The sequence below is a fragment of the Gossypium arboreum genome, chromosome 4 (genome assembly GCF_025698485.1).
Source record: "Gossypium arboreum isolate Shixiya-1 chromosome 4, ASM2569848v2, whole genome shotgun sequence".
Taxonomy (NCBI): domain Eukaryota; kingdom Viridiplantae; phylum Streptophyta; class Magnoliopsida; order Malvales; family Malvaceae; genus Gossypium; species Gossypium arboreum.
Genome location: NC_069073.1, coordinates 3,717,436 through 3,789,524, shown reverse-complemented (window position 1 = coordinate 3,789,524; position 72,089 = coordinate 3,717,436). Strand labels below are relative to the sequence as shown.

General features: G+C 33.8%; 4 protein-coding genes and 1 long non-coding RNA gene across 6 annotated transcripts; 2 read left to right on the top strand and 3 right to left on the bottom strand.

Moving 5' to 3' along the window:
* Nucleotides 1-7,944: 7,944 nt before the first annotated feature.
* LOC108459765 (flavonol synthase/flavanone 3-hydroxylase-like) lies at nucleotides 7,945-9,531 on the bottom strand. 2 transcript variants are annotated; one of them, XM_017759170.2, is made up of 3 exons: nucleotides 8,989-9,531; nucleotides 8,560-8,887; nucleotides 7,945-8,356 (listed from the first exon to the last, which is right to left on the bottom strand). In XM_017759170.2, the coding sequence occupies exons 1-3, from the start codon at nucleotides 9,453-9,455 to the stop codon at nucleotides 8,144-8,146; spliced, it is 1,008 nt and encodes a 335-aa protein (XP_017614659.1). In that variant the 5' UTR covers nucleotides 9,456-9,531; the 3' UTR covers nucleotides 7,945-8,143. The 2 variants fall into 2 exon arrangements, with proteins under 2 accessions (XP_017614659.1, XP_052883193.1); XM_053027233.1 differs by having other exon boundaries at nucleotides 7,945-8,412; nucleotides 8,989-9,528.
* Nucleotides 9,532-11,603: 2,072 nt separating this feature from the next.
* On the bottom strand, nucleotides 11,604-14,098 carry LOC128291445 (uncharacterized). The gene is made up of 3 exons (XR_008281233.1): nucleotides 14,025-14,098; nucleotides 13,472-13,555; nucleotides 11,604-11,851 (listed from the first exon to the last, which is right to left on the bottom strand). It is a non-coding gene; the product is annotated as an uncharacterized LOC128291445 (long non-coding RNA).
* A 22,898-nt stretch (nucleotides 14,099-36,996) lies between these two features.
* Nucleotides 36,997-39,793, top strand: LOC108457730 (putative DUF21 domain-containing protein At3g13070, chloroplastic). The gene is made up of 2 exons (XM_017756826.2): nucleotides 36,997-37,974; nucleotides 39,200-39,793. Exons 1-2 carry the CDS (start codon nucleotides 37,705-37,707, stop codon nucleotides 39,230-39,232), a joined length of 303 nt encoding a protein of 100 aa, XP_017612315.1. The 5' UTR covers nucleotides 36,997-37,704; the 3' UTR covers nucleotides 39,233-39,793.
* A 1,605-nt stretch (nucleotides 39,794-41,398) lies between these two features.
* LOC108457975 (flavonol synthase/flavanone 3-hydroxylase-like) lies at nucleotides 41,399-43,007 on the bottom strand. Its single transcript, XM_017757200.2, has 3 exons — nucleotides 42,332-43,007; nucleotides 41,921-42,248; nucleotides 41,399-41,779 (listed from the first exon to the last, which is right to left on the bottom strand). The coding sequence occupies exons 1-3, from the start codon at nucleotides 42,796-42,798 to the stop codon at nucleotides 41,564-41,566; spliced, it is 1,011 nt and encodes a 336-aa protein (XP_017612689.1). The 5' UTR covers nucleotides 42,799-43,007; the 3' UTR covers nucleotides 41,399-41,563.
* Nucleotides 43,008-54,409: 11,402 nt separating this feature from the next.
* On the top strand, nucleotides 54,410-55,380 carry LOC108459735 (glycine-rich cell wall structural protein 2-like). The gene has a single exon (XM_017759139.2). It carries the CDS (start codon nucleotides 54,598-54,600, stop codon nucleotides 55,210-55,212), a length of 615 nt encoding a protein of 204 aa, XP_017614628.1. The 5' UTR covers nucleotides 54,410-54,597; the 3' UTR covers nucleotides 55,213-55,380.
* Nucleotides 55,381-72,089: the final 16,709 nt, after the last annotated feature.

Genomic DNA, 72,089 nt, shown 5'->3' with positions numbered 1-72,089 from the left:
TATTCGCATTTGACTCAAAGGTATTAATTTATTAAATTTTTAACTCACCCGTCGGATTTAGTGATCTCAAATCTCTATTCCCGATACCACTGAAAATTAGGTCATTACAAAAAAAATAGTTGATATTTTTAAAAATAAAATATATTTAAAATAATGATTATAAATATATATTTTCATTATAATTATATATTTATTTTGTCTGTATAAATAAAGAATTTTTAATTAAAATAAAATTAAAAAATGTTTATTAATTATAAACTTGAAAATAACATGCTTATTAATGAAAAATCATTAATTAAAAATTTTAAAAATAAAAAAAGAAGAAAGCAATATGTATTAGGAAAAAAATAAAACAAATATAAGAGAAAACTCGAACTCGAGACAAAATAAAAAGCACAAACACTTAACAATCAAACCAAAGAAGCTAAATATTTTAATATAATTGTGTTTAATATAAAGTGCTTCACTTTTTATAAGACACGCTTTTAGTTATGCCAGGTCTAGCTCTCCAAAATCGATCTATTTCTTTAAATATCAATAAAAACGGCCTACTTTCCTAATTTTCTTTAAAGTGTCATTTATCATTAATTTTGCCTTAGCATGGAGCATATTATTATTAAATTAAAATATGCTTTAAGTCCTCAGACTTTTATATATTTGAAATTTAATTTTTCTACTTTTATTTCTAGAAATTTAGTCCCTTTATTTTTCAAATTTAAAATATTAGTCTAATTGTTAACACCGTTAAAATTCTTCTATTAAATTTAGATTCATTATAGTATCATTTTTCTTGTTACATGACTACCGAGTGAGTATTTATTTATTTCAAAATGTCACACTAATGAATTTAATAGATAAATTTTAATGGTGTTATCTATTAGACTTGAAATTTGATATCTAGAAAAGATAGGAACTAAATTTCTAAAAATAAAAGTATGAAGACTGAATTTCAAATATATAAAAAGTAAAAAAAAAAAAAAAAACTTGCAAGACATGTTAACCTTATTATAAATATACTTTGTTACCATTTGCGGTGAATAAAAATGTAATATTAAAATTATACAAGTGTTAAGTACTCGTTTATGCGGTCACGGGACTAAAATTTTAGCCTCACAATCCGTGTGGCCTTAGGTAATTTCTTCACTTCAGATGAGTCTAAGTCAACCTAACTCTCACAAAAGTGAGAATTCTCGATAGAAATTCTTTTAAGGCATCGAAAATCAATGAAAGCTACTCAAAGTCAAAAGAAAGCTTGAAAGAATAGAATAGCCACATAAAAGCAATGCTTATAAGGTCTTTGAGTAAATGCTCTCAATTAGTATTCACTACTAAAGAATGAAATACAATGGATGATATAAATGAAGGGGGAGACAGTACAAATTGAGTTACATCGACAGTCGAGATTAGAATTTATCTACAATTGAGAGTCCTAAGAGATTTAAACTCTATACATCTTATCATTTTAGAATTGTTGGACCAAATTGAGACCATAATTTGTCACCAATACTTCTTCTAATAATTCTTTCTCTGAAGGTATCTGATCAATTAAATTCTTATGCTCTTTGAAATTTTCTCTTTAAAAAGGACAATTGATCTTATAGTAAAACTGCCCAATTGAATGATTAGTAATAAATTTGAACCACTCACATAAGTAAATCAGTAAATTTGCATTTGCATCTTATCCCTAGTTTTATTAAATTGAATTGTGTTTTGAATTTGTTTATTCTCAATTATGTTTAGTTTGCTAGCAGTGATAAAGTTTATTTGTTAAAATGAGGCTCAACCTCCTTTTTGAGATTTTGAGTAGCCTTCTAACTAACTGGCTTTAAGTCTTAACTATATGCATACATATAGTCAATAGTCATCTTCAAAATTAAAAATCCTTGAACAACAATAACAAAATTCAATTTCCCCATACAAATAAAAAGGAAATTAGAAATTCATGTACTTCAAGTAATTAAAAAAAGGTAATACATTGCACTTAAAATGTTACTTCTCAATAAACTTTTTTGTTTGAAAACCAGTTCTACCTTTATTGCTTTTTCTTTGTTGTTAAGGCTTTATTTTATGTATATGTTGCATTATCGATTGGTCTTGATTAAGGATGCAACTACTCTTAGTTACCATCATTCATCGATTGTAACTAGTAGAATTAGACAAAGTTAAAATGCATTCTTTCATAATTTTGCAAATTAATTTCACTGAAAACAAATTATTACTTGATTTATAGTAGATCTTTGTGGACAACCCCTCTAATTATGTCTTGATTGTTTACATATGCTACAAGTCATCATTCTACCAATTTTGGTTATGTCTTGATTGTTTACATATGCTACAAGTCATCATTTTACCAATTTTGGTTAGCCTATTTGTTTTCTTTGTCTTATTAGATTCATCTTCCACCATCTTGGCCTTCTTTTTTGGGGGGGCCTTCTTGGCATGACATTGAACTTTGGTGGTGATTTTTTTCATTTTTAGTCTTTTCCTACAAGTCAGGTCCATTTATTGGTTGTAAAGCATACTTATATGTCCTTATGTACATTTCCTTAGTATAACATATTGCCAAATATTTCTCTGGATCCTCTTCTTTGTTGTAAATGGCACACACAACATGTGCACATAGGATTCCTGACAAGTCCTATAATCTACATGAACAAGTCATCCTTTCTAAGTCCACAATATTTGTGATCCTACCACACATGATCTTATATCCATAATCTCCATTGCTATGCACATTCCACTTAGTAGATTCTTTTATGCTCTTATCAAGCCTAGCTCTAATTAAAGGACCATGCAACCTTTTCTATCCAAGTATTGCTTTCTTTTTACTAACAATTCGTTCCATGACAACTAACCTAATGTCATTTAGCATACTTGTTACAAGCCCAATTTAGCCCCACTAACCCACCAAAATTAAACCCATAACCCAAATAACCCCCCAAAAAAATTAAACTAAAAACCCAATTACAAAATCAGACCCCAGCCCAAATAAATAACCTAAACTCAACTATCCAAACCCAAAATAAAAAAAAACCCTAGCCCACAACCTAAACTTTTCTCAACTAAACCCTAGCCCCCCCTAGCCGCCACTCCTAGCCTCTGCCACCACCAACTCTACTGGCCACGCCTGCAGCACGCCATCGCCCTTGTCACTGTCCAACTTGTACCTACAAACACAGAGAGGACATCAATGAAAAAACAAGTTGTATAAGGCTATATAGCCGAATCAAAACCAATGAAAAAAGGGGGTCACTTTTTTTTTAATAAAAAGATAGATTCAAAACACTAAAAAAAGTGAGTCCAAACACAAGCAAAAGCAGTGATTCAAAAGCATCAACAATAGAGAAATACAAAAGCCAAATCGGAAGAAAATAGGTGATTTTCATTTCTTTTTGTATATTTCGAATCTTTTTATATTTTCTCATTTTTTTATATTTATATATAGATAAACAAAAGGGAAATAAAGAACAAAAAAATTAAAAAAAATTACCTTTTCCGCCATCATGCGCGTGGTGGCGATTTGCAACGGCGGCCCGTGATCCGGCTGATCGACGGTGACCGCCTGTGGCCTAAATCTCCCTCTCCTTCCCTTCTCCTTTTTTTTTCTTCCCTTTACTACAAATGAATTTTTTTGCAAAAAATTGGCCTTTTATAGCCTTCCAAAACGACGTCGTTTTGGGGGCTGCCTTTTAACCCCAAAACGACGTCGTTTTGGCCTATACCCGACCCGATCTGACCAGCTCCAGACCAGGATCCGCGTGTTTTTTAGCAGAAGGGCAATTTGCGCATTTGGACCTTCCGTTTTTTCAAGCTTTTGCAATTAAATCATTTTTTATTTTTAATTTGGCCCCGAAATTTGTCGCGATTTTCAATTTAGTCCCCGCTGATGTGCTGCGTTTTGACAAGAAGGAATAATTGTTGTTTCGGTCCCCCTATGTTTTGCGCGCGTTCAAATAAGCCCCTTCCTTTTGTTTTATTTCGAATTCGCCTAAAAAATTCCATTTTCAATTCAATTTCGTCCTTTTTTACTTTTTCTCATTATTCTATTTTAATTTTAATATTATTCATACTATTATATTTTATTACTGTTATTATGATTATATTTTTATTTATTAGCATCTCATTATTATTATTTTTACTTAATACTTATATATATCTATATTATATAGTATTATTAATAGTTTTAATATTATTGTTTTTGTTAATGTATTTGTATGTCACATATGTATTCTTTTAATATATATATTATACATATATATATATATTAATATTATATTATGTATATTTTTTAAATATTATATATATTTTATATATTATGTATATATTTTAATATATTATGTATATATATTATGTACATACTCTTAATATTATTATGTATTTATTTTTAATATATATATGTATATATTTATGTAATATTATTAATAGTTGTTTTTTAACATTATTATCATTTCTCATATATATGTGTATCGTATATGTTTTTATATATATTATGTATATATCTTTAGTATTATTAGTTATATGTTTTTATACTATTTCATGTATATATTTTATAATATCCTTATTATTATTATTAATATTTGTATGTGTTTTATTATATGTATATATCTTTAATATATATATGTATATATTTATGTAATATTATTAATAGTTGTTTTTTTAACATTATTATTATTTCTAATATATATATACTATGTAAATATTTTAATACTATACTATGTATACATTTTTATATATATTACGTATATATATCTTTTAATATTGCATTTTTATATATGTTATGTATATATCTTTAATACTATATTATTTATATATTTTCTATTTTTCATATTATCTTACGTATATATTTTTTAATAACTATATTATGTATATACTATTACTATATATCTATTTATGTAGCATTATTAATGGTTGTTTTTACTATTATTATTATTCATAGTATATATACTATGTATACATTTTAAACACTATATTATATATATATATATATATATTTTAATACCGTATTATGTACATGTTATTATTATATCTATTTTTACCCTATTATATTTATTATTAATATTAGTATATATTTTATTATACGTGTATATATATATACTTTTATATATAGTATTATTTTTATATATCATTATATTTATTATTATACTTATTATTTTCACTATTGTTGCTTATTATTTTATTTTAATATTATTATGTATTATTTGATATACATATATCTTTTGTACATACTTATACTTACTTCATTACTCCTTAATCATTACCATTACCACTATTATTAGTATAATTATTATTCTTTTCATCATTATTAACATGTATATACACATATATATGTATATATATATTTTTATGTATATATTGTTATTCTCTATTATTGTCATAAATACATTATTTTTCTTATTATATTACTAGTACATTATTTTCTTGTAAATATTGTTATTGTTATTTGAATATTCTTAGTTTTTAATATTTTTATTATTAATTGCATCATTGTTTGCATTATTTACGAATTCTTATTATAATAATGTTTTACTCATACTTTTTAATTAATTTCAACAAATAAGGCAGCGTACCGATTTAACATTAAGTCGTCGATTTCATCGCTATGTTGGGTGAATATTAATCGACTCGTGTTAAAAACGGAACATCCTTCTCGAAAGAAATCAAAAAACTTGAAATTTCTCGTGTTTTAATTGGATCACGATTAAATGTTATATTCGCATTTTCGAAAATTAAGACAACACATGTTTAACGAGATATCAATTTTGGGTGTCGCGAGGGTGCTAATACCTTCCTTGTGCGTAACCGACTCCCGAACCCTATTTTTTCTCTGGCTTTTGACGTAGACTTAAACCCGGCTTTCTTTTTGTTTAAAAATAAATTTTCTTTTAAAAAAGAGGATTTATTAGGTGTCCGATCACACCTAGGAAAAAGGATCGGTGACGACTCCCCTTTCTTTTTAAAATCGAAATTCCTTTTTCAAATTTTCCAATAAATCGCCTCAATTAGCGACCGAAAGAGAAATTTTTTTACATCGCTACAATACTTATTATTGGTGTTGACCTTGCTTGTATGATGCTAGCATTGAATGCCTCGGCTAGGCTATTATCTATCATCTACTGAATTACATTCAGCGTTATAATAGAAATATGCTTTGCAAAACCTTATCTCATCTGCATCTAAAAGAGTTGCGACTACCGTCTCTTTTTTCTTTTTCAAGAGCAACACACATTTTGACCTTTCAGCATGGTACATTAGTGGCTTTCACACATACTTAAAAGGCCTTTTGCAAACCCTTTGCTCTAAATCTATTTTGACCTTTTTAAACCCAATTTTCCCATTCATACCTAGCACAAAACCTATACTCTGCATATGGGAATAGTAGTTTAACAACTTTTTTTAAACCTTACAAAATTAAATTAAAAAATATAAAAAAAATATGATATACTATAAACTATGCAAATCAGCAAATTAATTAAAAGCAATATTACCTTTTGTTGATATGATATGAATGTCCACCCATACCTATCAGGAGTGCCAATGTCTCTTTTCAAAATCTCAAGAAACCAAGTCCATTATGCCGTAGACTCTACCTTCACAACACACCATGCTAGAGGAAACATTTCGTTATTTGCCTCCCTAGCCACAACGATTAGTAACTCCCCTTTATCTATTCCTTTTAAATAGCACCCATCCTATCCTAAGATAGACTTACGTCTAGCTAAGTAGCCTCTTCTCAAAGCATCAAAACAAGTATAAAACCTTTGGAATAAGGATCGGAATCTAAGAGCAAGCCTTTCTATCTTAATTTCAATTGTACTCCCTTTATTAGATCTTCTCAACTCTTCTGCAAAATCATATAAAGCCGCATACTCTTCAATCACATCTATCTCCATCCCTTTTAGTACCTTTAGCTTAGTTCTTCTAGCCTTAGTGATGTTGATATACATTACAATGTTATAAGAATGTCAACAATTTTGTAAGAGATTTAGTAATTCTGTAAAAATTCAATAATTCTATAAGAAATTTAGTATTTTTTAAGAATGTTAGTAATTGCATATGTTAACCAATAATTTACAAAGTTAAGAAATTAGATAACATTATAAAGTTGTAAGAGATTCAATAATTTTATAATAAGGACTTCACTGATTTTTCTCAAAACTTTATTATATTCTAGTAAAAAATTATAGTCATAATAAATTAAGTAATATACTGAAAATACTATAAAATTATAAATAATTTATTCTTCTACTACTACTAACAAATTATTACTCACCATAAACTCTTTCTTTTTAAGAGCTCACCTTAGAACTCTCCATTTTTATGATATGGGTGTATGAAAAATGAGAAATTATTTTATGGACCCTTACCATTGCATCATCTATGGTCCCTTTTCAATTATTTAATGACATTTCAACAATTTTTTCCATGTCATTGACGCATAATTTTAGTAATTTTTTTACCCTGAACCTCTAACCCTAACCCTCAAACCCAAAATCTTAAACCCTAAATCTCAAAACCAAAACCCTAACCTTAAACATCGATTTCAAACACCAAACCTTAAACCCTAAATATGAATCTCGAACTTTAAACCCTAAACCTCAAGCTCAAATCCCAAACTTGAAGCTAAATCTTGAACTTGAACCTCAAACCTTGAGGATTAGTGGTTCGGGTTCGAGGCTTAGGGTTCAGTGTTCTGGGATCGGGGTTCAAGATTTAGGGTAAAAAAATTACTAAAATTATGTACCAATGAAATGGAAAAATTAATTGAAATGTCATTAAATAATTGAAAAGTGACTATGAATAATGTGGTGGGAATGGTCCATGAAATAATTTCTAATTAAAAATATTTAAGATATTTTAAAATAGAGTTACTCACTTTTTACCAAACATATTACAAATTAGAGTTGTCTATCATTATCAAAACAAAACTCTTTTTACTAAGGAGAATTCTTTTTATTAAATTAGAAACTTTTATTATATAAGAAAATACCGAAATTTTTGGGGAAACACAATTTTCTATTTTGGGCCAAATACAACACAGTTGTTTTTTTGATACAACCAACACACAGTTATTATTGGATAATACATAAAAAGAAAAATAATAGGGCATGCAATTCATTTATTATAAGTATATTTATGGGTTCATTTACTGGGGTAATTTGTTAAGTTTACAATAACTATAGTCCTTGAATTTCTTGGGCTTATATTTAGGAGGATTTTGAGGATCAACAAGCTGAGGAAGTGGCCCAACCACAAATTCCCCTGGAGGCTCCAAGAATACAGGCCATGACATCCTTGTTTTCTTCTTATCTACCGTCGTCCGATGCAAGACTGCCTTGTACTTTCCATTGCTTAGTATCTACATTTGTTATACAATTACTTTTAAATCCTATAAAAATTTCCTCACATCTAAAACTGCATTTCAAATAAAAAAGCTACATTAAATATCTAAAAGTATAATGGAGTAATTTAAAATTTTTTTTATAAGTTAATGTATACACGTTGAAGTATGTTTAAACTGAAAGAATAATAAAAAGCATTGAATGAGGAAAATGAAGAAACCTCAATTTGGTCGCCAATGTGAACAATGAGGGCGCCAGGGATGTACTTGGCGTCAATCCAATGGTTATCCTTGAATACCTGCAATCCAGGGACCTCGTTGGGCACCAACACAGTCATGGCAGAAAGATCAGTGTGGGAAGCAACCCCAAGTGTAAGATCAGGACGTGGACATGGCGGATAATAGTTTATCTTCATCAGATACTCAATCTTCTCTCCTCCTGCTCCTTCTTTCAGGACATCTGCTTCAAGCCCAAGCCCCATTGATAGCCATTTAAACAGTTTATCCACCACCTTTCTCACCTCTTGCGCATACTCTTCGTTCACCGCTCTACCACCAAACCAATAATTGTTTTTTTAATATATAATCTTATTAAAAATTAAAGCACAAGAAAAATGATTATATCATGCATAAACTATGGATTTAATCACCTGTAAGAAGGAGGATTTTTGGGCCAGAACTGGTGGTTAATACATGAAGCAGGCCATATCCTGTGGAAAAGGTGATCAGACCAGTTCTTCTTACCATTAACATCTTCCCCAACCTTGCTTCCATACCCTTCAATGGTGTGTGCACTAGGAGGCTTAGCATACACCTCTTTCTCTTCTGGTGGTAGATTGAAGAACTGCTTTCCAACTAGTTGCAGTGTTTGGATTAGATCAAGGGGTATCCCATGGTTCACAACCTGGAATATCCCCCAATCTCTGCTAGCTTTGGCAATCAAACGGATGATATTATCCTGATCAGGGTCGCTGAAATCGATTACAGGGATATCAGGGATGGGACCATGAAATGTTGTGATTGCAGGTTGTTCATCCTCGGGTCGAATAAACTCTGTTGGGATATTGTCTTCAGTTAGAGATGATGAAACAATGGCTTGGACTCGCTCCACCTCCATCCGACTCCTCTTTTTATCCCTTTAGAAAACTGCTTCACCTAGCCTTTACATGTTCCCTTATTTATAGCAAATGTCCTAGTAACATAAAAATAAATAAATAAATGACGTTAGTTTCCCTTTAGAGTTCCAACTAATAGAATTAGTAGTAATCATTCGATTGAATCGAATCAAATCGAGTAAAAAAACTTTTAATTTTAATAAATCACCCAAGATAATATAGTGAATCTTTATTCTATTTTAAAATTTAATGCAATAAAAAGTACTCCAATTATCTTTGTAATATATAAATGTAGAGATTATCTTATTTTTGTCATGGCATTTGAGTAAAGTTTTTGAAAAAAAAATTCTTTCATCATTTTAAGGAAACTAGAAATAACTTTCCAATTAGTGAACAAAAAGCCATTTGTATTTTTGAGTTAGTTTATTGTGATTTATGGGGGTTTTATGACACTCCTTCATCTTGTGGATCTCTTATTTTTTTGATAATTTCTCTCGGGTTGTGTATATCTATTGGCTAATAAAAATGAGGTTTTCAAAGTTTTCATGTCGTTCATTGCTATGGTTGGTCGTCAATTTTCTCAACAAATAAAGTGTGTTAGAAGTGATAATGGGACGAAATTTAATTGTGTCAATGATTATTTTCTTGCAAATGACATTGTTTTTCAAACATATTGTATTGGTACTCCTCAACAAAATGGAAGAGTGGAGAGGAAACATCAATATATTTTAAATATAGCCCGTGCTTTGCGTTTTCAAAGGAAATCTGCCTATATCTTTTTAAAGGGAGTGTGTGTTGGCTACTTCTCATCTCATAAATTAAACTCCTTCACCTCTTCTTCCAATAAAACACCCTATGAAATGTTGTTTGGTAGCCCTCCTTTGTTTGATGATCTTTGTGTGTTTAGTTGCTTATGTTTTGCTCATAATCAACATTCTAAGGGTGATAAGTTTGCTAGTCGAAGTCGAAAGTGTGTTTTTTTTGGGTACCCTTTTTGCAAAAAGGGTTGGTATTTATATGATCTAAATTCTAAGAAATTATTTATGTCCCGTGATGTGAATTTTTTGAGGATATTTTTTCATATTTGGATGGAAATGTCGCAACCATTGAGCTTGACAATGTTGCTTTTCCATATGAGAGTGCAAACGTAATTTTTTATACATATTTTAGTGAATCAGAGGTGTTACAACCTGCTACAGTTCCTCCGTTTGCTACTCTGCAGCCTGTGAGTTTGTCACGTATGAGTTCTTTCTCCAATGACATGATGGTATAAGGGGCTTTGGGTAATGATGCGTTTGAATTGGGATGAGGGTATAAGGAGAAATTTCCTTCTATGAAGCTTCGGGATTTTTTCACTCATACTATCATAAAGAAAAGTTCATCTCCCACCTCACCTATTTCAGAGCCTACCTTAGGTACTCCATTTCCTATGGCGCATTATGTTAATTGTAACAAATTTACTGTGAAACACCAAAATTTTCTTGTAGCTATTACTGCAGGGGTCGGGTCACAGTCTTTTAAAGAGGCTATGAAGGATGCAGGATGACTTGATGCTATGTAAAAGGAGATTTGTGCTTAGAAGGATAATGACACTTGGTCTATGGAAACACTTCCTTCTAGAAAGAAAGCGCTGGGTAGTAAGTGGGTGTACAAGATTAAATGTAACACCCCTCGCCCACATCCGATGTCGGGACGGGGTTCGAGGTGCTACCTGACTTTTACTAACACTTCCATACTAAACAGGGCTATGAAATCTCAAATAATTAAAAACTTTTATTTTCACATACAATCTGTCCCATATACGGGCTTACGAGGCGCAAAACATACATCCGGAGTGGTTCGGGACCCAACCGAGAACTCATGAAAAACTTAGAAAATCTCTTGCATCAAGGCTTCATACGCCCGTGTGGGTATAGAGCACACACCCATGTGCTAGGGACACGCCCGTGTCCCAAACCCGTGTACAAAAACCTGGACAAATACAAGGCTATTTTCCAAGCCATTTTGTCACACTCACAATAGATACACGCATACTTATACAATAACATACAACATGGCAAAATTAGGTACTTAAACATTCCTAACATGTCATGATTATGGCAATTTCACATGCAATAGATATCATAGATTTTACTCACATCTTTACCACATTCATACTATAATCATTATAAACTCATCACATAATACCATAGCACATGCATGCATAATTAAAATAGATTTACAACCCCATAATCAAAATAGGCCAACACATATGGTTAAATCCATATCACATACTCTAATATTTAAACTCCTATACATGCCATAGGCTCAAAGTACTTGAAATCACTACACCAATAGCGTTAGCTTGACAGTGTGATAATATCTCTGACGGCCTCCAACCCGAGCTAACCTGGAAACTCTAGAAAACATGGGAAAGAAGAGGGGGGTAAGCTTTCGCTTAGTAAGTTCATATGAAAAACACCCATTAACTTGTTTTATCAATGTTTACAACATATTCTCAAGTTCACTACAAGCTGTCTTTCTGAGCAACGGTCACTAAATTATTTATATCTGGAGCTACGAAAATCCGAATTAAGTTCCATTAATTTTCCCTGAAACTAGACTTATTTTCCTTTCTTCCATAAAATTTTCAGAATTTTTGGTTAAGCCAAATAGTACAATTTATTCCTCAAAGTTACCCCTTATTCACTGTCTGACAGTTCCGACCCTTCTGTACTAAAGTTCAATTATCTCATAGTACAAGACTCGAATAATGTAATGTTCTCGTCTATTTCTCTTGAAACTAGACTCATATGTCTACTTACTAATATTTTTCTAGAATTTGTGTTTGGGCCAATTAGTACAGTTTATTAGTTAAAGTCTCCCCTATTTCAGGGTATGACCACTCTGACCCCTGTGCACTACAAACCGAATTTATCCCTGTACAAAATTCCAACGACCATGGCGTTTATTTCCCATAAAAATAGACTCAATAAGGAATCCATGCATGTAAGGTATGACTCTTAATAATTTTTGTACAATTTTTGGTGAATTTCTAAAGTCAGAACAGGGAATCTCGAATTCATTCAGACCCTGTTTCACAAGAATTCAAATATCACACAATATGGAATTCTTTTTCTTCCCCTGTTTCTTTCATGTGAAAATAGACTCATTAAGCTTTAATCCCATATTTTATTCTGCCTCTAACTCATTTTACACTATTTTTAGTGTATTTTCAAAGTTACACTACTGCAGTAACTCAAATCTGTCAAGGCTAAATTACTCATTCATGATCATTGTTCACAAAATTAATACAACATCGTTTGTATAATCATCACCGAGACATTCAAATCACATTTTCATTTATCATCTTACCATATTGTTGTTATGTCGAGTTTTCAACCCGAGGGTTAAGTACATACCTGTTCAAAGTATCCATTTCACAACATTTACTAATACGTCCCTTTCATCTCGAGTATTCCTCCATTTGAGTAGAATTTTACCTGTTGAACACATCGGAATATAATTCGGATACATGGAAAGTTTGCGCATAAGTGCCACATATGTAGCCAAGCTACCATGTAACCCGCCCATAAGTGAACTCAGACTCAACTCAATGAGCTCGGGTGTTCGCATCCATAAGTGAACTCGGACTCAACTCAACGAGCTCGGATGCCTAGTTACATCTCACGAACTCGGACTCAACTCAACGAGTTCGAACATTCGCATCCATAAGTGAACTCGGACTCAACTCAACGAGTTTGGATGCTCAACCATCCTAGTGACATGTCACTTGTATCCTAATCTATTCCTAAGGTTCAAACGGGATTTTCCTCGAACACATCTCCTTGCCATCTTCCGTAAAATCTCGAAACCAATACTCAGTAGCACTTTATATTTAATGATAATACACATAACTTGCATTTTATTCAAAATAACCACAAAGCATATATTTCATGATAGAAATCAGCATATCATATATTTAACATCAATAACTTAAAAATAACAATTATGCTACATTATTTACACATGAACTTACCTCGATACCACAAAGGTGAAAAGGACATACTCGTCCATAAATCAATTTCTTTCCGTTCTAGGTCCAAGTCTCAATTTTCATCATCTATAACATCACAGTTAGCCTACCAATCAGTCACAATATTCATATGGGTCTAAAAATCATATTTTTACAAATTTTCATTTTGACCCCTAAACTTTTGCATATTTACACTTTTTCCCCAATTCTCGTAAATTAATTTTTATCACATTTCTTTACTCCTTGAGTCTAGATGAACCATTTTCATAACTATAGCAACTCATAATTTCAACTATTTTACACATTTACAACTCATTTTACAACTTAGCAATTTAGCCCTTTTTAAGGTATTTTCATGCAAATTCTTTCACAAAAGTTGTTTATTAGACAACTAGGACTCATAATCTTCCATAAAAACACAGCAAACAACACATTTACTCTCATGGTAAAACCCTAGACTCTTCATCATTTTGCAAAATAATCCTCTTATGAAAGCTTATGCTTTAGGGGTTCCAAAATACAAAAATCATCAAGCAAAGACATTAAAATCACTTACAAGCAAGGGAAATATGTTGCTGAAATTTTCCAGCTTCAAAACCCTTTCTTTGCTGCATATTTCGGTGAAGGGGAAGAGAAAAATGATAGCTTTTTTTTTTATTTGTTAATAATAAAACTATTTTGTCTAATTTTGACTTTTCAACTATTTTGTCTCCCATGGCCGGCCATCACACTTTAAATGGCCTAATTTCACTTTAAAGATCCCCAATTTAAGATACAAGGCAATTTAAAACCTTTAGGTATTAAAGCACAACTTTTACTTTTTACGCGATTTAGTCCTTTTTCGAAATTGGACTAGAAATCGCTAAAATTAATATACCAAAATTAACATGCACTTATAAAATCATATTATAACACATAAAATAATACTAAAATAATTTTCTCTGGCCTTGGAATAGTGGTCCCGAAACCACTGTTCCGACTAGGCCCAAAATCGGGCTGTTACATTAAATATAACTTTGATGAAAGTATTGAAAGACTTAAAACTCATATTTTTGTTTTTGGTAATCACTAGGTATAAGGTATTGATTATAATGAAACTTTCGCACCTGTGGCGAAAATTGAGACTGTTCAGGCTTGCTTAGCTATTGCAACTTCAAAAAATTGGGAGTTACATTTGATAGATGTCCAAAATGCCTTCCTGCATAGTTATTATCCTAATGAAGAGGTTTACATGAAGCTTTCTCCAGGTTTTTCTCCAAATAAGCTTGGAATGGTTTGTCATTTGTGCAAGCCTTTGTATGGATTGAAACAGGCCCTTCGATGTTGGTTTGAGAAACTTATTACTGCACTGAAAGGGTATGGATTTCTTCAATCATATTCTAATTATTCTATCTTTATATACACTAAGGGATCTGTATGCATTAATGTGGTGGTTTAAGTTAATGATTTGCTTATTTCTGAGAACGATTCCGTTGCTTTGAAAATTTTTAAAAGGTATCTTAGTTCTTACTTCCATATGAAGGATCTTAGTATTTTGAAATATTTTTGGGGGATAGAGGTAGCTTGTAGCTCTTTGGGGTTATTTCTTTGTCAAAGGAAATATGCACTTGATATCATTTCGAAGACGGGTCTTTGGGGAGCAAAGCCCGTAGGATCGCCAATAGAGTAAAATCATAAATTAGCACATGTTATAGGGATAGTTTTGTCTGATCTTGAGTCGTACAGACGGTTAATGGGTCATTTGATTTGTTTAGTAGTGACCAGACTTGATTTGGCATGCTCGGTTCATGTTTTATCCCAGTTTATGCATGAGCCGAGGCAAGAGCATTGGGACGCGGCTTTGTATGTTGTCTATACTTGAAAGGCTTTCCTGGCCAAGAGATTCTTTTGATATCTGATAGTGATTTGTCCTTAAAAGGATGGTGTGATTCGGATTAGGCTGCTTGTCCATTAACTTAGCATTTTCTTACTGGCTGGCTTGTCTTTCTAGGACAATCTCTTATTTCCTAGAAAACTAAGAAATAACATACTATTTCTCGTTCTTTTGTTGAGGTTGAATATAGGTCAATGACTTTTGTCATTTGTGACCTGAAGTGGCTGAAGGCCTTGTTATTGAGTTTAGGTGTTCATCATCCTAAAGCAATTCCTTTATTTTGTGATAATCAATTTGTGCTACATATTGCACAAAATCTCGTATTTTACGGGCGTGCTAAACATATTGAAGTGGATTGTCATTGTGTTAAGGATGTAATCTAGGATAGGTTGATTGCACCTTCTTATGTTCCGACCTTCGTTTAGTTGGCTAACATTTTTACAATGGCGCTTAGTAAACCGCAATTTGAATATCTTCTTAGCAAGTTGGACATTTATGATCTGCATGCTCCAACTTGAGGGGGGTTTTAGGATATTATTATGGGATATTATCTTTTAGCAATTTAATTCCTAATAGGATATTATTATGAGATATTATCTCTTAGTAATTTAATTTCTACGTAACTACTACTGTATAGATATATATACCCTCGAGGTTTATCAATAAAATTCAAGAGACTGCCCTATTTTTGTCAATAAAAGACTCTATAGTTAAATTGATTAAACCTATTTTGCTAAAGAGATTATTGATAAATCTTTGCATAGGATAATTTTGATTCTTTTTATTTGTTGTTCATTTTACATTTAAAAAATAATGTATTCATTTTATATTATTAAATGTTTTGTAACCATACTTCGTATTAGACATGATAGTGGGTTGGGTTATCCATTCAGGCTCAAAGGCCCGTTTGAAAAGTGAGAAAGTTTAGGTAAAAATATAGGCCCGAAAAATGAGCTTGGACAAAAAGTAAGGCCTATTTTCTAAATAGGTTGGGCCTTGGGTAAGTTTTTTGACCAAGCCTGAATTTGCCAAAAAAATTTCACTGTTGTTTGGCTGCCGGTTTGCTATTATATTGCTACTATTTTGTTGTTGTTATTGTTTGGATATTATATAACTATTGTTTTATTTTTTTTTTACTATTTTAGAGGCATTTACTTACTAAGTTGCAACTATCTTAGTATTATTTAAGTATAAAGACTTTTTGAATGTATTTTCAATTTGTTGAGAAATATTTATTTTTATGCTTTAAGTGCATTTGATGTATTATATTTTTAAATTTTTTATATAAAAAAAATTAATACGGAATGTCAAGCTGGGTTCAGGTTAAGCATTTTTTATTTGGATCGAGCTTGAGTAAAATTTTATAACTATTTTTCAGACCAAACCTGAACCTACAAAACGGATCTAAAATTTTACATTAACTCGATCTAAATTCAACCCGACCCATGATCAACTCTATCCATATTCATATATTTTAACATCTAATATTTCAAATCAATTTCCTTTTGCATTCATTGTACGAAAATGTTGTAGTTATTCAAATACGCCTAAAAAAAATGACCATCCATGTGTGGCAGGAGCAATCCACCATGGTTGTCCTCTATGTTTTGAGGTAATTTCAATGCAACATTCTTCTAAAAAAATGACCATCCACGTGTGGTAGGAACAATCCACCATGGTTGTCCTCTATGTTTTGAGGTAATTTCAATGCACCATTCTTCTAAAAAAATGACCATCCACGTGTGGTAGGAGCAATCCACCATGGTTGTCCTCTATGTTTTGAGGTAATTTCAATGCACCATTCTTCTAAAAAAATGACCATCCATGTGTGGTAGGAACAATCCACCATGGTTGCCCTCTATGTTTTGAGGTAATTTCAATGCAACATTCTTCTATTTTCTCATCAAATAAATTCAATATACCTAACTAAAAACAACTACTGATTTGCAAATATCTTTGGTTTGATCTTAATCAAAATAATTTTTCCCCTATCCTATTGAGTAGAAATCCCCTGCCCCTAGTTTCCTGTCCCAATCCGTGTCTCAAAATTAGTCACGTCTTCCTTTTTCTTTTTGCAAATTATTTTTTTTTAATTTTAATTGAAGTTATAATTAATTTTACAATTTGTAGATGAAATAAAAAATAAAATAATAACAAAAATAAAATATTTTAAATTTATTATCGCGATCCTTTTAATTTATAAGACTGAAAATAATAAACAATTACAATATTTTCTCATGTTAGTCTAATAGGTAAATTTTGACGTGTTGAATATTGAATTAAATCTATAACATTAAATCAAACAAATAAATTTTATATTTGTATATAAATATATGTATATTATGATTGAGATACCATATATAATTTTTTTATATACTATGAACATGGGTTTTAAGATTTTTAGGTATAATGACTTAAAAAGAGAATTAAATGCACAAAATATAACTTAAAAAGAGAATGAAGAACAAAATAAATAGTAAATTATTGGTAGGTGGATGGGTGGGAACAGAAATAAATTTTTATGATGACTTAAGTAGAAAGAATTGAAGTTTATGGAGAGTTATGAAGGAAATGGGTAGTGATTGAGAAGATGAGTTAAGGGGGATTTTTTTTGGTGGAGGAATGGGGCTTTTTGTCTACATAACAAAGAGAGAAAACTATGGTAGATTGATTAACATTGCTTATGGTAGGCTTATTTTGATGGAGATGGAATGGTGATTATTGATAAAACAAAACATTTTGTCTTTGGGTCTTCTAGATATTATACCATGGAGCAGTCATCTCTAAGGTCTGTTTGTTTTCTCCTCTTAGCCCTTAGGTCACATCCCTCGTCTACATAACTTCAACTCCATTTCTCCTAAGTATGGATGGATGCTTTTTTTGTTTCGATGTCTCATCAATTTCATTTACGTGGTTTTGGGCTTGGGGAGGCATAAAGTTGCTTTAAACTCGCCTACAAGACTTTGGAGCTATCACAAAAAGTAGGTGGCTATATATTTACCATCTTCATTAAATACATTAAACCTCAAAGATGCGACACTCAACCACATTTGCATCCATGGAAATTTCATGACCAAGACTTAAAACTATAACTCATAATGAAATCAACTTTATGTAGAATTTTTAATTTAAGAAAAATGTGGAGCTTTTTTAAGATATATTTGTTGCGATATTCTGGTAGTATAATTTTTTTATTCCACAAATAATCTTAAAAAATTGACATGTATCAATCACGGAGTTAAATGAGATGGTAAGAGTTTTTCTTATCTTAATCAGTGGTCGAGGGTTCAATCCTCACTTTGGGTATGGAGTAGCTTCAAAACTCATGGCCAGCATCTATCCCTTTAATGGGCCTACAAAATGCGAATGATTAGTTACTAGGCTCACTTTAAGTATTATATCTCATAATTAATTATATTAATTTAAATATGTTTAAACTAACCTAAAAAACTATAAATAAAATTTTAAGTTGTTAAAAATTAAGAAAGACCTTAAAATTTAATTTTCTTTGTTAATATATATGATTAGTGAAAAAGTCAATCAATGTCATAGAAAATATAATTACACAATATTTACTTTGTTAATATATATATTGTTTCAAATTTATGTGTCAGTAACATGAAATTAGTTATACTATAATAAGATTTTAATTTGGCATGTTTAATTTTTTTTTTAATTTAACTTGAACAATTCACTAAATTTGATTCAACTCGATTTGAAAAAAAATTCAAATCAAATTAGGATGATAAAATAGAACTCATCAACTCGAAATTTTTTCACTCGATTTAATCAAATGCTTACTCCTACTCAAACATCTTCTTTTTTTAAAACAATTTATCATGCTTTTATCTTTCTCTAGACAACTTAAATCCAAAAAGGTAATGTTTTTTAAAGGTGTTTTCAAAAGTTTAAATTATGTTTATTTCTTTTTTTTTTCTTAGATTTGTAAGCATAATATATATATATATATATTTATTTTATTCAAACTATTCTATTTAAAAGTAACAGAACAATAGTTCTAGTTAAACAATACAATTGTCACAAAAGCTATTATAACATGAAAACCAAGCCTTTCAATTATTAATCTAACATTCACCACCACGCCTTGAACATAACCTTGCTATTAATACTTGTTGTCACTAATGTTACTATCATTTCATTGCCATAATGCTCTGCTTTTGAAAATGCTATCTCACGAACACAGGCTAGTCTCATTTCCATATCTGCGAATGTAGTTTGTTGTGACCAAGGTCTCCTGTCTTTGTTCAATAACTAGTTATACGCCACCAGTGACCGATTTTAACAATAATCAAATTAGATCCCCCTCCACCCCATCTCAATTATTACTTCCAACGCTGTAATTATTGCTCCTAATTCAGCTGAATTTGCATTAATGGCATCACATGTTCTCGAGAATAAAACTCTTACAATTTCTTCCTCGTCTCTAAGAAAACCTCCGCAGCTCGTAGCTTCCTCAGTTGCCATTCCGTGTAAGCATAATATATATTTCATTAGATTTGAAGTATTATATAATTTGCAAATATTGGGTGTTCTTAAATATAAAAAATCATTTTTTATTTTTTTTAATATTATTTCATGTAAGCCTAGTTTGGTAGGAGGATTATGAAATTAGATGAATCACCAAAATTATTTACTAATTTTTTTAAACCGAAACTTTTCTTCTTTTTCTTTTTTTTTTTTTATTTACAAATACTTCAAATTTGTGCTTCCATGTATGTAGAGCGCTAAAAAAAATTGAAATGAGAAAATTTATTTTATAAAATGCTTCATATCTAGCTTCAAAATGAGAATTTTAATGGGAATTTTATAAATAAAAAATTAGGGTTTAGGGTTAGTTTTTATCGATATTCAAACCTATAGTGAAACATATTTAGTTAATATAAAATTATTCAAATATTTTTTAGGCTAAACTGCACCTATGGTTACTTTTGTTTATCTCAAGTTATATTTTAGTTATTTATGCTTGAAATGTTACATTTTAGTCACTTATGTTATCATCTTGTAACATTTTAATCACTGAGCCATTAATTGCCGTTAACGGTATAACAGTAAGCTGATGTGGTATGTTAAATCATCATTTCAAACAAAAATTGTAACGGTGAGCTAACGTGGCATGTTAAATCATCATTTCAAACAAAAATTTTAGGTTAAATTATACAATTGGTTCCCATATTTTTTTTCGTTTTGAGCAGTTTAAAATTTTCTTTTATGATATTTTAACTTTCCTTTTTTTTCCATTCTCTTTTTCTTCTCCCTTTGTTTTCCTACATTTTCTATTTCTTTTAACGTATCAGGAAGTCGAATTAGCAGTTAAGAAAGAAGTAGGAAGTCAAAAGCCATCATAGCCTATAACCAAAACCCATAAACCCATACCATCCACTAATTATCAAGAGAGAGAGAGAGAGAGAGAGAGAGAGAGAGAGAGAGAGAGAGAGCTGATCTAATGGTCGATGATGGAGATTCAATCTTGGGTAGTCCTAAAGTTGGGGATTTTTTGAGATGTTTTCTAAAGGAGGTCATGGTAGTAGTGAAGGTGTTAGTGGATGAAATGAAGATAACGGGTGGTGGTGGAGGGTTTTGATAGTTAGCAGATGGTATGGGTTTATGGGTTTTGGTTATAAGCAATGATAGCTTTCAACTTCTTGCTTATTTGTTCACTGCCAATTTGACTTCCTAAGACGTTAAAAGAAATGGAAAATGTAAGAAAATAAAGGGAAAAGCAGAAGAGAATGAAAAAAAAAGTTAAAATAACATAAAAAAATAAATTGCTCTAAACAAAAAAATGAGACCAATTGTATAATTTAACCTAAAATTTTTGTTTGAAATGATGATTTAGCATGTCACGTCAGCTTAGCGCTACACCATTAATGGAAATTAACGGCTCAGTGACGAAGATGTTACAACACGATAACGTAAGTGACTAAAACGTAATATTTCAAATATAAGTGATTAAAATATAATCTGAGGTAAACGAAAGTGACCATGGGTGTAGTTTACCCTATTTTTAATAATGTAATATATAAATGATTAGTGTGATAAATTTTATTTAATAAACAGTAAATTTTAATTAACTGATTTAAATTTAAAAAACTAAAAAGAAAACAATAAAATAAGACAAATTTTATTAATAATACTAATTATAAAAATAACATGAAAAGGACCAAAATTTTGGTAAACAAAATTACGTTTTAAGAATGATACAAAATAAGACTTAATTTGGCCGTATCAACTTTTAATTTCTTTGTACATAACTCACCTACAAAATTGGAAAAAATAGTATAATTAAAAAAGTTTGAATGAAAAAATCAATATAACATAATTAAAAAATAGTAATGACACACCTTGAACTAATTATAAGGAATGGGATTCTATTTTTGGTATGATATGTATTATCAAGTTGTTGTTGAAAGTATCCAATTGAGTTCACTCTTTTTAGTTTTTTTGAAACTAAGGCACCTTCCATTAAATTAGTATAATTAAAATAAGAGATTAATTTTAAAACTAGATGTCAACTTTGATTCGATATATAATTTGATACATGAACTTTGATTTGGTATAATTATTTACTGGAATTTTGATTGTGGTTCAAATGTATATAGTAAACTTTATGTAACACCCCTTACCCGGCCCAGACGTTATGGCCGGATCCGACATGCCACATCGAAGCATTCAAAACATTTCCGATCCAGAAAGAAAACTTATCGAGTGTTTTAAAAGATGATTTCATTATAGGTTAAAATGAATGGAAGTCATGCACCGTAGGAAATCGGAAAGAGGAGGTGAGTCCATCGGATTGCTTAAGTACCAAACTCCTTCAGATCCAATCCTAGACATGCAAACCGCCATTGCCATACCTTAACGTCATGTATATTTCTAGGAAACCGATTTGATTAAGTCCTTTTAGGAAAAGTGATTAATTTTGGAAAATATCTTCATTATGGAAGCTTTGCTTGTTTTCGTGTTATTTTGAAATCAATTACTATTTTGAAAACGCGCTTTAAAGCTATCCAATTTCAACAGATTAAATATAAATATTACCTATCTTAATAAAACATATAAAACCATCAAAAATAAATAAGCACCTTATTACATTTAAAAGCCCAAAACCTCAAACGTAATTAAAAAGGATGTCCAGTTCACGGAAGAAAATCAAACTTTCGAACGAGTGGCCACTCCGAATTCCCTCATAGCTCCAAGCCCACTATGGTTGGGGATTACCCGTGGATGAAAATAAAAGGGTGAGTTTGGGGAAACTCGTGTAAATTAACCCAACCATAGCCTATATCAACTCAAACCACAGAAATAGAATAAGTTGGCCTTAGCCCTGAACAGAATTCAGAACAATGCCCATAGGCCCATAACAAAATGTAATGATATTACATGTTTATGCGAAACCCAACCCAGATTCATCCATACCACCCCGTATCAAATTTTACACCATGTGGGAGACTACTCGACCCACCCAACCGCTACATACCACGTAAATCGCAGCGAGGCTGCCGGATATTGTGACGAAGTCACCAGATACAGATATTGTGGCAGAGCCACCAGAACAGATATATGTGGCAAAGCAACCAGATCAGATAATCACTAGAATAGATATATGTGGCAGAGCCACCAGATCAGATAATTGTGGCATAGCCACCGGGCGCTTCCTCCATAATATAACCCATGTCCCCATGCAATGATATATAATTATGGCATACATCATACGAATCGGATCGTCATGCTTTTCACCAAAATTAACCCTAGGGGTATAACGGTAATTTTGCACCTAGGGGTATAATGCTTATTTTCCATACATAGGGGTATTATAGTAATTTAGCTACTTTTAGGGTTTTCATGCATATCCTAACTATTTACGTACTATCGTAACACTTATCGCAAGATACTTACGAATTGGGCCCGTTGGCCCATGAACCCGATCTTTGGCCCATTAAGCCCAAATTATCAAAATGTACTAATCGCTGCATCGCAGCTTTATTACTTTAGATTACCAAATATACAAACCCAACTATCTTATGAGAATTAAGACATCAAAATTCCCAAAATACCGATTGTTCTAGTATTTCGACTTTTCGCTTTTGCCAATCTAGTCTATGAGAGGTGTCGATTACACATGTTTGCGACGATATCTTGTGAGATCCACACACGAACCGCCTACAATTGGATTACTAACACGTTAATCTAACTATTCAAATACGAACTACATATTAACCCCTTACAATATTCGGCCAACCACACCTACAGATCAGAGTAGGCTTATAAGAAATCAATAAGCAACTCCTTAACAAATTTTTGTCAGTGTTTACCATATAATCATAATTTCACTGCAAGCTGTCTTCCTGAGCAACAGTCACTAAATTATTTATAACTGGAGCTACGAAACTCCAAATCAAGTGCCGTTAATTTTTCCTGAAAATAGACTCATATATCTTCTATCCATAAAATTTTCAGAATTTTTGGTATGGCCAATCAATACCAGATTTTTCTTAAAGTTTCCCATGTTTCACTGTTTGACTAATCTGACCACTCTTCATTACGAATAATTTCTCATTGTACAGAATTCAAAATATGTTCTCGTTTATTCCATTTGAAACTAGACTCATTAAGCTTTAATTACATAATTTATGCAGCTTCTAACTCATCTCCCACAATTTATGGTGATTTTCCAAAGTCACGCTATCTTCTTTGTCCCAAGCAGATTTATTACCAAATCACTCTATCATACCTAACTTGCATGCTTGTTATTTAAACATGTATATCACCAATCAATCATCACATATCTATGATTTTACTTAAGTATAATCTCCATTTCATCATTTTAAAGCACAACATGTTAGCCGATTTTTCCCCTTAGCATCTAAGGCACATGCATGCTCATTTGTTTGGCTCAACTTCACCTATCTTCCATTTTTCATCAAAAGAACATGAAACAACAACCATTTCCTTCATTTTAATTCATGACTAAATGCTCACAACACAACTAAAAACTAAAATATGCTTCAAGAGTTAAGGTAGAATCAAGAAGAACTCATGAACATCAAGATAGAAGCAAACTACCATGAACTTACCTTCAATTTTATTCCCAAGTGACCGAACATTCAAGAGCTTTCTCCTCTCCTTTCTCTTCTCTAACTTTCGCTATGATGAACAAAGATGGACAAAACTTTGTTCTTTTCACCCTTTTCTTTTAATAAAATTTCATATTTCATCCATTTAATTCTTTAATACAAAAGACATGAAATGCCCATCATGGAACATTTACCTAAACCATTATCATGGAATATTTACCTAACCCATTATCATGGAATATTTACCTAATCCATTATCATGGAATATTTACCTAACCCATTATCAATTTGTACCATGAATTATGGATATCAAGTGCTCATATTGTCTACAACAACATGATGGCTGGCCACTTCATGTAAAATGGGAGGTTTGTCATGCAAATCCTCCTATTTTTTTGGCCACTTCAATTTAGCTTATAGAATTTTCAAACATTTTCACATAGGTTCTATTTCATAATTTCACCCTCTTTTTCTTATGGAACAAAAATTAACTAAAATTGCCGGGTTCTATCTTAAGCTTGGGCCTTCTAAAGGCCCACTAACATAATTAAACCTATGCCAACATTCACAGAATTCCCGAAAATTGGGGCGTTACACTTTAATTCATCCAAGAGTAGATGGAAAAGCAGAGACATAAAGATGAGAGAAATGCACAGATTGAGAAGCTTATTGAGGAGTTGAGAGCAAATAGAGTTGCTTAAAGGTAGGATCCATTATAGAAAGAGAGAGAGAGAGAGGAAGAAATTGTCCATTCTACATGCAGGCAACAACATACAAGTCAAGGTAACGATGATTTTGATGATATGTTAGGGAACGATGATACAAATAGAGTTTCCTAATCGAGGGATGTTGCACCATGTGCGGCTTGTCTTTGAACGATCGGCCTAGGCAGACACTTGTTGGTCGGGAAAAAAGGGAGGCTGGGCATAGGGCCAACCATTCAAATTATCAGCCCAGCTCCAGCCACGACGTCGACAGCCTCATGGGGAGACACCAAGCTGGTTAGGTCCATTTGGGCAAAACGACGACGGTTCGAGGTGCCGGGGGAGTCGCGTTGGCGATGGCACCACCGGGCAGGGTGGCGATCTGGCGACTGGTGGATGGTTGGTAGCAATGGTTCTCCGGTGATAGAGTAGTTAAAAAAAATTAGACTCCTAGTGAGACTATATCTGGTAACTTGATTTCAAATTAATTTTTCCAAAGATAATATTGCTTTAATGAATTTAATATTAAATTTAATTTAATATTTATCTAGAAAATATTTTATTAGTTTAATATTAATATGATTAATTCTAATCCTAGTTGAACTCTCTCTAAACTCTCTTTATATAAAGAGAGCATGAGTCATTATTCTCATACACTTGAATTTAAGAAAAGTTGTAGAGAGAAAATTCTCTAAAGAAATTATTTCAAAAAAAATTTAGAGATATTCTTGCTATTTACAAATTAACCTCAAAAGTTTAAAGAAATTACGAAATTGCCTCACTGGTAATTTTGTGATTTTTTTTTTGATTTGAAGTGAGTCCACACTTGGTAGACGTGAGCTTGAGGATATCAAAGAAGACTACTTGGTCAAAGCGTTCATCCTAGACAAATCATTAAGATATGATTTTGATTAAGTGTTTATTACTTTAGATAAACAAACAAGTTCTTGTTTTTGAAAAAAAAATTAAAACTCAAATTTTCCCTTAAACCTATTTTCTGTTGCATTTTTCAAACACGATTTTCCAACAAGATTCTTGTACCTCTCCCTATAAATAGAGAGCACAAGTTGACCTAAAAGTACACTTTATACATTATTCATAAGTGGCAATTTGTTTCCTAAGAATAAATTCTATTTTTTGAGAATTACGATCTTTATCAATTTTTTTATAGAGAGAACTTACTTTCCATATTTATATATGTCAAATTAAGCTCTTAAGACCCTAAAAGAGCTTATTCTCAAGTATTTTACAACGCTTTTTATTACTTTTATTTAATTATTAAATTTCATGTTCAATGTTAGTGTTGATTGCATTTCTATATTTTTTTGGAATAAAATGACAAGTTTATGCCATTAGGGGTTTAACGTTTGAACTAAGCTTATTTCAGGAATGTGGTTAAGCTGAAAATGAGAAGAGGAGTCTGCTGAGGCCAACGTTGCGACATGAATGTCTTGGTGTTGGACTTCACCAAATTGCAATCTTGAGTAGTCTGTCTCAAAAGTCACAACACTAACCTATGTGGTTGCAACTCCAAGCTATTGAGGTCGTAACATCGAGCACAATTGCCAAAGTTAAGGATATCATGTCGCCTGAGGACAATGTCATGACACTAAAGCTTTCAAATACCCAAGGTGATACAACACTAGTGCCTAACAAGGGGAACATCTGAAGCGTAGTCTTCAATCCAATCAAGCTTAAGTCAAATGTTAAGTGAGGGCATAATTACCAAATGTAGATCAATTGTCTCAGACTATATAAGTTACTTTTAGATTCTTAATAGTATATTCCTTTAGGTTAAATTTTTAGAATTTCCTCTTTAAATTTTCTGCACTTTTACTTTTCTTAGCAAAAAGTAAAGGGACTTCCTTGTACCTTTTGCACTTGCTTCAATATTTTAATAGATTTTGTTTAGACATCATATGTTCTCTGATTAGTGGAAAATAAGATTAAAAGGGTTTGGGTGTTTTTTTAGGGCTAATTTACTAAAAAAGGGCCATTTTATAACATTATTTATCGAAATGGGCCGATATTTTAATTATTTACCGGAAAGGGTCATTTTCCCTAAAGCACGTCCACGTCAGCGTGAAGTCAGGGGACGAGTTAACAAAATGCGTCCCTGGGGGAGCGTTTTGCTCCCTTTTTAAGTGTTAAAGTTTTTTGATTGGTTTAGGGTTAGGGTTTAAGTTTAGGGTTTTAAGAGTTTAAGGTTTTAGTGTTTTTAGGAAAATTAATTAAATTAGGGTTTAGGGTTAATTAATTAAATTAACTATTAATTGTAAAAATCAATTAAATTAGGGTTTAGGGTTTTATGGTTTATTAATTAAATTAATTATTAATTTAAAAGAATCAATTAAATTAGGGTTTAGGGTTATTAAGGTTAATTAATTAAATTAACTATTAATTTTAAAAAATCAATATATAAATTTTTTTATTTTTTTGCTGCAATAGTATTAGAGAAAATAATTTTGAGAAGACGTTTCTGAATAAATAGTGTCAAAAACACTTCAAGCAGGATGCACTGTCAGCAAAATTACGAAAAAAAGCTCCCACATAGACTCTCTTTTATTACAGTAGTATCTGAAAAAATAATTTTAAGAAGACGTTTCTGAACAAATAGTGTCCAAAACGCTTCAAGTAGGATGCACTGTCAGCAAAATTACGGAAAAAAAGTTCTCACGTGGATGCTCTTTTGCTACAGTAGTTACTATTTGACCTTAGACTATATATGAGCCAAATTTCATTCTTAGGTTGCATAAGTTACAGCAAGAGAAATTGAGGCTAAAGTAAAATAGAAACTGAAGATAAGTGAACATATTAGTGTTGTTATGTACTATGATGGTGAGGTCCGTGACACTGAGAACGTCATTGTTTTTTAATCGGAGAACATAGCGCGACTGGTTTTTAAACAGAACATAGATTTGACAGAACTTGGTAAAAAAATTAGGCGTAAAATTTTCGGACCGACGCCAATGAAAGTTTTGTCTATTAAGTATCAATTTTGTGCTTCGGTTGATCCCGTAAGATATGACTCATTCGATATAAAAGGTCCTCGTAGCTTAGAGGCAATGGTGCAGACTCATCTTGCTAGTGGATCACCCTATTTTGAGTTATATGTACAATTTTCATCTCTAAATGATGCATTTGCGACTTCAACATCTACTGCTGTTTAAAAAGAATACACGACCCCTGCCCGACATTCCATTAGTGGGTAACAAAGCACAGAAACGTTTGTGTTTGGTAGCAGTATGGAATACACAACCCCTGCATGATACTCTATTAGTGGATGGGACATGTACCTCGGTGGGTCAATGTTTGATACTGGAAATACGTACTGGGGAATGACATCAACTTCTAGTGGTTGGTAATCCACATCGAATTGGGGATGTTATGAAATATCTAGAAAAAGGGATGATGTACTCCCTACGACATCCACCGGTGAGGAGACCTCGTTTGTTGCAGATGATGAGTTCGATATGGATCCACCTCGAGATCCCGGCCCCGATAGTGCAGAAGTTGTATTATTTTCAGAACTGGAGCCTGTTCCAACCATATCTGAAGATGTTGAATAGGGTTCAGATGAAGAAGAAGAAGATCCATAATTCAGGGCATACTTGCCTCCAGCCCACATGCATAATGTCGATCAATCTCAAGATGATGCGTTGGAGTTTCCAGAGCTACCACACAGAAGGCGTGACCGTACAAGTTCGTCATTGGATTCGGGTGAATTGGAAGTTGGTAGAGAGTTTTCCAATAAGGATAACTTTCTTGGTGCATTGAAACAACATAGCATCATAAATGAGGTTAACTACAACATGGTTAAATCCAAGTTCGATAAGTTTGAGGCCAAGTGTGCAGTGCAAGACAGTACATGTTCATGAAAAATCATGGCCTCGTTGAGAAAAATGACAGACTTGTGGGAGATAAAAAAGTACAAAGGTCCACATACATGTGTTAGCGGTACAATATCACTAGGTGTTTAGGGTTTTTGAATAATATTGTTATTACGTAATGTTGCATTATTTAACGTACTTCGTTGACAGGTGTTTCACAAGATCATTCCAAGATGGATTCAGATATGTTAGCTAGATGAATACTACCGACGATGAAGGCGGATCTGAAGACTTCAGTGTCGGTCTTAATTATCAATATTCGTAGTTGAACTACACACCCTCTTACCATAAAGTTTGGATAGCTAAGCAGAAGGTGTTGGAAAAGATGTATGGTAGGTGGGACGCTTTATATAATAAAGTGTGGCAGTGGTGTCAAGTGCTGGAGAGATATGTCCCATGTTGCATAACAGACCTTGAAATGGCACCTGCATACTACAACGACCGATTGCTCCGTGGATGCCAACTGTTCAAGCGTCTGTTCTGGAGTTTTAAGCAATACCGGTACGCATTTCTATACTGCAAGCCATTGACACAAATTGACGGTACCTTCATGTATAGTAGATATGCCTATCAGCTATTGCTAGCTGTGACACAGGATGGCAATAGGAAAATCTTTCCAATTACGTTTGCAATAACACCGGGGGAGTCAGCTGATGACTGAGATTTTTTTCTTTCTAGGTTAAGGAGGCATGTTTGCCCCCAACTTGATATATGCGTTTTATCAGATCGGGGCACTGAAATACTAACCGCAATTGAGTGACAAAAAAGCCAATGGCATCGCACACACCATCGATATTGCCTAAGGCACGTTACATCCAACTACTACGGGCAATATCTATTTACAACTGAACGACGACAAGTGACCAACATGGTTATTTAATCTCTATTAATATAATTTCGTTTGTAATATTCAATTTATTTTGAATGGAAGAGTGTTATGTAATTTTTGTTATCAACTTTCATTGGCAGGGTATGAAATAAATAAGGACCGTTTTCATGACATGTTGGCGGTTTTGCGTTCAATTAACGAAGAAGGCTCAGATTACCTTTGTAACATACCTTTTGAACAGTGGACACAAGTATATGACGGCGGCCTACGATATGGTCATATGATTTCAAACTTGGCTGAATGCATAAATTCTGTTTTAAAAGGAACGCGTCATTTTCCAATAACATCGGTTGTGCGAGAGACATATTTTCATTTAGCGGCACTATTTTTAAAGCAAGCAGCGAGTTATAAAGGTTAAATGAAGTGAGGTCATGTATGGTGCGCAAATGTATTATGAGGATTAACAAGGCGAAGGCACGGGCCAATACCATGTACACAGTGTGTCATGATCGCGACAACTTATGGTTTTGTGTGACGAAGTTTGACAGATCGAACCAATGTATTATTGGTGGGCAATATCGTGTACACTTGAGAAATTAGACCTACGACTGTGGGGTGTTTGACGCGCTACGTTATCCATGCCCTTATGTAATTGCAGCTTGTCAGACTCTTCGTCTGGATCCCACTACATATGTCGTGTGGAGACACGTATTCTCACCGATCCTAGATGAATGTAAGTGGTCATCTGTATCACTTGCTCCGTTTAAGCTATTACCTGATAGAGAATTACATCGCAAACCAAAGGGTCGACCTTGCTCGACTAGAATACGTAGCAATATGGATATCCGAGAAAGAACAAACCAACAAAAGTTGTGCGGATGGTGTAGAAACCCAGGCTATACAACTCGATCATGTCCAAATCGGAATAGCTGATAGTTGTTGTAATAAAATTATGTTGTATTATTTATATTTTATTAAAAATATTAAAAATATTTTCGTATTTAAAATAACATTTATTTTAATAAAAAATATTGGCTAATTTAAAAGAACATTTATTTTATTAAAATTATAAAAAGTAAAGTACAACTAAAATATTAAAAACCACTTTTATTTTATTAATTGAAACTATATAAAAAAGTTTTTACAAATATATTAAAAAAATCAATATTGGTGCTGGTTGGAATCAGTGCCACATGGGGGTTTTCCACGGTTACGCACTGGATTCCTCCTTGGTTCAGCTTCCGGCGAGGGTTGTGGTTGCTCCGGCAGAAATTGTGGTTCCTCCGGCAGGGGATCTGGTTGTGGGTGTTGGGAGGATGACCCACCTTGATAGAATAATGATTGCGGAGGTGTTTGCATCACTCATGGCGGAAGTGTTTGAATCTCATAAGGCGATGAGTAATTGTAAAAAGAATAGCTCCCCGACGGAGCCTCGTGCGATCCCTCATGCGACGGCAACCTATTGATCGGCGGTTGAATCGGAGTAATTGAGAACGGAGATGAATCGGGCCATGCATTCCAACCTTCCATAGGACTGGGAAAAGGAAACATATAAGGTTAGGGTACATATAAAGGCTAGGATATGCATCTGGCATAATCTGAAAAGGCTGTGATATGGGTGTCGTCGGTTGAAGTGTTGGGCCCGGTGACTGTGTGGGCGCTGTTGATGGGTCCGGTGACTATGTGGGCGCTGTTGATGGGCCCGCATCGTCATCCATTCTTCTTGGATTTAAAGGGCTTCGTTGTTCCCTTTACGCTTGAATTTGCCATCGCCTCTCTTCTTCTGACTGTAAATATGGCTTGCCATGGATCCTAAACCATGACATGTATTCCGGCACACATGCTAACTCAGGAATGATAATCGGTTCCCAAGTAGGTATATAGTCATACTGATTTTCCCACATTTTGATATATTCTGACCAGTGTCTCGGCCAATTCGTATCCAATAGTCGTAAGTCGATTTTATGCTCATCATCGAGCACCTCAGGTGCCACGGGAACCAGTTGTCAGAATTCAAATTGCTGTAATACTCTATTTGACTGGTGCATCTCCACGATAGCATAGTTGACCAATTAGATCTTCACATGGAAAATAATCGGATTTTGAAAAAATTCATCCGGAATTACTGCCCGAATTATCGGATCATCGTATGGTGTCTATTGAAACTATATAAACATGATAAAAATATTAGTTATATACATAATACTAAATAATAAATACGAAATACGAAATGACTATTTTATTATGTATGTATATTTTATTTAATACTTACTTGTGCTTCCGACCGTTGGTTTAATAGAAGCCGTATATCTTCAAGAGATGTAGGTATTCCAACATAACTCACTGAATGGTTCCACCTAATTAAATAATTTTTTTAGCATACAATTATATTTTAAATCTACGTAATAATTGTAAAATCTAATATAAAATTTACCTCGTTATCAGTGGGAATGTATATGGGTGGTTCACTCGAGGACGTAAAAATAGAAAGTGTAACCATGCCCATGATTGCAATAGTTTTTGGCTTTATTCGGTCGCCCTGCACATCTTCCGGTACAATGTTGCTAACACGGCAGACCCCCAACTTAATTCACCTGCTGTTCTAAAATCAACGAGTTTCAGCAATCATCTCAGATGTGCGCGGTTTTGTGACAAGTCTGGCATTAGATAACCTCCAATCATCTCAAGAATGTATACCCGAGCATATCGTATTCTTTCTAGTTCAGTCGAATCATTATTCGGCTCCGAGAATGTGTCTCATAACCAGCCCATCTCGATCCGACCTCCATTAATATTATCTGGAATAGCATCCAAAAGCTCGTAGCATATGGCTCCCCAATCAGCAAATTGAGCGGATTCGGTGACTGTGTACCCATCCACCAGAAATCGCAATTGCAATTGCAATTGCACGTCTTCTAGAGTGATAGTACACTCTCCGCATGGAAGATGGAAAGTGTACGTCTCGGGTCTCCACCTCTCTATCAACGCACTGATTAGTTTCGGGTCCAACTTACACCACCGGCCTATCGTGGCCACGTGTCAAAAACCTACTTCCCGCAGGTAATTCTCTATCAACAGCGATGGAGGACCAGACATATTACGGATATAGCATTGCAACACCCGATCTACATATTGTTATAAAAATTATAAAATAAAAAATAATTAAAATTGAAAAAATGAAAAAAATTAAATAGTATTAAAAAATTAATGAAACTTATCACTTACCATTGTCATTTGATCGACAGATATGTGTTTGTTATCAAGACGAATTAATTCTCCGGCCATTGTTAACACGATCGTATATTCTTCTAATTTAAAAAAAAAACTAATTCAAAAAAATTTAAATAGAGCTTTTTTGCAAAAATTAAAGAGAGCTTTGACAAAAATTGAGAGAATTTTGAGAGAATTTAGAAAGAATTGTGAGAGGACTATTGTGTGAAAAAATGAAAGGGGGAGGAGGCCTTTTATAGTTTTTTTTTTTTTACCGTTGGAGTTCAAACGGTCAAGCGACCGTTTGAGCGGGGCAAAACGCGTCCCTAAGGGAGCGTTTTGTTGACACATCCCCCGACTTCGCGCTGACGTGGACGAGCTTTCGGGAAAAATGACCCTTTCCGATAAATAATCAAAATATTGATCCATTTCGGTAAATAATGTTATAAAAGGGCGTTTTTTAGTAAATTAGCCGTTTTTTTAGAATACACCCCACATCGAAAGTATAAATAAAACCATTGGTATATATAAGATATATACTTACAGACAAATTAAATCTGTCATTATAGATAATCCTATACCAATGATAGTAGCATGTGTCAATATAGGTTCGTCATATACTAACAAATAAGTAATCCGTCAATCTATACCTCTTTAAAAGGTCTAGAAAATATCAGATTCGCTGGATTATTGTAAAAAGGAGTAATTATTTGTGATGTGTTATCATAGTGTCGTGTCGCATATAGCTGTTTAATTTATCAAACAAAATAAAACAAATGGGCTTCAAAATTTTTAAATCAAGAATGAATAAATTGATTTGTTTGAAACCAAATTTTAACATTCTGTGTGTCGAAACCATTTTTTTTGAAAACGGGGATCGACTTATTTAAAAACGAAAATGGAGTCGCCAAGCTGTCGAAACTATTTTTTTGAAAAAATGGGGTCGACTTTATATTTTGAAAAGAAAACAAAAATTGAGAGTCGCCACCGATTTTTATTAGGTGTGATCAGATTACCTAGAAATTTGGTCGTTTCGATAAAATATTTCATTTTATTAAAACAAATGATTTTGGTCTACAAAAATTGAGAAAATGAGTCCGGGAGTCGGTTACGTGTGAGGAAGGATTAGCACCTTCGTCACGCCTAAAATTGGTACCTAATTGATAAATTAACGTCTTTAATGTCGAAAGTTGAAAGGATTTTAAAAGAAATTTTGAAATACGATCTTTTTTTATGAATGTTAATTTTAAAACGCTTGAATTACATTGAAAAGAGCATCAAAGGCCCACTCGTTCCGAGATAACGAAATGCTACATCTAGTAAGTTAGGAAGCGACATTCAAATCTTCGGGAGTAAGTTTGAATTTGATCTTTATCGAAAATTTGTATATTTTGAAATCTGAAAGGATATTTGGTTTTTTAGGTTTAACAAGAAAATCGAAACCCAATAAGTTAGGGCACGATCTCTTGAATTCCCGAAACGCGAAATACTGCCTTACTTTGAATAAAAACGAACGCGACATTTAACAACGTGCGTTTATTTTATTTAGAATAAAAACTGGCCATATTTGGATAAATACTTTTAAGGTTAATAGGCAATATGATTTAAACAAAATGAAACAAAAGGGAATATAGAGCACAAAATGATAATACATGAATTAAATGCTAGTTCAATAAATATCAACAAAATATTAACAAATAATTTCTAGAGCATATAATGGACATGTTCACATAATACACTATTTTAAGAGATCAACATTAATAATCACAAAAGAATGAAACGAAATAATATATGAAAAATTTCAAGTGAATAAAACGATTTAAAATAAATAACAAATGAAGCAATTATAAATAAAGAATATAAAAAGGGGTTTCAAATGGACAATGTATAAAAACTTAAAATAAATAATAAAAGAGCTTTTAAAGAAAATAATATATATATATATATTTTAAAATAAATAACATATGAACAGTTTAAGTTAAATTCCGTACATGAAAATTTCAAATAGATAATATATCAAATAATAAAGAATATATAGAAATGTTTTAAAATAAATAATATGTGAAAGGTTTAAAATAAATAATAAAAATGAATTTTAAACGATTAGCATGTGAAATAGTATAACTAAATAACACACAAAATTTTAAAATAAATAATATATAAAATAGTTTAAAACAAAAGATATATACATATATGTAAAGACCAAAATAAGTAATATGTATGATAACTTAAAATAAATAATATATAAAGTTTAAAATGGGCAATGGTTTAAAATACATAATATGTGGAAACACTTAAAGTGAATAACAACAAAACAATTTAAGATGAACAGTAAAAGCGGTTCAATGATATATAAAAATCTAACAAATGAAATATAAAACCATTTAAAGTAAACTATGTATATAACAAAAGAATGAACAATAATAAATAATAAATAAAAGAGATTAAAAACAAACAGATTAAGGGTGAAATTGGAACAATATGAAATTAGAAGTAAAAAATTATGATAAATGAAAACACGGGGTCAAAAAATAAGAACGCGCAAGGTTTGAGGGCTGATCGGGAAATTAATCTTGAAGTTCTCTGCGCACCGTTTCACGTAAGACCGCAATGGATCAGACACAATACCCTGGGGCAAAACTAAAAAACAAAATAAAAGGAAGAAAAGGAACAAATCGACAATCGCAGAGAAACGGAAGGATCAAAGTGACAAATAGCCCAATGATCTGAAAACGCGCGGACCCCCTGAAACGGGTCAGGTCACGCGCAGATGGCCCGATACGGCGCCATTTCAGCATTGGTCTCCTTCGTGCAAAACGACACCGTTTTGCTTTGCCACTTAAACCAGTTTTTGTTTTTTTTTTTGCTATTTTCTTCATTTTCTTAAAAAAACAGAAACACTCCCCCCATCCTCATTTTCTCTGCTAGGGTTTGAAACCTTTCATCGCCGTCGCCGTCGTGACGCCACTGTAGGCGGTGGTTGAGGTCGTGCGAAAAGGGGTTTTTTAACCCCGGTTTTGAAAAGCCCGAAGGCCGTGTTCTCTTAGCCCGAAAACTCGAAAGAGGAGACCTATTTTTTTCCTTTTGGGAGTCAGTTTCAATGACGAAGAAGAAGCTCCGACGACGAGACTCTGAGGTTTAGGTAAGCCTTCTTTTCTCTTTTCCTTTTTATATATATATTTAAAAAAAACAGATTTGAAAACAGAAAAAAAAAACAGGAAATAAAAAGAAAACGAGAAAACGAGATTCAACCTTTTTTTTTCCTTTTTGATTGCTTAATCGTGTGTGTAACCAATACATTACCGTTCGAGGCTTCTTATAGCCGAATACAAAAAGTTTTAACCTATTGTTTGCTACTGTTTGGCTTTGTTTTCTCTGCTTTTTGATGTTTTCCTTTCTTTGCCATGTTTGCAGGTCCATGGAGGGTCAACGGACAAGGGAGTTTCCACTTTCGTGCAAGGAGAGTCTACCCTTGGGCAGAGTGAGCGCTGAGGCACATGGGTGGTGGCTACGGCGCGAGGGAGGCTCAGAAACCCTAGGGTTTCTGAGTTAATTTAATGTTTTGGGCCTATTGGGCCGATAAAGATTGGGTTAGGGATTTTGGGTTGTGTTTGGGGCATTTGTAAATTAGGCTTGCTGGGTTGTAGTTGGGTAGTGGGTCATTTGTTTAGGTTTGGGGTCTTATTGGGCCCCGGGTTAAATTGGGCTTGTACACTATGTTTTTGAAATCTCTGAAGAATCAAACTCTTTTTTTTTTTTAAATTAACATATTTAAAAAATCTCAATTATCAATAGTATTTTAGAAAATAAATGTTTAAAAAGAATAATATAACAGCATGTTTGGTTGGTTGTAATACCTATGCATTGCAGCTCAATTCAGTGGGCCCATTATTAAAACATTGTTTGGTTGGCTGTAATAAGCTATTACAGCCCTATTCGTTACAGGCTTATTCAGGGCAAAAATGCTGTTTAGCATTCGGTGGTCTCCCCACGGAATGACAATTCGGAGAATTGGTGGGTAAGAAATTAGCTAAAGTTTTCAATTTTACCCTCACCATTATCCTTTCTTTCTCGCGTCTGAAATATTTTCCTTTCTTTTTCATGCTTCTTCCTTCCACTGTAATATCAACAAATTCCCAATTTATCAATTTAAACCTTTTTTTAATCCCATTTCCTCCGAACTCAATCTGCATTTTCTCTTCTTCTTCAACTCTTTCTCTCTTCAATATATTGCAATCCCACTTGCAGCTAACTAGAATCTTTCTTTCACCAAACAACTTTTCCTTTAAAACCTAAAAATCCCTTCTTCTTCTTTTTTTTTTTTGCTTAAACAAGTTTCGATCTTTTTTTTTTAATTATTTATTTATTCTTATTGATAAAAATGGCACTTGAATACTCAATTTTCAGCCGACCCACTTTCATTTATTCAACAAATTCCTCATCTTTCATTTTTTTAATAGAAATTTGAAGAACCAATCAAAGTTTTTACCCAAAACCAATCACTACCCAGCTCCTGTTATCTCCACCTGTTCAAATCCCCAAGCTTTGAAAGCTTTTAGATTCCCCAAAAATGGTAGTTTTGGTCACGTGGGATGGTTGAGGAAAGAAAATGAAGGTGTGGTGAATGATCAAAAAATGGTTTTGGTGAAAAGGGGTATTTTGGTGGCAATGGTTTGTGGTGTATTGGTGTTTGGATGCAAAAGAGTTTTTGCTGTAGATGGAGTGGCTAATGCTGGTTATGGAGTTATTGGGCAGTGCATATTGTTGTTGAGGAATGCTTGGCCTAAGGCATTTATGATTCTTAAAGTGTTTAAGGAACAAGGTCTGGTTTTGACAGCTCTTTTGGGTCTTTCAGCTTTCTTCTCGATGGCAGAGACTGCTATAACTACATTATGGCCTTGGAAGGTAATGATTTCTTTGACCCTGGGTTTGATAGCTTTTATACTTATAAATGCATATTTGTTGTTATGGAAATCAAAATGAATAGGATAGGGATTGTTGTAAGTTGAAAAGAATGTAGATGCTTTAGTCAGTTTATAAATACTGTCTTGTGTTACCAGCTCTTTATGCCTGTGTTTGACACATATATGGACACAAATATGTAGTATCATCGTCCAAATATATGGAAAAACTTTGAAAAAAATGAGTATACCTGTGTAAGACACGTACTCATATCCAGTGCTCACATATCTTAGTATCATAGATTTTGTCTTTTGATTTTCATTTTTGTGACTGCTATGCAGATTCCTTGGTGACTTGAGATATCTGGCTTAAGTTAATATAAGATTAAATCTTGGTTTGCCATGTGAACATTCTATATGAACTTCATTTCTTATTATTAGTTTATCATGGTTGAATTTGGATGATAATCATCTCTTAATTTGGATGATAATCATCTCTTCTAGATATGAGCTTAATCATTATAACTTATAAAAGGAAACAAACTGTTAATGGTGAGCAACAGAGGAAGAAAGATAGATGGAAACTCCTTAGAGTGAAAAGGGAGAAGAAATGTGAGTGAAAGAATGAAAACAAAGAAAGAGAATAATAGAGAAAAACAATTTATAGAATAAGCCAGAGAACAACTTAGAAGTATTTACTATTTCAACTATTAAACCTAAGTCTACATTGATTAAGTAGTATGGCATTTTGGTCAAGCTATCAGGCAAGCCTTTTGAAGTAGTATTGTATTTTGATTAAGTAGTATTGTATTTTTGGATAGTTTATATGATGGAGAAGCTATATTAGAACTGGATTGTAGAACTATATTTTTTGATGGTTTACGTTAGATTCGTGCTTGAGACATCTTATGGAGGTCAAGGTACAAAGTTCCGTAATGTTTGAGTTCAGTTAGGTTTTCATTTCAATTTTCTTTTTTAGTAGAACTTGTCTGGAGGTAGCATGGAATTTATTCTTTGATTTCTTTTTTAGTGACTGCATTTTGTTTTATTTTGTTGTTGGCACCAGGCCAAGGTTCAGTTGTTAAGGAAGCTATTAAATTTTCAACTAAAAGTTTTTAGGCCAAATTTCTCTCCTCTCACCCTTTTCTCTCTCTTATTTTCCTGGTATTATAGTTTATTTTGTTGAATTTTACATTGTTTTGATGTTGTCTATGGAAATGATTTAATAGCAATTGCTGCAAGAGGAGGGATGGAGACTTTGAGGTCTGCTTTACAGAGGTTATACATGACAAGGGCTTCTGCATATAGAGATGCTCTTAAGAGTTTCATAAAAGGATATCAAGAAGGTATCCAGCAGATCATGGATAAAAATGAAGCTTCTTCTAAAGCACATCAAGAAGGCAATACTGATAAAAATTCAACTTGATGGCTGATAAGTGCATAATCGAAGATGCATGTGAGTACTTCTCCAGCATACCTATTGTAGATACAAGTTTAGAGATTTGGTGGAGCTGAGTTGGTATGAAATCACAAGAATGATACATGTCCTGAGAATTTTCCTGTATTGAGAAAGTGACCTTTAGAAACTACAAAATAATGGAAATCTTCATTGACAATGGTGATGCTCTTTCCTTCTTATCATTTGATGTTTATTAATTTTTGTTGTAGTTTAATATTCAACGTGCTTGAGCTTGGAGAAATGTAAAAGAACCTTAATGCTTTATGTCTTTGTTAAGTGCAACTGAAGAATTACTTAGATATCTGCTGTCAGCTGCTTGATGATCTAGTCTGATGAATGAGTTTCAATCTGTTCATTTTTGCTACTTCTAGTTTCAATACATTAACTTTGTTAATCTAAGTTTGAGGTGATGTAAATGTGGTTAGTTATTTCTTTGCTGCTCGTGGATTAGTAAAATAGTTTGATCTGTTAATTATTGATGCTCTTGAGTAAATTCAGTTTGGTAAATGGACTCGATCTGCTGTGGAATCTATTGTTTTTTTATCAGAGTAGCTATTGAATTATTTTCTATTGCTCTCTATTTGCTCGATAGTTTGTTTCTTTGAAGCTTATTGTTACTTAAAGGTACCAAGATTGCTTTAGAAGGATTCACATGCACTGTGTTTGAGATCTAAATAGATGATCTTCAAGGAGAATGTGTTCATTAGGATCCACTACTTCATACTTCATGTGGTGCTATACTCAACGATCATGTTTCATCATCTAATTAATGCCACAAGTTCGAATATGTAAGGTGGATCAATTTCTTGGACCATCTTATATATGGTATGGTCAATGAAAGCAAAAATGTTAATGTTATTGAGGCGTCTTTGCTGCGTGTGAAAAGCTAGTATTCTAACGGGCTAGCTTCCATGTTTTTTGTTCTAACTCTAACAAACTTAGTTATGTTGGTGAAAAGTTAATTGCTTAATAGATTAGCTGTGAAAAGCTTATTACTTAATAGCCTAGCTTTCAAGAATAGTTTATATGTATGTGGTGTTTAACATTTTTCTGTCACAATTAAATGAAATGAAAATGTGAAATGTAACATTATAATGTTTGTTATATGTAACAAAGTATCGATTAAAATTATTACTTAACTAATAAATTAGCATTTAAATTCTATCATTATTTCTATTTTAGTGTCTAAATTTTTTAATCACAAGCTATTTATTACTTCTAATACTTTGGTTTTTTATTATTGTAGAATAATTAAATTATTTGTTTCACTAATGATATTTTAGCATATTAAATATGTATTGCGTTTAAAAATAAGAAAGTAGATTATATATTAATTTTATAGTATTATATATTATGATTTTTTAATTTATATAATAATAATTATATTAAGAATTTTATTAAATTATATATTATTTTATTAAATTATATTTAATAATAATTATGTTAAAATATGGTCAAAATATTTATTTTTTATTAATTTTTAACAATAATCTTATTAAAATTTAATAACAATAACAATAGTCATCTACCTAAAAAATTCTCGCTAAGGGTATTCGGTAATTTCAGATTTTTTTCTTATGCTATTACAACATTATTCCATTCAACCAAACACAAGAGTACTATTACAGTTCTATTCCATTCCATTCAACCAAACAATTGAATTACTAATTACAGTTTTATTCCATTACAGCTCTATTCCATTACAGCTCTATTCAATTACAGTCCTATTCCATTACAGTGAACCAAACGTACCATAAATGTGTTTTAAAAATTACTTTTTTTTATTGAGAATAAAAAATGAAATCGATTATTTGGTTTAAAGTAAAAAATTTAATGTGGTATGTTTTGGACTCTTCAAGGTGCTGAGTATTCAGTTTTTTCTTTGGGAGTTAATGCGTCTAGACTCAAGAATACCAAATAAGTGAATTAATAAATGCTTAATAATAAACATGTAATCGTACTCTCAAACTCACATCAAATTTAAACTTTTATTGCATATAAGAAAATAGTTAAACCTTAGGGCATACCCTCACATAAATTTCTATTTTGGCCGAAATACAACACACAATTATTCCTACATAGTACCAAAAAAAAAAAAAGAAAAAAGAAAAATAATAGAGCATGCAATTTGGGTTCAGTACTGGGGTAGTTTGTGAAATTTACAATAACTATAGTCCTTGAATTTCTTAGGCTTATATTTAGGAGGAAGTTGGGGATCAACGAGTTGAGGAAGTGGGCCAACGACAAATTCCCCTGGAGGCTCCAAGAATACGGGCCATGACATCCTCGTTTTCTCCTTGTCTACTGTTGTTCGATGCAGCACTGCCTTGTACTTCCCGTTGCTTAGTATCTAAATTTAAAAATAAAAAGTACTTAGACTATATTAAATGTCTAATGGAGCAATTTTTTTTTATAAACTAACATGTACATGTTAAAGTGTGTTTTAACTAAAATAATGATAAGAAGCATTGAAAGAAGAAAATGCAGTAACCTCAATTTGGTCGCCAATGTGAATAATAAGGGCGCCGGGGATATATTTGGCGTCGATCCAATGGCCATCCTTGAAGACCTGCAATCCAGGGACCTCGTTGGGCACCAACACAGTCATGGCAGAAAGATCAGTGTGGGATGTAACCCCAAGAGTAAGATCAGGGCGTGGACATGGCGGATAATAGTTTATCTTCATCAGATACTCAATCTCCTCACCTCCTACTCCTTGTTTCAAAACATCCACTTCAAGCCCTAGCCCCGTTGACAGCCATTTGAACAGTTTATCCACCACCTTCCTCACCTCCTGTGCATACTCCTCGTTCACTGCTCTGTCACCAAACCAATAAATTTTTTACAATCTTGTTAAAAATGAAAGCACAAGAAAATGATTATATCTTGCATAAACTATGACCTGTAAGAAGGAGGATTCTTGGGCCAAAACTGGTGGTTAATGCATGAAGCTGGCCATATCTTATGAAAAAGGTGATCAGCCCAGTTCTTCTTTCCATTAACATCTTCCCCGATCTTGCTTCCATAGCCTTCAAGGGTGAGTGCACCCGGAGGCTTAGCATACACTTCTTTCTCTTCCTGAGGGAGATCAAAGAACTCCTTTCCAACTTGTTGCAGTTTTTGAATTAGATCAAAGGGTATCCCGTGGTTCACAACCTGGAATATCCCCCAATCCCTGCTAGCATTGCCAACCAAATGGATGATATGATCCTGATCAGGGTGGTTGATATCGATAACAGGTATGTCAGGGATGGGACCATGAAATGTTGTAATTGCAGGTTGTTCATCTTCGGGTCGAACAAACTCTAGTGGGATATTGTCTTTAGCTAGAGATGAAGAAACAATGGCTTGGACTCGTTCCACCTCCATCTGACTCCTTTTTTTCCTCCTGCTTTGTGTTCCCTATCTTATCGCACAGTTGCTTTTATAGGAAACATACCAAGTAGTAACATAAAAATAAAGAAATAACGTGGAGTTTCAGAGTTCACTTATTAGAATATAACAACCACCATGTAAAGAACATGACACGTTTATCGTCCTTCAACCTCACTAGAACAAGGATAAAAATGTCTATACCTATGCTATGATACAAATTGAATCTTTTCCTTTAAATGCTCCTACGTGACTTTGGATCTGTCACAAAAAGTGATCTGTCTACTTACTCAAAGTAGGTGCCTATATATTTATCATCTTCATTAATAATGGACACCTCAAAAGTCCACACTTGCATCCATAAACATGTATATATTCATGTTCAATTTTATCCTTTTTACATAAACATGTAATTATTGTAAAATTTTAATTAATTTATAAAATTAAAATAATTTCTTATCATATCAATAAATTTTAAATGATTTTTTTAACAATTCATTTTTAATAATTTTTAATCGAACCAATCCAATTAATTGAATTGGTAAAACGGTAACATTATCAGTTTTATCACCCGTCTAGTTTAAAATTTAATTCCATGTTATTATATCATATCTTATTTTGTACTCTTTCTTCCTCCTTCCTTCGTCGTTTGAGAAAGAGTAGGAGAGAATTGGAGTAGGGGAGGAATGGTAGCAAAGGAATGGTGGGGGAGAGAGAAAGAATGAGAAGAGATGGTGGGGAAGAGGAAAAGGGATGTGAGAACAGTACTAGAGGGAATTTACCCTTAATAAAACCACACATCCAATTAATGGAGTGAGATATTACGACGTGACGAAGACAAATAAAAAACCTTTCATATAGGGTATGGTGGACTCGAAACAAGTTAGAAAATCGTGGCACAAATTTATTAATTTAGATAAGTGTGCCACAAATTTATTACATATATTTACTAAATTACGTTCATTCGTTGCATATTTATTAATTTAGAGAAGTGTGCCACAAATTCATTGCATATATTTATTAATTTTAAAATTATTTTAAAATCATTAATGAAATGATGAAAAAACATATAAACATGAATCCTTCAAATTTTTTAATGTTAATTTAAATATGTGTTTATGTCATTCTCAAACATATTTATTTCAATATTTTAATATAATTTCATATAAATTAATATTTTATTCATGTTAAAATTATCGTTTTTACATAAACATGTCATTATTGTATAATTTTAAATAATTTAATTAATAAAATAATATCTTATCATATCATATATGAAAATAATATTAATATATACCAATTTTCTTCCTTTCTTTTACTGAACAACAACAACGACAAACGAACTCATAAATTTTGGATGAAACCTAGAAAATTGTAAGAAAAAAAAGCTAAAAATAATTTGAAACATCAAACTTAAATTAATATCTCAAAATTTAAAATTAATTTAAAATTTAAATAAGAAAAAACAGAGAGAGTAAATTCATAAAAAAGAGAAGAGTTTAAATTGAGAAGACAGGTAAAAAACAAAAGAAAGAGAGAAAATATTAAATAATTGGTAAATTGATCCATGATGGAACTAAATTACTCACGAGCGTTTTAAATTGAGAATAAAGCTTGCATGAAAACTAACGGGGTGTCATTTCAAAACGGTTGAAGTAATGGCGGAGGGAGAAAAAAAATTTTGAACCGAAATTAAAATATAGTAAAAATATAATTTTATTATTTTAATAATTTATATTTTATAATTTTTGAATGATTAAATTAATTTATTATTATTTTAAGAGCTCAAAGTGTAATTTTATTATTTTTAATTTAAAATTTTATAAATTATAAAACACATAAATAAAAAATTTCCCATTTTAAAGGGCTAGAGCCCCCGCCAACCCTGTTGACTCAATTCTTGTTAAGGAGTATGAGGGATGAGGAGGTAAGGAAGAAACAAAGAGAGGGAGAAGGATAAACATTATTAAATGAAATTATTTATTTATTTTTATTTAATTAAAAATGTCACGTGCCGTAATGAGAAAAAAATTTTAATAGTTTGTAATTGTTGGATCAAAGCGACAATGGAATCAAAGTTTAGATACTAATTATAACAAAAAGATTTCAAAACCTAAATAGAAAAAATTGCATATATCATAATTAGACGTGCTCATGGGCCGGGCCGGGTTCAACTAAAAATTCAAACCCATTTACTGGGCCCGACCCAAAAAATAGGCCTAAAATTTTACCCAAGCCCGACTCAGATAAAAATGCTAAAACCTGGGCCCAACTCGACCCGTTTGTATTAATTTTTATATAATTTTTAAATATGTATAATACATTAAAAATACTAAAAACATCAAAATAAATATTTCCCAACAAATTGAAAATAAATTTTAAAAAATATGTAACTTTAAATAACACTAAGATAAATGCAACTTAACAAGCAAGTACCTCTAAAATAATAACAAAATTAATAAATACCTTTAAAATAATAACAAAATTAACAATAAAATAAGTTTTATACAATATCCAAACAATAACAACAAAATAGTAGCAACATAATAATAAAATTAAAAAAAAAGTAGATTTTTTTGGTCCTTTAGTGAATTCAGGCCTGGCCGGGCCCGGGTCAAAAATGCCTTACCTAAGGTCCGGCCCATTTTTAAACGAATCTTATTTTTTGTCCAAGCCCATTTTTTGGGCATATATTTTTGCTCAAACCTTCTCACATTTTGGGCGGACCTTTGAGCCGAGCCGAATGGCCCGACCCATGATCAGGTGTAATCATAATCTTTGTAATGTATTGATTCAGTTATATTAAACTAGTGACATTACACTTTTTATTATTTTTGTGCAATCTTGAAGAAATATATAAATATAATGTTTAAAAGATAGACATATTATAGATGTATATTGTAAGGCCCAAATTCTGCCCGGGCCCAACAACCAAAAAATCAAAATTAAAAACAAATAAATAAAACCAAATATAATGTCCAAGTCCCAAGTTACAAACCCAATTACATAACCTAGACCTAATAACTAAAACCCTATGGCCCAATGACTGACCCAATACCCGAAATGAGCCCAAATGGCCCAGAAATTTTAGAAACCCTAAGGTTCCTTTTCTTTCTCTTGCGCCGCAACAGCCCCCATGCCTCCGTACGGCCTCCTGGCGCTACGACCACGCCTACGCTTCCACGTCGACACCATCAGCAGCCTCCGTACACGCCAACTACCCCCACCACGTTGCCTCCGTACCTGTAAACGAAGACAAACAGAGCAGTAGCCAATACGAAAACGAAAAATTGTATTTTTCTTTATTTTTTGAACATTCGGCTATAAAAGCCTACTATCTTCGATTGTAAAAGGGGGGTTCGGCAATATAGACCCACTACGCATACGAAACAGTAAAATAGAAAAATCAAAGATTTCAGGTGATTCGCAGATTATTTCTTTGTTCTTGTTCTTTTTTTACTTTATTTTGAATCCATTCAACGAATCCAAAGAAAGAGGGTTCATTCACCTTTTTTGTTGACGATTTGGTCGACGGATCCTTGTGGATCTGGTGAGGACCGCGATGGGTGGAGGCGCGTTTGGCGTCGGTGAAGCCCACGAGTCAACTGAGAGAGAGGTGAGGGGTATACCTTCGCGAATCGACCCTCAAAGCCCTTATTCTCCTCACTGAAATCGGAGTTATGGAAGGGGTTTGAAGTCGGCAGGGTATTCAAATCGGCCGAATGGCCTCATTTGAGAAATGGCCAAGTGATCTTTTTTTTAGGGTTTCTTTTTCCTTATATACGATGTAAGACGACGCCGTATGGCATGACCCGCGCGCATGACCCGACCCTAAAGGGGGGGATCAGCGTGTTTCTTCTAAAAGGGGAATTTCGCGCTCGGTCCCTCCTATTTGCACTGTCGTTTGATTAAGTCTTATTTACATTTCTATGTTTTTAAATTTCCCCATGTAATTTGCGTTTTGTTCCAAATAAATCCGCGTTCGCTTTAGGATTTGGGACATTTTTGTTTTGAATCCTCATCTGTTCGAGCGCGTTTTATTCCAGTCCTAAATTCTATTTTAATAATCCGATTTACTTATAAATTGCCCCTCTGATATTGTTTTTATTCCAATTAAGTTTCTTAGTTTAGGTTTTTGTATTTTTCATGAATTATTCTTCATTCAGTCTTCGACGTATTATATTAGTACAATGTTTTGAATTATTTTCATTGATTTCACTGTTTTAATCTCATTTTTTTATTTTATATTTTTCGTTTTGTTTTATTATACAATCAAGTTATTTTTAAAATTCTTTTATGAATATTCCTTGCTTCAAATATTATATTATCTTTTACATGTATTATTTATATGAAACTATTTGTGTCTTATGAATATTGTTCATTTGTGTATATATATACATATATATAAAATTATTTTGTATATTAGTTATATCATTTTATATACATATATGTATATATATATTTTAAATCTATTTGTATATAATTTATTGCTTTGAAAATTTTATTTTACTATATGTGTATATATATATATATATTTTTTTTTCATGTATATATTTCTAAATCTATTATGTTTTAAAAATTGTATTTTTTTATACATATTATTATTCTTCTTTTTAAATCTTGTACGTAATCTAAAATTTTCCTTATCACATGTAAATTGTCAATATTAAACCAATATTCTTTAGTGTTTGGCATATCGTTCGATTAAAATATTCATTTCACCTCATATATTTTAATAATCAAGTGTATATCTCTATTTTTTAAGCCATCCATTCATGTATTATACATTACGTGTTTATTATTTCAAACTAGTTGTATACCACATTTTCTTTATTTTGTATATCTTGTGTTGATTATATCATATTAGGTTTTGTATATTATTATGGCATACTATAGTGTATTGTTTTATTTTGAGTTGTGCGATGCATTTTTATTACAAGTTTTGTTTTGATATTGTTACATCAGTTATTTTCCCATGCATGATTGTAATCGGATTATATTCCTTAGATTAGTCATACTTAATTTTTAGTTCACTAATCAATTGTATCTTATGTGCACGTTTACCCCATTCATCGTTTTTACTTGACTTTTGAAATGTGGTTCTAAAACCCAAGTTTTATGATTAACTCCGCCTTATTTCAAACCGAATTAATACGTCTTAAGCTAGCTTTATAATCATTCATTCAAAAATTCTCCAAGTCGAAGACGGGATTCGATGTTTGGCAATTCGCGGAATCGTGCCCTAACGTGTTGGATTGCAATTCCGCGTTTGTTCAAAATAATCGAATATCATTAAGAAATTTCACTCACGCCTTTTAAAATTCCTCAAAACGAAGATGAGGTTCGATATTTAGCAATTCGCGGAATCGTGCCCTAACGTGTTGGGTTGCAATTTTGCGTTTGCTCAAAATATTCGGGCTTCCCTTCAAAATTCCATTCATATCTTCTAAAAATTTTTTAAAACGAAGGCAATATTCGGCGTTTGACAATTCGAGAACCATGCCCTATCGTGCTGGGTTATGATTTCTCGTTTGTTCAAAACGATCAAATATTCCTTTATGTTCTCACTCATGTTTTTAGAAACAATATGCTTAAAAACGAAGACGATGTTCAATGTTTGGCGATTTGAGAATCGTGCCCTATCGTGTTGGGTTGCGCTTTTTCATTGATCCAGAACAATTGAACCTCCCTTCGGGATTTCACTCACATTTTCTAAAATCCTTCAAAATGAAGGCAATGATCGATGTTTGGAAATTCGAGGAATCGTGCCCTACCGTGCTGGGTTTCGATTTTTTTTGTTGGACCAAATAACTGGGCATCCTTTTGTTAATTTCAAATTATAAACTTTCGAACGCCGAAACAAAAAGATTTTTGACAATCAACTCGGGTTATTCAACATTTATTAAAAAGAGCCACATTCCAAAAACATTTTTTTAGACATAAGGACAGTATTTAATTGATTTGGTACCAATTTTGGGCGTAGTGAGGGTGCCAATCCTTCCTCATGCGTAACCGAATCCCGAGCCTGTTTTCTAAAATTTTCGTAGACCAGAGTCGTTGTTTTAGTAAATCGCGAATGTTTTATTAAAATAACCAAATTCTTAGGTGATCCGATCACACCCAAAAAGATTGGTGGCGACTCCCTTATTTCTGTTTTTTTTTTAAAAAGTCGATTCCCCATTTTTCATTAAATTTAAAATTGTAAAATTCAATAAGGGATGGTTTCGACATATAGATTTTATCTTTACAAAATTGATGTAAATAAAATAATTTAAAATAATAAGATATTGTTGATTGATTAAATTAAATAATTTAAATTTTAATGAAAGTGTAATTAAAGATAAAACAAGAACTCTACCTTGGAAATTTTTGTAAATATTTTAAAGAATTTTCAAAAATTAAATAAGGATTTTCAAATTGAGATTATAATTTGATTTAATTTGTATATGTACATAAATAATAGATAGAATTAATTATGATTTTAATGTATTAAAATTGCACATTTATATTATTATTATTTAATAAAACATTAACATTTTATTGTATTAATGTTAAAATACTAATTTCAATTTTCTAATTATGTTATGTTCCATGTTGATAAGAGAGGGCAAGCAGAAGAAGATCCAATTCAAGTTGTTCGACTTGAGAAAGAAAAATTTAGACCTGGCATAAAAAGAAGAAACCAAACAAATTTAAGAAATAAGAAAAAAAAGAAAATAAAAAAATAAAAATTTAAGAATAAAGAATAAATATTCAAAATAATAACTAAATAAATAAAAGATAGAATACAAAAGTGGAAGATGAATCGAATAAACCGATATGGATATGATGGATAGATAGATAAGTGTCCAATTGAACTCTTTAAGGTATAAACTCCAACAAATTCAATTAATGACTCTAATCAACCCTCCAAGAAATAATCCTTATAAAATTGAAGGATTAAAAATGAATTCTCACGACTCATTGAAAAAAATTGAGAAGAAAATTGTTTCTAAAAATCATAAGAAAGCAATTTTGCACAAAGAAACTAAATCCCAACAAACTCAATTACTGACTCTAATCAACCCTCCAAAAAATAATCCTTGGCAAATTGAAGGGTAAAAAATGAATTCCCATGATCCTTTAAGGAAAATCTAGAAAAAAACTACTTCTAAAAATCACAAGGAAAAAATCTTGTACAAAGAATCTAACTCTTATAGTTGAAAACTTTATTAATGAAAACAATTGTCTCCTTAATGAACAATGAAAAAGTCTTTATATAGGCTAGCTAAATACATCCAAATAAAACTTTAAAATATACTGAAACTCTAATAAATCTAAACAAATAGTTTTAAACTAAACTTTCTTATTTGACCAAGAAACAAAAACTCCTAAACAACTTAAAATACTTAAACAATATCCAAAATTCAAAATAAATAAATAATAAAAATAATAAAACCTAATAAATACAATATTGGACTCATATATAATAAAAATTAAGCCTAAAAATCGAACCTAATATGATTTAAACTCGAATTGAAAGCTTGAAACTTGTAATTCCTGTTATAATCTCGTTCAGAAATTCTGCTTGTGCAATCTTCACTAAATCAGTTATAACTTGAGTTCCCAAACTCAAAATCGAGTGATTAAAAGTGCATTTCAAAGCTTCAAGCTCTCTGCAGACATCTAAGCTCATAAATTTCTTGATCCCATCCAAAAATTCGTCTCAAGTTGACTAATCTTTTCATTTTGAGGATTAACATCTTGGTTGAATCTTTAATAAATTTCACCCATTTCGTGCATTTATCATTTCTTGTTTCCTCGAAAAGATTCATCCTCTCATATTGTCTTTGATTGAATTTTAGTTTGATTTGATTGACCTTTGACATTGTTGTTGGGCCTTGAGGTAGTGTGAGCCCATCACTTTCATGGGTCTGAAATTGCGCCTTAAGACTCACATATCACTTAAGCTCCCAAACTCGGAATTGAGTGATTCAAAGTGCATTGTGAAGCTTAGAGATATATCTTTGAACGTTATTAAGACATATCAACTTAGAAATTCCTAGATTTCATCCAAAAAATTATTACAAGTTGACTAATTTTCCAAACTTGAAAATTGGCAACTTCGGTGAATAGAATTTAATAAATTTCATCCCAACCGTGCATGTATCACATATTTTTTAATTTGCTAAAAATCATGGATCTTGTGAAGTTTTTGAGTTAAAAAATTGTAATGCCCCTGAAATCATCATACTAAATTTGTAAAGTGTCATACTCAGAAAGTGTATAATTGATTTATTGAGTAAATAAAATCAAGTACATCAATGTTAGTGGAGAAAGGTATTGGATACTGGACAAAGTTGAAAAAAGTATTATATTGTGAGATATAAATTCAAGGTATTGAATAAATTGCGAAGAAGTGAAAAGTTATGGGGTCAAAGTGTGAATATTTAAAAGTTGAAAGGTTAAAATGTAAATTCAAAAAGTTAAAGGACTAAAAGTACAAATACCTAAAATTGGAAAGAACATAAATGAAAATATATAATTTGACCAAGGGCAAAATATTCCTACTAATATAAGTTGTATTTTTGCATCATAATCTGACCATATAATGCAACTTAATATTAGTTAAACATTAGGTAATCAGTGAGTCAATATTTTCTTGATAGATTTTGTTTTTCTTGCAAAAATCATAGAGGACATATACAAAATATAATAAATAAATGATGAAATTTTATTAAACAATCTATTCGAAAAAATTGCATGCATTCCTAACAAAATAACTACACTAAAGGCACTAAATTACAACAATGGAAAGTAGGATACACATCCGACTACTCTTCTTCTATAAATACCTTTTCAGCACCTAAGAAGAAAGAGCCATCCGCACTCTACCCTCCAGTGAACTCTAAAACTGTCTCAAATTATCAACTTAACGACTCTCCACACCATTCATATTATAAATCGCTCTCAATCTACTAACTCTTTATATCCTATATGGTGTGAAACACTCTCATTCTAATACTTAACATTTTATATAACTTACAATATGGTTTTTGAAACTTTGGTTCCTCTTATGGAATATGGATGAGTTATCCTTTCATCATTGCTTCTAGGCAACTTCAAATAATACTGTAATCCAATAAAAGAACCCAAATTAAAATAATTATAATAAAATATAATAAAAAATAACACAAACAGAATGTAAATATAAAAACTAAAACTAACCCTAAGTCATAGTTAGATTGATATAGACATTGTTTCCAATGTAAAAGGACGCGGGTTCAAGTGCACTGCAGCGCATTATCCTCCTATTTAAAAATACAAGTTTATTGAGTCATAGTTCGATTCATATGTACATTGTTTCCAATGTGAAAGTACATAGGTTCAAGTATACTATAATGCATTATCCTCCTATTTATGAGTTCAGAAGAGGCTATCCATATACAATACTAACACATAGTACATTAATTATTAAAACTAAAAATTACAAAACCTAAGAAATCATCATTTATCTTGTTTATTTTATTTTTAATATTTAAATATTAATTAAAAATATAATAATTTCTCATGTTTATAAAATTAAAAAAACTCCTCCATCAATATTAAATTACACTAAAAATTCAAAGCCACAAATATATCATACCCACTAACTCACCTACCCAAATTCCCCCCACCTTAGAATTTGATAGTGGAGTTGTCTTCTTGCTTAAAATATACGTTTAGATTGACAGATGGCATTTTAGTTTCTACTACTTTGCTTGGCTACCAACATGCCTCCATTTTCTAAGCATGCTTGCTTGCCATTTGCTTTCAATTCAATCATGCCAGTCTTCGATCCTATCATTCTCATTCATCCAATACCATGGGGAAGCCTAGACTCAATTTCCTACTATATTTAATGTATTACAGCTATTAGGCACTTTCTAATATTTGCTCCAATTTTTTGAGTAGATATACCATGTTTTAAACATTAAAACTTATTATTTAAACAATAAACAAAATTTAAAGTATCCATTTAAATATAAAACAAATATATTTATTTCCAATTTTTAGAATATTTATAACTTAAATGACAGGGATAATATCAGATTTGGTACTTATATTTTCATAAAATGCTTAATGTGGTATCTGTATTTTGAAAATGTCTAATATGTAATTAAATTATCAATTTGTGTATTATTATGGTACATTATGTTAACAAGGTTAGCAAATGCTAAATTAACTAATGAAAATTTGATACATTAATTGTTGCATTAAAAAATTTTTTTTATAAAAAAATTGAAGCTTTATCAATCAAGGATGCGTAGCTAGCTGTTGTATGAGAACTTTCTGATTGAAGCAGATCGCCAACTTGCAAGGATGGTTGATCCTTTCTAGGAAAAATGGGAGGTTGACTAGAACCAGGCCTTCCGGGCTATCGGTCCTTTGGCGATCTGAGAGTTCAGTTCTCTAATGACTAGTAGATTAATAGTGAACAAAAAGATATTTGTAGGTATTTCTCGAATGATTTATCATACTGCCACATGTCCGAAGTTAGAAGGGTATAACAAATTTCATTTAAATATTATTTATATTATTGTATCCATCTTTCTTAAATTCAATTTTTTTTTTGCCAAAAGTATTCTTCCTGTAACAATCATAGCTTCAATATGCTCGTTCTATCACTCAACTTTCCTTCTTTTTCTAGTTAAACCCTAAATTTAAACTTTTTTCAGTGAAACTGGGATTCATGATTTATGTCCCATCCTGCTATGTTAAATACATGAGAATTATCATCGAAAGGTCAATGTAACATAAATTTAGAGGTTGAGACTTGAAATAAAGAATAAGCATGTTAAAACTATAGAATAACTTGTTTAAACTTTTTGTGATTGTAAGCCATTATGAAGGAAGTGGTTCGAATTTGTAACATTTGAATTTAAATATGTGTAATTGTTATTTTTAATTTTTGCGATTGTAACAATTTATATTACTATTTGGATTTGAGGATTGAATTACAAAATATTATTTTTTTGGATATAAAAATTTGATAAATATTGTCGATTGAGTCATAATTTGATTGGTAAGGAGATTGTTGTCCGTGTGAGAAGACATAGATTTGAGTACGTTAAAATGCATTATCATTTTATTTAAAGGTTGGGGAGAGACTATATATAGTTCTAAGCATTATATATAAAAAAAAAATAGATATGATAAGAACCTATAATGAGATTATTGTTAAAAAAAAAATTACTATATCAAAAACAACAAAATCATCTATTCATCTGCAGAAATGAGTAATAGCAAAATCAAAACTTTCAAAGATGAGGTAATTGGATTATTATTATTATTAAGTATATATGATTTCATGATAATGGAAGTGCATGCACTTCATATGAAAGTCAAAAGATAATTTTGGTATAAAAATAAAACATTTTAGCCACATAGTGGGTTGTTATGAATAAAAAACCTAAAGTCAAAAGAATAAAGAACTTTATACTAAACTGCATGCAGAAGAAGGCATAAGTTCACCGCCATCGCCATCACCATCACCATCACCACCCACACCACTAACAGTTCCTAGCTAGAGCAAATCAATTTCCTTTCACATATAATCATCATAGCAACGTTCTTTTCGTGGCAGAAGCTACTAGAATTTCAGCTAACTTTGGATTGGAGGGATTTATATTATATTAATTTCAAGTTTTTTTTTTATTTGATTCGTGACGCCTATAAATAGAGAGCTTTGCCTTAACTTTTTTATCAATCAACTAAGCTTGTTTTCAGTAGATTTTAAGATTTGCATTGAGCTTTTTGCATAAGTGAGGTTTGAGTATGGGGAGCTGTAGGGTTATTGGCGCTGCGTTCTTGGTTTTGCTGCTTGTAGATTTAGCTTTTGCTGCTAGGTCATTTAAGGCTGTAGGAAAGGGAGGTGGTGCTGGAGGAGGAGGAGGAGGAGGAAGTGGTGCAGGTGGTGCCAATGGTTTAGGCTCAGGTTCTGGATATGGTTCAGGGTATGGTTCCGGAAGTGGCTCAGGATATGGTTCGGGAGCTTATGGTAGTGGAGGAGGTGGAGGGGGTGGTGGGGGCGGTGGTGGAGGTGGAGGTGGTGGCAGCTCCGGATCTGGTAGTGGGTCTGGATATGGGTCAGGATCTGGATCAGGGTATGGGTCTGGTGGTGGGATAGGAGGAGGTGGTGGTGGTGGTGGTGGTAGAGGAGGTGGTGGTGGTGGCAATGGGGGAGGGTCAGGATATGGGTCCGGTTCCGGATACGGAAGTGGGTCTGGATACGGAAGTGGTGGTGGTAGAGGAGGAGGAGGAGGTGGTGGCAGTGGAGGTGGAGGTGGAGGAGGAGGTGGTGGAGGCAATGGTTCAGGTTATGGAAGTGGTTCAGGATATGGAAGTGGGTCAGGTTATGGTAGTAGTGGAGATGATGATTACTCACCATAAATTCAAACTTCTTACTTAGTTAGCAATGCATTCAAACATTTAGGATTTTCCAATTTTCCGAATAAAAGTTCTATGTCTACCTATCACTATTTCTAAAGGACTTGTACTCTTTTGTATGGAATTCTAAATGTTGGTTATTTCAAATAAGACAAAATTTTATCTTTTAAAGTTTGCATTAAGAGAAGGCTAAAATCTTAATAACAATGAGACTCGAATTCAAGTTAGATAAATACTCTGATTATCAAACATACACACAAAATCCAGCGTTGCATTGTTTTTAACCACGGTTATATTACTTAAAGTACTAGCATCATCACCAAATATCAACAAGACAATAAAAAACAAAGCCCACAACAGCAGGTCAAAGACAAAGAAGGACCAAGCTTTATAAAAGGAGACACCAGCCATGGTGAGAGCATCGGTCACATGACATTGACAGAGCTCTTAAGTCTTAGCACCAAAGCACCAAAACCCAAACAAGCCCATGAAAAGCGTCAAATGAATACCTCATTGACAGAGCTCTTAAGTCTTAGCACCAAAGGCCATATCACCACCATTTCCACCAACAAATCACAACTTTGCAAGCTTCAACTCACAACATAGTTTCTGAACATGATTTTCGTGCTTAATTATATTTATATAACTTTTTATATGTTTATATATTTATGTTAGTGATTTTTTTTTTTATATTTGTAGTTATTTTAATTTCATGTAGTATATTTCTATCATGTTTGTAGCGACGTAAAAATATGTTTTGGCTTGGTCGCTAATTGTGGCGATTAAAAATTGGGAAGTTGAAATTTGATTTTGGAATAAATAGGGAGTCGCCACCGATCCTTTTCCTAGGTGTGATCGGACACCTATTAGATTTCTTATTAAACAAGATAAAAGGGTGAGTTTGGGTCTACGTTAAAATCCAGAGAAAAATTAGGGTTCGGGAGTCGGTTACGCGCGAGGAAGGTATTAGCACCCTCGCAACGCCCAAAAATTGGTATCTCATAAACACGTGTTGTCTTGATTTTCAAAAATACGAGTTCAATATTGAAATTTAATCGTAATCCGATTAAAAAAGACAAGAAATTTGGGTTTATTCCGATTTTTGAGAAGGGTATATCGCTTTAACACGAGCCAATTGACTTTCACCCAACATAGCGATGAACTCTATGACTTCATATTGCCTTGATTATTGAAATTAATTAGCGAAACGTGAATGGGATTTTGAAAATAATGTGAAACAAAGTTGATATGTAGTAAGAATAAATAAATGGAAGAGCTATAAATATATTTGAAACAAATAACAAGTATGACAGTAATATTGAAGGAAAACACTAATAATGCATGCAAGATTAAATGTGATATAGTATTGAATACAAGAACACAAAAAGAATACGATGAATATACACATGAAAATAATTAAGAGTATAAATGTAAAATATGTATATGTAAATATTAATGGTATTAGCAAGATGTATAAGATAATAAAAATATATAACTAGTGTGTTAAATATATATTCATAATATTTACGTATGTACACAAAATAAATATCGAGGAACACATGCATCTAAAGAACATATATACCAATATATATAACGATATTATGAAAGGAACGAAACAAATAATGCATAAGGTTAAAACGAAGTTTTGAATAAAATTATTACCTATATACATATATAATAATAAAATGGATACATGAAATGACATGAGAAATATAATATGAATTTAGTATACAAGACTAACAATTAAATAGAATCACACATGCACAGTATTAGAATGTATATACATACATAATAATAATGTTAGAACACCTATTAATAATATTACATAGATATATGCATATATGTATAATAATGATGAAAATAATAATAATAATAGTGAAAATAAATAGGATAATAATAAATATAATAGTAAAAGATAATACTATATGAAATGTGTATATATATATAATAACACACATATGCTAATATGAATAATGATAATAATACTAATAATAATAATAAAATACGAAGAAGTATATATAATATAATAATAATATTAAAATACAATAATTAAAATAATATTATATATGAATATATACAATATTCACATGTAAAAAACGTATACTAATATATAGTAATAATAATAACAATAATAATAATAATAATAATAATAATAATAATAATAATAATCATATTAAATAAGAAAAAAGGACCAAAAATGAACTAAAAACAAAGCTTTGGGGCGAATTTTTTTAAAAATTAAAGGGGAAGGGACCTATTTGAATGCGCTTGGAACGACGGGGGGCTTACAGCGCAATTTTTCGGCGCATTTAAACGGTGCGTATCATAGGGGGACCAAATTGCAGAACGCAACAATCAATGGGGCCAATTTTAAAAAAATATAAACTAAATTGTAAACGCTTAAAAAGCGGAAGGGTCATTCGCAAATTAGACCCTTCCGCAAAAACACGGATCCTAGCCACCGGAGCGGGTCGGGTCGACCGACCCGTCTCAAAACAACGTCGTTTTGTGTTTAAATCCGGTACCAAAAGCGGTACTTGTTATTGGGCTATAAATAGCCTAAAAATCTGAAAAAAAAAATCATTTGTGAGGTGGGAAAGAAAAAAAAAGAAAGAGAGAAAGGGAGAGAAAAGAAAGGGGAGAGGGAGGGAGCTCCGGTGGGACTCCGGCCAGGGGTCCGGTCACCGGACGGTCATCGGCAAATCATTGGCGCCATGCCACCACCATGTGGTAAAAATCTGATTTTTTTTAATTTTTTTATTTTTATTATTTTTATATATTTTAGTATGTATATATATGGGAAAATAGAATAGAAATCAAAACACGAATAGATTCACAATCACCTTAGGTTTTCGGTTACGATTTTCGTGTTTTAGTTTCCTATTTGATATTATTCTTGCTTCTTTGACTTCCTTAACTCACTACTTGTATTTTTTGTAAAATTTATCTTTGTATTCATGAAAAATGGCCGACCCCTTTTACATCAGTTTGAATGGCCTTTTATAACCGAATGTTCAAAACTATTGTTTCTTCTATTGGCTCTCGCTTCTATTGTTTGTTGTTGTTTTATTCTCTTCTTGCAGTTACAGAGCATGCCGAGCATGCGCACGGAGTGTGGCGTACAAGGACTGTGGCGGTATGGGGTTGTTGCAGTAGGGGTATGGGGCTTGTTGTAGTGGGGGTATGGGGCTGGTTGTAGTGGTTATGCACGAGAACCAAATAGGGGACTTAGGGTTTTTTGTATTATTTGGGTCTTTTAGTTTTAGGTTTGGGCCTGGGGTAGTTGGGCTTCGGGTTTAGGGGTTAGTGGGTTTAGTGGGTCTTGGTTAGTTGGGGTTATTGGGTTAGTGGGTTTTGGGTCTAGTTGTTGGGCTCCGGGTTTTGATGGGTTTAGGGATTGGGTTTAATGGGCTTAAGTGGGTCTGATATTGTTGTTTGGGTTAGCTAAGTCTAATTGTAATGTATTTGGGCCTGAGTCTTATAAACGGCCCAAAATTGGCCTATAACAACTGCCCCTCTTTGCTCATTGTCGTGTAACGGGGATAGAGTAAAGACATAAAGAAAGGCCAATTTTGCTCCGTCTTGCCGAGTCTTGACTTCATCGGTGCTCTTCTTGTTCAAATAGTTTCCTTCTAGTCCATCTCATCTTGTAGCTTTGGTTCAATACACCGCATTTTCTGATATATATCTTGTAACTTCAATCTTCTCTAATGTAACTTTAAGGACATGAAATTTGCGGCTTCAATCTACTCTTTTATCACTTCAGTGAGACGAGATTCGTGATCTTCTCTTCTGTAACTCTAGCGAGGCGAGATCTGATATCCTCGATCAGCTTTACTGCAACTTCAAGGAGACCGGACCTGCAACTTTGACCTACTTCTCCGCTTGGGGTATCCAAATCTCAATGTGAGCAGGGCTCAACTCATTTCTCGCAATATGGGTTGATTTTTGAAACATAGAAATTAAAAGCAGAAATTAAAAGGCTCAACTCACCTCTCGCAACGTGAGTTAATAATTTGAAAAGTAGATTTCGAAAAACGAAAATTAAAGGCTTAACTCACCTCTCGCAATATGAGCTGATCTTTGAAAAATCAAAGAAACAGAAATTGAAAATAGAAATTAAAAAGACTCAACTCACCTCTTGCAATATGAACTGACTTTTGAAAATACCTTAGTGTGCCATAAGGCTCAACTCACCTCTCGCAATATGAGTTGATAAAAAACAGGAATTGAAAATAGAAATTAAAAAGACAACTCACTTCTCGCAATATGAACTGACTTTTGAAAATACCTTAGCGTGCCGCAAGGCTCAACTCACCTCTCGCAATATGAGTTGATGAAAAAAAGGAATTGAAAATAGAAATTAAAAAGACTCAACTCACCTCTTGCAATATGAATTGACTTTTGAAAATAGAATTTGAAAATACCTCTCGCAATATGAGTCGATTTTAGATTTAATAGGAATTGAAATTACCTCAGCGTGCCCCGAGGTTCAACTCACTTCTCGCAATATGAGTTGATTTTTGAAACATAAATTGAAATTAACTCAACGTGTCTTGAGGCTCAACTCACCTCTCGCAATATGAGTTGATTTTTGGATTTAATAGGAATTGAAATTACCTCAGCGTGCCCCGAGGTTCAACTCACTTCTCGCGATATGAGTTGATTTTTGAAACATAAATTGAAATTACCTCAACGTCTTGAGGCTCAACTCATTTCTCGTAATATGAGCTGATTTTCTTGGAAAACATGAATTAAAAAGCAAAAATTGAAAATACCTCAGCGTACCCTGAGGCTCAACTCACTTCTCGCAATACGAGTTGATTTTTGAAACATAAATTGAAATTACCTCAACGTGTCTTGAGGCTCAACTCACCTCTCATAATATGAGTGATTCTCTTGGAAAACATGAATTAAAAGCGAATTGAAAATACCTCAGCGTGCCACGAGGCTCAACTCACTTCTCATACTGAGTTGATTTTTGAAACATAAATTGAAATTACCTCAACGTGTCTTGAGGCTCAACTCACCTCTCGCAATATGAGCTGATTTTCTTGGAAAACATGAATTAAAAGCGAAATTAAAATACCTCAGCGTACCACGAGGCTCAACTCACTTCTAATACGAGTTGATTTTTGAAACATAAATTGAAATTACCTCAACGTGTCTTGAGGCTCAACTCACCTCTCGCAATATGATCTGATTTTCTTGGAAAACATGAATTAAAAAGCAGAAATTGAAAATACCTCAGCGTACCCTGAGGCTCAACTCACTTCTCGCAATATGAGTTGATTTTTGGAAAAAACAGAAATTGAACATCAAAAATATCAAACCTGTCATTTGGTAGAATTCAAGTGTCTTTTCATTTGATTCAATGCGACTCTCATTCCAGATTTCTTGCTCTGCTGGAGTACCTGTATATGCCATGCATGATGTTATCATGATATGCACATGTTTGTCTTAAATGCATTTATGTCTACATGATTATACAGTGCTCCTTAAGTATGTTTGTCGTTTGTCTTTTTTCGTCTCGCTTCTTGTGATGGTCCATATTTATTACTTCGGCTCTTTACTTTCTCTTTACACCATGTACACGTCTTCAAGCTTTACGAGTAATTGACGTTTCTCAGATGTCACTCTTTTGCCCCTTGTTGAACTTTGTTATTGCTTTGAGGCTCTTTATCAAATTTTCATCCAGGTAATGCTTATCATTTCTTTTGTTTAGAGCATGTCATTTCACCATTTATCATGTAAATAAACACGTAATGAAAATGGTCAGGTAGGGAGAAAAAGGATATCTCATATTCCTTTATTTCAAATGTGGCAAACAAAGAAAGTTAACCAATGATAGTACAAATGTGCAAAGAAGAGATCGTATTCAACGGATACAAGTGCTTTAGATATTCGACACATGAACTCTTCACGTTCCTCAATCAAGAATCTTTTAGAGTCTGGCTCCTTGCGTAGAAGATTTCGAGCTTTCAGATATGCTTCAAATCTTGTAGTCTCACCGTTTGTCGTCTGATTTAAACGCCTTGCCTTGTGTTTAATATTTGCTTCATTAGAACGCCCTCTTGGGTTTTCATCCTAATCTTTTATGTTTAACCAAAGCGCCCTTTTCGGGTTTTCGCTCTGATCCCTTTTTTTTTTTTTTAGATGCCCTTTTCGGGTTTTCATCTTAAGCATATTATTTCTTCACTGCATCTGAGTTCACTGGATTCGGTAGCTCCTTCCCATCCATCTCGGTAAGGATCAAAGCTCCGCCTGAGAATGCCTTTTTTACAACGTATGGTCCTTCCCAATTTGGTGCCCATTTTCCTCGCAGGTCCTTTTGTATTGGGAGAATCTTTCTCAGCACGAGTTCTCCTTCATGGAATTCTCTTGGTCGTACCTTCTTGTCATGGGCTGCGATCATTCTCTTTTGGTACATTTGCCCGTGACAAATCGCCCTTAGACGTTTTTCTTCAATGAGGTTCAACTGATCATATCGAGCTCGAATCCATTCTGCTTCTTCTAACTCTGATTCTATTAATACTCGCAGAGAGGGGATCTCAACCTCGATAGGTAGCACAGCTTCCATTCCATATACTAGAGAAAAAGGAGTTACTCCCGTAGATGTTCGCAGAGATGTGCGATATGCAAACAAAGCAAATGAAAGTTTCTCGTGCCAATCTTTATATGTCTCAGTCATTTTCCCAATGATCCTCTTGATGTTCTTGTTAGCTGCCTCAACAGCCCCGTTCATCTTTGGGCAATAGGGCGAGGAATTATGATGCTTTATTTGGAACTGCTCGCACATTTCTTTTATCATCTTATTGTTCAGATTCGTGGCATTATCTGAAATGATTCTTTCAGGCAAACCATACCAGCAAATGATTTTCTTTTTCAAAAACTTGCAAACTGTAGTCTTCGTCACGTTGGCAAACGAAGCAGCTTCTATCCATTTTGTGAAGTAATCGATAACCACAAAAATGAATCGATGTCCATTTGATGCTTTTGGAGAAATTGGCCCTATAACATCCATGCCCCACATAGAAAAAGGCCACGGAGAAGTCATGACGTGAAGGGGCGAAGGGGCTACATGAATTTTATCGCTATAGATTTGACATTTGTGACATTTTCTTGCAAAATTGATGCAGTCACTTTCCATCGTCAGCCAATAATAGCCGAGTCTCATGATCTTTCTGACCATATTGAATCCATTGGCATGTGTTCCACAGATTCCCTCATGGACCTCTTCAAGTATTTTTCTAGCTTCAACATCATCCACACATCTCAAAAGTACTTGATCCTTTCCTCTTTTATACAGGATATCCCCATCAAGAACAAATCCCGCTGCCATTCTTCTGATTGTTCTTTTGTCGTTCTCATTCGCTTGTTCGGGATAGCTTTGATTCTTGATATATTCTAAGATATCATGGAACCATGGCCGTCCGTCTGCCTCTTTCTCAATGCTACAACAGTGTGCAGGGACCTCATATATGCTCATTTTGAGGGCATTATTTACGCTTCTTTACTTGCTTTGAACATTGAAGCCAAAGTGGCGGGGCATCCGCCATTGGTTCTCTTCTCGTGGGAAGTAATGAAAAGTTATTTCTTTGAATTCCTTGATTAATCCAGCCACTAAATCGCTGTACTTAATCAATTTTGAGTCCCTCACTTCCCATTCTCCACGGATTTGGTAAATCACTATGGCTGAGTCCCCGTACACCTCCAAGATCTCGATGTTTCGTTCGATAGCTGCACGAAGCCCCATGATACAGGCCTCATATTCTGCGATATTATTGGTACAGAAGAAGTTCAATCTTGCTGTGAACGGGTAATGATTCCCGTCTGGTGACACCAGGATTACTCCAATTCCATGCCCTATCGCATTCGACGCACCATCAAAGCACATCTTCCATGACTTCTCTTTTGATGACTCGAATTCTATTTCTGAGATGCACATTAAGTCTTCGTCTGGAAAATCGAATCTTAAAAGCTCATATTCTTCTGTTGTTCGAGTTGCTAAGAAGTCAGCAATTGCGCTCCCTTTTATCGACTTCTGATTTACATAGGCAATGTCATATTCCGAAAGGAGGATCTGCCATCGCGCCATTCTTCCTGATAGTGCCGGCGATTCCATCATGTATTTTATTGGGTCCAGCTTTGAAATTAGCCATGTCGTGTGATACAACATATATTGTCTGAGTCTCCGAGCTACCCAAACCAGAGCGCCACAATATTTCTCAATGGACGAATATTTTGCCTCATATTCAGTGAACTTTTTGCTGAGGTAGTAGATCGCTTTTTCTTTCTTTCCTGACTCGTCGTGTTGCCCTAGTATGCAACCCATTGAACTTTCGAACACGATCAAATACAAAATCAATGGTCTTCCGGAGTTGGCGGTACTAGCCTGGAGGATGGACAAATATTGTTTTATCTTATCAAAGGCCACTGGCATTCCTCGTTCCATTCTCCGGATTATGTTTTCGAAGAAGCGAAAGATTGGGTCGCATTGGTTGGTAAGTTGAGCGATAAATCGGGCGATGTAGTTTAATCTCCTAAAATCCTCTAACTTCCTTTTGCGTGCGGAGGTGGTAATTCTTGGATGGCTTTTATTTTATCTGGATCAAGCTCAATACCTCTTTTCTTGACAATGAAGCCTAGCAACTTTCCGAGGTAGCCCCGAATGTACATTTGGTGGATTAAGCTTTAGTGAAACTTTCTCACCTCTCGAACAACTTCTTGAGGTTCACCACATGCTCTTCTTCCCTGGATTTAGCAATCATGTCGTCGACGTAGACCTCTATTTCTTTGTGCATCATGTCATGGAATAACGTTACCATAGCCTCTCGATATGTTGCCCGACATTCTTTAACCCGAATGGCATCACCTTGTAGCGAGCGTTCCCCACATTGTTATGAAGGTAGTTTTCTCCATATCCTCGGGGCCATCTTGATCGATTATACTCGAGAATCCGTCCATGAAAGAAAACAATGAATGTTTTCTTTGTGTTGTCCACCAACGTGTCAATATGTGGCAAGGGAAAATTATCTTTTGGGCTTGCTCGATTCAGGTCGCGGTAATCCATGTACATTCGTACTTTTCCATCTTTCTTTGGTACCGGGACTATGTTAGCCACCCATTCTGGATATTTGGAGGCTTGTAAGAAGCCAGCGTTAAACTGCTTCTTGACTTCCTCTTTTATTTTCAACAGCATTTCGGGTCTCATCCGTCTTAATTTTTGCTGGATGGGCTTGCATTCTGGCTTTAATGGGAGCTTATGAACTACTAAATCTTCATCTAGCCCTGGCATGTCCTGGTATGACCATGCGAAAACATCTTTGTATTCGCGGAGTAAAGTGATCAAGCTATGCAGTACTCTCTGAAATAGAAGTCCCAATCTTCACTTCTTGTTTCCTCTCTTGATTACCAAATTTATTGTTTCCACATTCTTCATGAGGCGTAATCTGTTTATCCTCTTGTTCCACCATCTTTAACAATTCAGGAGACGAGACATAATCTTGACATTTTCTTGACTTCAAATTCTCTAAGCAAATAGCCTTCTCAAAATCAATTTCAAGATTAAGAATTCGGCTTATTCATGTCGTCAATATCTGAGCACCTAAAAGTTGAATGGAAAAGGAAGCTATAGGGGGACATCCAAGTATTGGAAACAACAAACAAAATGTTATGTCATGGCAATGAGGCAAATGTAAGAATAGGCTATGAAATGAGAAAATGATTATGAAATTAGTGATAACGCGAAAAATCGTGACAATATGCATCTTCATCGATATTCATTTAAATGATAAAGAGCGAATGCAAGCTCTTACAAAAGAATTCTATTATATCTAAGGACACAATAGAAGGTTAATGTTTAGCATTACTCTGAAGACTTATAAACTACAAGAAGCTCCTCAGCAGTCCAATTGTTCAACATAAAACCAGGAGGGCAAAGGCGTATCCTCGAGACATCTTTACTTGTACCAGCTTCTTTGTCAATGACACTTATACTGACATTCTGAAAACCCCTTTCAATTAACCCCAGCATGTTTCGTGGATCATCTTGTCCAGGGTACAACATTCCCGCAGATGTAAATATTTTTGACAAATGAGGGTACTCTATCGGTTCCCATTCTGGTTCTCGGTCTAAAGTTCTTGCAATCCTCCTCTCTTGATCCTTCTTCCACTGTCTTCTTCTTTGACGCATGTCAGGCTGGAACCCCAAACCGTATCGGGCCTTGTGGTGCATTGGCTTTAAAGCCCTAACTATTCATTGTAGATGTCTCCCTAAACCTCTTCTCGCACGAGCTCCTCTTCTTACGGTCAACTTGACACCCATTCTGGTATTTCTTGACAGTTTTGGCATCGGAATTCTGTTTCCCTCAGTGATGAAAGTGGCATTGACGAATTCGAGGGATCGAAAGGAACATTTCACTGCGTCCTTGCTTACTTCCAGGTATGGCGCATCAGCAGAGATGGATGCGACGATGTCTTCTTCGCCCTCGACTGTGACCAAACAGCCATCCATGATAAATTTCACCTTTTGATGGAGGGATGATGGGACTGCTCCAGCGGAATGGATCCAAGGTCTTCCCAAAAGGCAGTTATAAGAGGGTGTAATGTCCATGATTTGGAACTCGACCTCATAGATGTAAGGGCCCACTTCCAAAGAGATTTCGATCTTTCTCATGACTTCGCGCCTCGTCCCGTCGAATGCCCTTACCGTGGAATGACAGGGCCTTAAGTATGACAAATCTATCGGTATTCTGGAAAGCGTAGCCAATGGCATAACATTTAACGCTGACCCATTATCGATGAGTACGTTCGGTATTATGTAGCCCTTGCAGCGGGTCGTGATATGCAGCGCTTTCACCGAGCCCCTACCATTTAGCGGTATCTCATCATCACTAAAAGAGATGAAGTTGTCTGCATTCAGATTGTTTACCCACCTATCAAGCTTTTCGACAGATATGTTGTTGGCCACGTAAGCTTGATTTAACACCTTCAATAAAGTATTAGGTGTGGCTCTGAATTTAACAAAGAGATAGAAGCGAGATTCGTCTTTGTCGCTTACTCAATTGTTCCACCACACTATACTCATTGTGCTTAATAAATTTCAAGAATTCTTGAACTTCTTCCTCATTCACAGGCTTTTAGTTTCTTGTCGGTGGAATTTCTTGCTCGACTTCGACTTCGTGCATCAACGCTTTCCCTTTTGCTTGAGTCACTACTTTTCTTTCTGGTTCAACTTCTTTAGAATAACATCATCCACTTGAGTAAAATGACCTACCTCCCCAACATCTTCAGTTATGGCTTTGGACTTTTCAACTTCCGGTGTAACGATATTAACATCATATCTCCACGGTACTGTTTTGTTGTCCTTATACGGGAAAGGAGACGGTACTTCAATTACCATCTGTGGTTTCAATGGCTCTCTCATCGCGTCGTAGTAAATTACCAACGGTCGATTAGCACTATAAGGGGGCCCTGATGATTGGCTATCAGAGACGCATACTTCTCTTTCGTTGGCATCTTCCCTCTTGTTAAGGACCTTGATCTCCTTATTATCCATCCGGTCTTGAAGTAACCTTTTAAAGTCCTCACATGACTGAATGTCATGTCCAACAATCCCATGAAAATTGCAAAAACTTTGACCTTCTTTTCCAAAAATTCTATTAGAGTGACTGAGCAATCCTTTCTTAACCAATACCTCCCAGATTTTCTGCAGAGGCGTCCTTATTTCTGAAACACATCTTCTGTCCTTTCATTCATCCTCTTTCCCCACTGTGCTCACATTCCCTTCGGTATGGTTAGGGAACGGGTTTCCGTGGCGTTACTGGCACTATCGAATCGTAGGATACCGCGTCAATGAGTCCTTGAACTCTTCTTTTGAAAGCAAGGCAGGTTCTCGATAGAGTGCCCTAGTTCCTGCATGGTATGCACAACTAGCGTTTGGATCGTACCATTTGGTATGGAGGTTTAAGGGTGCCATGTAATGGGAGATATTAATTGCTTCTCGGAAGTTTTGGGTGCAGATTCCCCATATGATCTGAGAATAGGGGTGAATTGCTGTCTCTCGGGATTAGGCCTTGTTGGTCTTGGCTCATTTCTAGGTTGGCTTTGAGTGGGTAGAGTGTTTTGTGGGAATGTGGTGACGGGCCTTTGGTTATTCATGGCGTATACAGGATAGGAAGGAGGTGATGCTTGGTAGTAAGGGGTTTGAGGAGGATAATAGAAATTCGGGGGTGGATAATTTCGAGGTCGGGGTTGGTTAGGATACGAATTGGGAATGTAACGACTCCCAACTCCCACCATGTGGGTTTCTGGCTCTTTCTTCCTTACGGGTGCTGCTTTTCTTGAGCCTTCTGATCCTTCCATTCTACCGCTCTTAACGGCATTCTCTATGAGTTCACCGGATATTACGATATCAGAAAAATCTTCGTAGCACTTCCCACCAGCTTGTCATAGAATGGTGCTTTCGAGTATTGATGAAAAGGATGTTATCTCAGTCTTAGTTAGTGGAGGCTCCACTTGGGCCGAGATATCTCTCCATCTTTGCGCATATTGTCTAAAGGATTCTGCTGGCTTCTTCTCCATCATTTGCAAGGTCATACTGATCGCACCATCTCGATACATGCTTGTCTTGATCGCAAAATCTCGACGCCAAGTCCTTCGAGGATCGAATCTTTTCTCTACTAAGTTGATTGTACCACCGAGAGTGACCTGTTAGACTATCTTGAAAGCAATGTATGAGTAGTTTATCCTCGTTCACATAACCGATCATTTTTCGCAAAACATGACCAGATCGCCTTTGGACATCTTGTCCCATCATACTTCTCAAAATCGGGCACTTTAAACTTGGGGCAAAATCGGATCGGGTACCAAAGCGAGTTCTTTGGCACCTAGTGCGGAGAAGACTTGATGCCTTCTATCGCTTTGAGTCTTTCCTCTAGACTCCTATATTTTGCGTCATGGTTATCCAATTTCAACTTGGCTACCTCTGTTTGGGTCATCCGGATCTGGAACTAGTGGATCGGCAGGACTAGCCCCAGGTTTGACGAATATTCCTTGCCCCAAATTAGTGGGTGGAGCGGTGGCATAGGTCGATGTTCCAAGCCGTGGGTTCCCCTTGAGTATACCCTCTTTGTGTTGTATATGCGGCGGTGGAGTGAATCACGGGGATAGAGTGGATCTGATCGTGCTGAATTCTTAATCGAGATTCCTCAATGTCAGGACTCCGCATTGGCCCCTTTCCTTTAACTAAAGCTGACATCATCTCCATCATATTGGCCATTTGATCTCTTTGCTCGAGTGATTCCTCTCGAGATCTCACCATTAGGTCTCTCGTCTTTTGTTGCGATTTGGCCAGTTGCTCTTGCAATTCTCTTTGAGCCTTTTCCATCCTTTCAATTCTCTCATTGAATTCACTTCCATCACTCTAGCTTGTCGGTAGCGTTTTATCTTGATGACGCGGTTCCAGTCTTGTGGTATTACAAGCTGCGCATTATATATTTTGTCTTGATGACGAGTATGGGATATGCAATGTATGGATGAATGCATGAATGAATACGAATGTCAAAATGTTAATATGTTAATTATGCAAGGAATGCAAGAAATTGGTGTTAATTTCAAGGTAGCCCCATATTTAGGCATTTCATTTATCAACATAGTCTATTACACAAAGTTTCCATTTTCCAATGGTTACACAAATTTCCTAGCCACATTGCCTTGTTTCTTCACTTGCTCTAAAAACTACGATATGCTCGATTTTCGGCTCGGAGGAATTGGCAACCGAGAACGTCGGCTTCATCGATAATTGAACAACTTGCATAGCCGCTGCAATTTCATTGATCAAGAAGTCGAGTTGCATTTCTTTTCTTTGAGAGTTCCTTCATACGCGTGAATGTCCCTATCGTACTGCTCACTCTTTTCTTCTAGAGTCTTCAGGAGGTTATCTAATTGTTGTTGACGAGATTGCAGCATATTTTCTAGATCTCGTGTTTTCCTTTTTAGTTCTTGATGTTCAGACTGACTATTCGCCAATTCTGCAGTCACTATTTTATACTCGGCGTTCTTCCTTCTTAACTCTATCGCAGCGCGCGTAGCCTTTTCCTCATCTTTCTTTGCGTTTCCCTTCCAAAACTCCATTCCTCCCTTGATATTGCTAATTTCTTCTTTCCATTCTGCTGTCGACTTGCCTAACCCGCTATTCTTTATAGTGTTTCTTAATTTCTTGTTTTCCAAATGAAGGTCCCTTAAGTCGTTTCTCACAATCTCGGCTTCTCTTTGTATTTTTTCGATTCGGATCTTTCAACTTTGAACTTGATCTTGATTGATAGTTTTCTTCTTGAAGGGCACTAAGGTCTGAGACATCTTGGCTTTTCTCGTTCAATTCTTGTCTTGCCATTTCTAGCTCGGGGCGTTTCCTTGAGAAAGGATTACGGATAGGGTGGTTTGTTGGCGAGATTTCTTGTTGTTTACCGTTGCTTCCTCCATGCGTCGTAATCTTGGGTAAGGATATCAGCATACAAGGCTAATTCCATGAAATGAATTTCCTTCCAAGACTTTGCGGTGTCTCGGACTCTCTTCATATATCCTTCACCCGAAAGAACTCGAATGTGCTAATCCTCCGATTCTTGGGTATGAATTGTCGTCGAAAATTACCTTTGGACCAATAGCGGAGCATATCCAACTCCTCCCCATAACCCGAGTAAAGGTACCCAATCTTGGCTCCCACATTTGTATAGCATAATTGAAGGACGGATCCAGGGTGCTCTCCATGTTATATCCTCTGCTCGAAGGTTCTGAAAGACTGATACCCAATGTTGCTCGGTGACTTCCTTCGGCCATTCTTTCTTGAGGAAAGCTTCTAGGGGAGAATGTTTTAGAAAACATGTGGAATGGAGTGCGCTCTACCTTCCGAAGTGACTCAAAATCAAACATTGAGCAAGCTACAGCATCCGATAAATCGTCCCTCCCTTTTCTTCGACAACTATTCGAGGGACCTGAAGGTCTCGGCTAGGATGGTTGGGACAGGTTTGATTCCTTGTTTTAACCTTTCGAAGAAATCAACTACTGCAACTTCGAGATGTCCGAGAACCTTTGGGAAAATAACCAAACCATAAATGGCCAAAGCGAATAAATTTACCCTTTTCAGCATGTCGGGATGGTTGAGTCAAATCTCGTAGGGAGGACCATGGAATGCAAATGGTTTCGTTCTTCTTCTTTATCATTTTTCAGCCCATGCATCGGTCATGTCATCGGTCTCACTAACTTTTTCTTGAAGGTCATCGGCTTAGGCTCCTTCACATATATTTTACCGAATTGTACATTGTCGATGCGGAGTAAAGCGACATACTCTTCTATGGTTGAGTCATATCTTCTTGATTGAAGGTGAAACACCGATAAGATGGGTCCCGAATCGAACCATGGCTTGAATCAACTGTTCGTCTACGGATGGTGATCGGTGAGCTATATCTCCATACCTCTCGGTGAAAATGTCTCTAGTGTCTGAACCCCATGATTCCAAATTTGAACCAAATCTTGAGGTTATTTTGGCGAACATTCGCAGTTATTTGTTCGAACAAATTGGCGTACACCTTCCCACAAGACTATCCCCTTGTCCCTCGAGTTTTAGAGACCGGTCCGCTTTCCACGGCATTCTTCTCGGTCATTTGTGTAATTGACTCCTCCATCGAAACCCATTTTTGGCAACCAACCTTTAATCAACACCTTCCTAATATGATGCCTATGATGCATGATAAAAATAAAACAAGCAAACTTGGTTAGTAAACACAACAAACATAATTTGAAAAATAAACTAAACTACCCGATCCAATTATTTTGCATAAATAGTGTAAATGAAAGGCATTTTCCCGTGTATTTATTTTGGTGACTATAAGCGGACAGAGGTTCGGCATGGCTCTAATTGGATAGCTCGTATGGTTCATTATATGTAGTCTCGGTTCTAGACAGTACTCGAATTGCTCGTACTATCATCTGCTAAGATTAGCACGAAGCCTCGGTCATAACCCATCACAGCTCACGAGTTCAATTCGAGGATTACATTTACTTATGCCTATGGAGGACAAGTTAACTCACAAAAGCATAAGTCATATGTAACCCGAAAGTATTCACTAGCTCATGTGAGGAGGGCGAGTTAACTCACGAAGGCGTGGCGTTTACTTTCACTTAAGCAGACGGAGCAGATGCAGAGCTCATGTTATGCGAAAATGCAAGTGCACGGTATGTGGGGAAAAACTTCATAAACCTTTACATTTTACTAAAAAAAACTAAACCAAAATTAAAACCATAAAAATTGAAAACTAAAAACAACAAAATAAGTAAGTTAGAAGAACTATTTACAACACGATACAAATGCATGAATTTTGAAAACGAGATTTTCGGATCACGACCAAATATTTACTTTGAACAAGGAAATTTTGACAAAACGTGTTTAATTCTAGGCACGACTCTCAAAAAGGGTCCCTAGTGGAGTCGCCAGCTGTAGCGACGTAAAAATATGTTTTGGCTTGGTCGCTAATTGTGGCGATTAAAAATTGGGAAGTTGAAATTTGATTTTGGAATAAATAGGGAGTCGCCACCGATCCTTTTCCTAGGTGTGATCGGACACCTATTAGATTTCTTATTAAACAAGATAAAAGGGTGAGTTTGGGTCTACGTTAAAATCGAGAGAAAAATTAGGGTTCGGAGTTGATTCTGTGCGAGGAAGGTATTAGCACCCTCATAGCGCCCAAAAATTGGTATCTCATAAACACGTGTTGTCTTGATTTTCAAAAATACGAGTTCAATATTGAAATTTAATCGTAATCCGATTAAAAAAGACGAGAAATTTGGGTTTATTCCGATTTTTGAGAAGGGTATATCGCTTT

What these genes read in the sequence shown, in the direction of transcription:
- LOC108459765 (XM_017759170.2), bottom strand. Translation starts at nt 9,455, where the DNA reads ATGGAGGTGGAGCGAGTCCAAGCCATTGTTTCATCATCTCTAACTGAA. An exon ending in AAAAATCCTCCTTCTTACAG is followed by an intron (nt 8,888 to 8,988) that starts GTGATTAAATCC and finishes GTTTGGTGGTAG; the next exon opens with AGCGGTGAACGAAGAGTATG. An exon ending in ACATTGGCGACCAAATTGAG is followed by an intron (nt 8,357 to 8,559) that starts GTTTCTTCATTT and finishes TAACAAATGTAG; the next exon opens with ATACTAAGCAATGGAAAGTA.
- LOC108457730 (XM_017756826.2), top strand. Translation starts at nt 37,705, where the DNA reads ATGGTTTTGGTGAAAAGGGGTATTTTGGTGGCAATGGTTTGTGGTGTA. An exon ending in CTACATTATGGCCTTGGAAG is followed by an intron (nt 37,975 to 39,199) that starts GTAATGATTTCT and finishes ATGATTTAATAG; the next exon opens with CAATTGCTGCAAGAGGAGGG.
- LOC108457975 (XM_017757200.2), bottom strand. Translation starts at nt 42,798, where the DNA reads ATGGAGGTGGAACGAGTCCAAGCCATTGTTTCTTCATCTCTAGCTAAA. An exon ending in AAGAATCCTCCTTCTTACAG is followed by an intron (nt 42,249 to 42,331) that starts GTCATAGTTTAT and finishes GTTTGGTGACAG; the next exon opens with AGCAGTGAACGAGGAGTATG. An exon ending in ACATTGGCGACCAAATTGAG is followed by an intron (nt 41,780 to 41,920) that starts GTTACTGCATTT and finishes TTTTAAATTTAG; the next exon opens with ATACTAAGCAACGGGAAGTA.
- LOC108459735 (XM_017759139.2), top strand. Translation starts at nt 54,598, where the DNA reads ATGGGGAGCTGTAGGGTTATTGGCGCTGCGTTCTTGGTTTTGCTGCTT.